At 43.2% G+C, this 72,089-nt stretch overlaps 3 protein-coding genes and 1 long non-coding RNA gene across 5 annotated transcripts; 3 read left to right on the forward strand and 1 right to left on the reverse strand.

Moving 5' to 3' along the window:
- Nucleotides 1-1,221: 1,221 nt before the first annotated feature.
- LOC100281961 (uncharacterized) lies at nt 1,222-2,365 on the reverse strand. Its single transcript, NM_001154879.1, is given in 3 exon segments — nt 1,222-1,630; nt 2,097-2,185; nt 2,273-2,365. Coding segments are annotated over 3 exon segments (264 nt in total). The 5' UTR covers nt 2,300-2,365; the 3' UTR covers nt 1,222-1,482.
- A 15,157-nt stretch (nt 2,366-17,522) lies between these two features.
- Nucleotides 17,523-21,851, forward strand: LOC100272256 (uncharacterized). Its single transcript, NM_001146750.1, has 8 exons — nt 17,523-18,308; nt 18,432-18,511; nt 18,952-19,029; nt 20,660-20,755; nt 20,863-20,934; nt 21,076-21,129; nt 21,211-21,276; nt 21,393-21,851. The coding sequence occupies exons 1-8, from the start codon at nt 17,621-17,623 to the stop codon at nt 21,435-21,437; spliced, it is 1,179 nt and encodes a 392-aa protein (NP_001140222.1). The 5' UTR covers nt 17,523-17,620; the 3' UTR covers nt 21,438-21,851.
- Nucleotides 21,852-49,203: 27,352 nt separating this feature from the next.
- Nucleotides 49,204-56,257, forward strand: LOC103639661 (uncharacterized). Its single transcript, XM_020544124.2, has 5 exons — nt 49,204-49,237; nt 49,416-50,719; nt 55,737-55,852; nt 55,960-56,090; nt 56,172-56,257. Exons 2-5 carry the CDS (start codon nt 49,643-49,645, stop codon nt 56,255-56,257), a joined length of 1,410 nt encoding a protein of 469 aa, XP_020399713.1. The 5' UTR covers nt 49,204-49,237; nt 49,416-49,642.
- Nucleotides 56,258-58,601: 2,344 nt separating this feature from the next.
- On the forward strand, nt 58,602-60,486 carry LOC103639662 (uncharacterized). 2 transcript variants are annotated; one of them, XR_002749233.1, is made up of 6 exons: nt 58,602-58,747; nt 58,863-59,262; nt 59,348-59,392; nt 59,985-60,043; nt 60,141-60,224; nt 60,368-60,486. It is a non-coding gene; the product is annotated as an uncharacterized lncRNA (long non-coding RNA). The 2 variants fall into 2 exon arrangements; XR_002265164.1 differs by having other exon boundaries at nt 58,602-59,262.
- Nucleotides 60,487-72,089: the final 11,603 nt, after the last annotated feature.

The raw sequence follows: 72,089 nt of genomic DNA on the forward strand, positions 1-72,089 counted from the left end.
GCTGGTTGTCTATTTTTTGTATTAGGAGACGCAAGAACATGCAGACGCCTAATCAAACCCAGAGTCGTAGTTACACAAAACCTACATGTCAAGCTTCACAAATCGCACCGGGAGAGCACTTCGCAAAACATACCAGTAGCAATCCGTATGTTTGGTTGTTGGATGAGCAGAGCCTGGTTCTCAGCTCAGATGCAGGCTGCGCCTAGCCTGTATAGGCTGGTACAAGTACGCTGAGAGCTCTTGTTTGGTTGTTTTGATCGCAATTAACCAGGATGACCATAGCCCTTGTTTGGTTTGCTGTTTTTATAAGTTGCATGAACACAGCTTCTGTTTGGTTAACCAGGATGACCATAGCCTGTATAGGCTGATCGCAGTACCAACTTTTGTTTGCTGTTTTTAAATTTTAGATTAAAACAACTTAATTCATAGAAGAATGAACAAAATTTACAGAAATTCAAATAAAACCAGTTCACAACTCGGCTCATCTGATGTTTCTTACTTTTACATACTAACAGAATTTACAACTCAGTTCACAACTCAATTCATCTGATGTTCATACGACTCAGTTCATCAGTTTTCAGCTTATACACGTATACAACTCATATTTCATCTGATGAACTGAGTTGCTGAAAACTCATGTATAAACTGATGAACTGAGTTGTAAACACTAGCTATGTTACATACTAACAGAATTTACAACTCAGTTCATAGGACAGTAGCAATAGCAGCAGTTCTACTTCTACTTCTGTTATTTCTACTTCTACTTCTGCTATTTCTACTTCTACTTCTGCTTCTACTAACAGAATTTACAACTCAGTTCATGGGACAACAAACATGACTTCAAATAAAACCATGTCATGACTTGTAAAAGCAGCAAACATCAGTTCATACTTGAAAACAGTATTATTATTAGCCTCAGCTCAGCGAAATTTTTCCACATGACAGTGTAGCCAGCTACTATATAGAAACATCAGAACTTCAAAAAGGACAACAAATGTGGACTTGTAAACAGCAAATAGGACACATCAGATCAAGTATAGCATATATGTTCTTAAGTACCATATAGGACAGCAAAAATAACATAAAGGATATCTGTTCTCAAGCAACAAATATTAGTAACTGGCTACCTGATTAGGCTTAATATCCATTTTTGCTATCATCATTGGCATAAAGGACAGATACATCAGATCAAGTGTACCATATATATTCTTAAACAGCATAAAAGACAAAGTCTAAAACACTTGTAAATTACAATTACTTATCCTTTACATAACCAGTTTGCAAAAATCCACTTGTAATGAACGTTGGCTGACAGTTTTATCACTTAAGTGCATCAAATCCACATGACAGGTGAGTACGAGGAACAAACAGGGACCGTCGAACTCATTCACATATCGAATTGCCATAAAAAGGGTACACAATCCCCAAGGGCAACTAGTAGCAGAACCATCGTCATCAGCGGCCAACCAAAGCTGCTTTGCTTCACTTGGGGTCAGTAAAGAACTTGTTGATAGCTGGCATGATCTCGGGGGTCTTGTCGTGCACAAAGCTTCTGAGGCCATGCATGGCGTAACGCCTCCCCTCCTCATGGTTCTCAAGCACGCCGGCTGCCCTCCCTGCCTTGTTTACCCTGTAAAAATTCCAAGACGTTTAGGTGCTGCTCGTCTCAAAAAAAACTGTATCGCAAACGTCGATGGAATTTGAAAGCGCTGCTAACAAAAAAAAACAAAACAGCAAATCACGAGCTTTGTTTTGGTTTCTGCACTGTAACGCAAATGGAAAGACCAGAAGCTGACATCGGAGGCAAGCTGTCCCGTGTCCAAGCCCAAGCCCAAGCTGTCCTTGAGCATGAACGGGACATTAGAGCACCGTCGCCGCCGTCTGTGTGGGTCCGTGTGCCTCCGGAGCGCGCTCAACGAGCGGCGGGGTCGTGCGCTCGCGGCGACACAGCGCTATGGCTGGACTGGACCACTTCAGTCTTCAGCTTAAATGAAAGAAATCACCCAAACCGAGCAGATCTACCCTGCTCCAGCAGGACCAGCACTTCTCTTGCAAGAACCAAACAGCCAAGAGGAGCTAAGAGTACAGATCCGGACCTGACTTCCGGGTTGCCGGTGATGTTCCGGAAGAGCTGAAACCCGCAGATGCCAACGGCAACTCCCATCGCCGCGAACAGCGGGTACACCTGCGCAGCACCAACACAACCACCATCAGAGAGAGAGAGAGAGGAAGTGCGTGCGTGTGTGTAGTCGAAGAGTCTGAGGAAGCTCGCCTCGGGTCGGACCCAGCGGCTGGCCATCAGACTAGACTAGGACGCGGCCGCGACGGCGAAGGACGGGGAAAGTGGAGAGAGGCGAAACGGCGGAGGAGGGGCAGGGCAGCGGAGCGAGTGGGTGGGAGCGGTTTTTATCGGCGCGTGGTCGCTTAGAGCTTCTCGTCCGAAGTGACGGTTCTACCCTCGCGTTTCTTTCACTTTTTGTTCTCTTTCCGGTCGCCCACTGTTCTGTTTCAGTACACAGGAATTATTTTAAGCGGATTACATTATTTATTGCCGTCAGCACCAAGGAACGGATAGGTACACTGCCAAGTGTAGTAGTGTCTGCGTAATGCAGTGACAACTGACAACCATTTGAGCTGCCGTACAAGAAAGAAAAGCCTTGCCTGCGTGTTGCGTGATGTGTGCGTGATTGTCATTATTTAGGGAAAAACATTTTTTACTAATTTCTTGACGCCTTTTTTTTGTTACGATGGAATGATAACAATTCATATAAAATAAAAAGACCTAACGAGACGGTAATTACGCTACTGCAACACGAACTGAGAGCGAAGTGGCTGCTCAGATTCTCTACAGAGACAAAAAAAAAAGCTGTAATGATTGATATCTTATGACTATATCATTGTGTAGCCATATCTATATCTATATATTTTATATTCTTAAACCTCGACATAAATTCTATCATAAAATGTAGTCACCTTTTTCAACCTCTTAATACAAATTATATATGCCATCTCTATTATGTGGAATTTTAATATATAGGTGTTGGACTATATATTCACCGAGCGGGCTATAGAAAGAGGTTGAGCTCTTTTTTCAACTCATATTTTTTCTGGGTCTTTTAGATAAGGTAAAATATAATATTTATTCTTTAACACTTTAATATTCAATATATGGATTATATATTTATTTTAATATTAAATTTTTTTACGTGTTGCTGAGTCCTCGCGTGTCGCTCTAGGGTTCTACTGCTGGCACCGTGTTAGGTTCCTCTTTAACCAGGTCTTAAATTGCTCCAGACCGCTTACCAGAAAAAAAAAATTGAGCGTGGGCACTCTGTCATTTGCAAACAGTATATGTCATTTGCGCCGAAAGCATATTCCAGTGTACTTGACACAAGCGAGCCGTGTGCAAGTCTGCAGGAGGAGCACCGTGCCCAAAGTCTTGGTTTGGGAACATCCATAAGTTTCTGTTGTTTTATCGAAAGAAAATCTGCATCCAACGGCTATCTTTAAGATTAAGGTCAACTTGCAAATCTTGCGTCACTTCGTCCCTAGCCCCACGTCAGCTTCCACTTACACCAAGAGCAACTTAAATATTCTCGCTCCTGAGCGCTGCTCGGCGTACCGCGTAAATTAATCTATCTATCTATCAATATATCTATCCATCCATCTATCTATCTTATAAAATAAAATTTTACTATAAATTTTATCTAAGACAACAACAATCTACGTAAGCAAAATCCTCAATATAAATTTTAGTCTATATCATATCAAATATTTAAATGCTAGTTAGAAGTAATAAATATAATCTAATTATGTGTGTAACTAATTACATAGATGAGAACTTAACGATAACACTAAACTATTAAACCTAATTAGTTTATGTTTCGAACATATGATGCTACAGTAAACACTTACTAATCATGCATTCATTAAATTTAATAAATTTGTCTCAAGTTTAATAAATTTGTCTCGTCGTTTAGTCTTCAGTTGGGTATTTAGTTTTATAATTAAACTACATTCAATACTTGTAATTTTAGTCTCCGTAACTCATACGCTTACTGCATTCTATTTCTATCCATCCAAATCTTTAAACTATCTTCAGCAAACTTCCTATTTCACTCCTTATTTCACTCCCTATTTCAAACTTTACTCTGCAAATATTGCAATCTACAGCGTAAAATAATACTTTGTACGACCGTTTACACGGCCTACTGGAGATGGCCTTACTCTTCTAATGGGCATTCAGGAACCGGTACCCAAAGTAAGCCCATGACTCATGACAGCTCACCTAAAGACCAGGTCCCTACCAAGCAATTTAGCGAGGCAGAGGTCCTGACCAGGTACATGTCGAGCCACTCAGTGAGGCAAAGGTCCCGACCAGGTCCTCGTCGAGCAACTTAGTGAGGCAAAGGTCCCGACCAGATCCATGCCAAGCAACTCAACGAGGCTGAGTCCTGATCAGGTCCATGCCGAGTAACTCGGCGAGGCAGAGGTCTCGACCAGGTCCCTATTGAGCAACTCAGCAAGGCAGAGGTTCCGACTAGGTCCATGCTGAGCAACTCAGCAAGGCAGGGGTCCCAACCAAGTTGTAATTCGGCGTGCGCCCATTGGCCCCAGCTCTCGGACCCATCTTTCACTCACTAGATGATCACTCACATACGCCTATACTCATCCGGGATGAAAACAAGGTAGGTACTGTTGATCTACGTCAGCCACGACAGGTTGCATCGTTATCTAACTCTGTCCAAACTAATGGCGCGACGTACCAGAGGAGTGTGGGAAGTCTCTGTCGATGTGACAACACATCACCACATACGGTCTTTTGACGCTCCCTGTCTCTGCCTTGTGGGACCAATCAATTCTAGTCATGGAGGACCTGAGCATCTGGAAATTTCTACAGTAACCCACATAATGGCCAAGACAGAGCAATACACCATACCAGTTGTACACTTACGCATGATGGAAGGGCGACACATGGTTTTCTAACGAAGGGGCAAGGCCATGCCACACAATGTTCCAAAACAGACCCTGACTCTACCTTATGGGACCCGCCAAGCGTCACTACAGGGATCTCAGCGCTGGACTCGCTATAGGGACATGTATACGAGGTGGATAAGACGGTACACCATGTTGGGGTGAACAACTATGCACGATCCTAAATGCGTCAACGGGACTACCAAAGATAACAGATTAGTCCCCCTCTATAGGGTCCTATCCATGAACTATAAAAGGGTAGGACCCCTGCCTCGTTGAGGACACACGCACAACCGTTGTAACACAACTCTTAGAACAATACTACGATCAGCATTACACTAGACTAGAGCGAAAGCCTGAACCAATATATACCCCCTATCAGAATATGAAGATTCACCGTTCGGGGTGAGTCTGTATCACCCCTGGTGTTATGAGAACTAAAATATTGGCATGTTATCATACGCACTGGCATCATCTTGTTTGATATACCTAGAATGCACTCACTAGGTCAAAAATTCAAAGCAAATGTGATGTTTTTGCGTAGAAGAGAGTAAGATTTAATTTAAAACCATGTTTGAAACTAAGTGTGAACAAGCAACTCTTAAACTAGTGACGATTTGGAATCATGAGCTCTATACATCAAAGATAGATCTTGGTAAGTAGGCCAACTTTGATTTTAGGTGGTGGATCAAACTTGTTATTGTAGTTTGAAGATTTGAACCACATTTGAATCCTATATTAGCCCCAAAAGTGAAATTTAAAATTTAATAAGAATTGGCTAATAGTCCAAATACCAAAGTTATAGAATTACGAAAACTAAGCAACTTTCATGTTGTAGATTTTGAAGTTATGTACAAAAATCCAAAGTAATTTGAAGAAAACAGATTTGGAGGGATGTATTACTGTACAATGCCACATCTTCAGTTAACAGATATTTGGTTTCAGTGGATTTGAGCCGACTTGGGACCCCTGTAACTCCTAATATGTAAACGTTTTGTAAATCATCACTATAGCAAACCTGTTGGTCTATGGTAGAGAAGTAAATATTATTAAGCCTCACGTCCCTAGAACTGCTGGGAACCAGGAGAAAAGCTTGCCCAAAGTTGTGCTGTCAGACCTGGGTGATCTGAACTTGCTTCCGAAAACTGAAAAACAGTTTCAGTGTCCTTGTGACCTACTTTGGAGCTCCTTTGTGCTTGATCCATGGAGTTATGGACTGCATACTCTATAGTAAAGTCGAAGACCATGGAATAGTGAACAAGTTTATTTAAGTGAGGTTGGCTTGGTGCTGTGAGAAATTGGGAGTAAAGTACCCCCAAAGTGTCTCTGTCAGTCGGGGTGGTGCATATTTCAGTTCAGATAACTGAACTTGTTCAGTTCGTGCTTGGTTTTGGATAGGATCGCCACCGTGGTTCGGGCGGGCCAAGATATGTGTGCGGCACTCGTCTCCTTGCCATTGCTTGGTTTTGGATAGGATCGCCACCGTGGTGCTCGCCGAGCCTGGAACAGTCACGCAGCAGCCTACTTCAACACGGCCGTGCTGCTCCTCACTCGTCACCGCTTCCTCGGAGTCGTCCACGCCCCTTCCTGTGTGTAGGTGCTTGTGTGCGTCCTCAGTGAAGTGGCGCAACCTGCCATGAGCCGGCGGACCACGTTGCTCGCCTGAAACCGCCGCCACATCGGCCACAGACCACAGTAGTCGTGTCCCTCTATAAATTGAATGTATCACCCTCTGCGCCTTCTCTTTGCTCACCCGAGCAAACCCTTCCGTTCACCCGTTCGTCCACCGTATCTGCCAATCACCAGAATTCCTTGAATTTGCTCACCGCCATCGCTGTGGAACCGCCTCAACCCGAGAGTGTTTCATCCCATAGCTCCCGTGTTCTAGCTCCCTCTAGTTGTACTGATGCTCCTCGACTTGACCGTTTCAGCTCTACCGTTGCGTCTTCATCGGGACACCGCTTCGCCGCCGGTGTGCACTGTTGAACGCCGCCCGACGTCGACCGTCCGTTCTACGCTTTCCCTGTTTGTGTTTGTGTTTGTGTGAGCATCGAGTGTTGGGTGAGTCTCTAATGCTCGCCATGCCTTACGTTTAGGTTCTATGACGTTGAGTCACCGGGAACGGGCTCGTCGGACTTCGGTGTCCGCCGTCGCCGTCAGCAGTATAGCTCTCAAGCCTCTGTGAACCGTCTGTGCCCTTGATGGTGTTCACCTTGGTTCGGGGTAGCTGTGGATGAGCTCTTTTTGGTCAGAGGGGCCCTCACCGGCGGGCGTGACCGGCTGTTGGCCGGTGTTTGACCGGAGCCCGTCGTGGACTTGGAAGTGTGAAAAGGAGGGGCCTCGGTGTAATTGTCAGTGAAACAAATAAGGGTTAATTATATCTATGTCATTATAATTTTTCTATGTTTTGATATGTGCCATTAAACTTTTTAAGCTTATAAATGTGCCATTAAACTTCTAATCAAATCTGAAACAAGCCATTGTCTACGGTTTTGCTGGAATTATACCCACCCACCAGTACACGTATTTTCGTATTTCCTTTTGTGCCCTTGTTGTCACGAACGCCGGGGCTGCTATTTTGCTCACCTTGCCGAACACAGAGCATTTGCCAGCTCTTGCTGCTCAAAAACCAAACAACACATCTACCGGCTCTTGCTACTGAAGAAACTGAACAACCCAATAGAGCAACAAACATACTAGCATCTGAAATTGACAGCAACTATAACCAGAAATACCACGATCCATAGCCTGAACTTTCTAGCGTCTGAATAACAATTCCAATTCCAGTGACAAAACAAATAACTTGTCCAAAACTGCAAAACTACAGTATGCATGCATTCCTGTTACAAAAGCATGTCCATAACAGTTTAATAACTTGTCCATAGAAGCATCAATTCCCAACTAAGAATTTAAGCATGAATCCCCTATCTAGAAGCATCAATTCCCAACTAAGATTTTAAGCATGAATCCCCTATCTAGAAGCATCAATCCTTGAGGTAGTCTACGAGTTTCTTGATCACTTTGGCAGGTGGTGCACCTGGTTCAGCTGAACCTTCTTCTTTTTTGGGAGTCTTCTTCTTAGGACTCTCACATGCAGCCTTACGCTTTCTGTTAACAAACAAACATACAAACTTTGTTCAAAAAATTATTATGTAGTACGTAAAATAGAAATATGACAATTACCTATTTCTTGGAGTGCAGCTATCACTAGAAATATAGCTTCCATCAGAGTAATCATAGCTTGCTTCTGCCAATTTGCATGTCTTCTCGAAGTGGCCAAACCCTCCACATCTCTTGCACCTTACACTTCTTCCTGGTTCAAGAAACCTTAGAATTCTCTGAACTCTAGGCCTCCATGTCCCTTTTTTCTGTTTTGGCGGATGTAGTTTGTAGCTGTTAACAAAGTTGTTACCTCTGTAACCTACCTGGAAGATAGGAATGGTTAGCTGAAAGATAGGAATGGTTAGCCGGATAGATACGTTCAGTTAGCTTCAACACCGGATAACTATTCACAGTTTTATGTAAATCCTTTTGTGTATTCTAATCTATATAATGAGTGCTGGCCGCCCTGATTAGCGGCGAGCCATTCTGTATCTCAACTTGGTAATCAGAGCCTAGGTCATTTTTTCCCACCCACCCTCGCTATGGCTTCCGACTCCATTTCATCCGGTGCTGTCACCTCCAACAACACCTCCACCATCTCCATGCCCTCCATCAGCCATGCCATCACCGTTCGCCTAACTCGCGATAATTTTTTCCTGTGGAAAGCCCAGGTTACACCTGTTCTTAGTGCCCATCGTCTCTTTGGCTACGTCGATGGCTCCATTCCAGCGCCGCCCATGGAATGCATCGAGGGCACCGGTGCTGCGGCGCGTCAGATTGCGAATCCAGCCTTTCTTACCTGGTATACTCAGGATCAACTTGTTCTTAGTTCTCTGGTTGCATCCATGAGTGAAGATATGTTGGGTCAGATGACTCAACACACCAGTTCTGCTGCCGTCTGGACTGCATTGCACGCCATGTTCTCATCACAGAACCGTGCTCAACTTATGCAAGTCCGTTATCAACTCTCCAACGCCAAGAAGGCTGACATGACTGCAGCGGCATACTTCCAGAAGATGAAAAGCTACACCGACACGATGGCTTCACTTGGTCATCCCCTGTCCGATGAAGAGGTCCTGGGTTACATGCTTGCCGGCCTCGGTTCAGACTTTGAACCCCTCGTCACCTCCATTGCCACCCGTGATGATCCTGTAAGTCTCAACAGTTTTTTTGCTCATCTTCTGAGTGCCGAAGTTCGTCTTCAGCGCAACACTTCGGTTGGCGAGATTCAGTCATCTGCCAACGCTGCTTCTCGTCACCACAATGATGCTCGTAGTGGTGGTCGCGGTGGTCGTGGCCGCAGTGCCGCGGGACGCAGCGGTGGACGTGGTCGTGGTGGAAACAAGCCAACTTGTCAGGTTTGTCTCAAGTATGGGCATGATGCTCTTCACTGCCGCCAGCGCTTCAATCACTCATTCCAACCTGAAGACCTGCGTGAACGCACTGGTAATGTCGCGAACACTGGGTCATACAACGTCGACACCAACTGGTACATCGATAGCGGCGCCAATGATCATCTAACCAGTGACTTGGATCGCTTGACTGTGCACGATCGCTACACTGGAAAGGACTCCGTGCAGGTTGCCAACGGTGCAGGACTGTCAATCTCCCATATTGGTCATACTATGCTTCCTGGCTTATCTAAACCTATACATCTTCGAAATGTTTTACATGTGCCTAATCTTCATAAAAATCTTCTCTCTGTTCAAAAATTAGCCCTTGATAATAATGCGTTTATTGAGTTTCATCCTCATTTCTTTCTTATTAAGGATCAAGCAACCAGGAAAACTCTACTCCGCGGTAGGAGTCACAACGGCCTTTATCCAGTGCCAATTTCCTCTTCGCCACCAGATCATGCTGCCTTGTCCAGTGTCACTGCTCGTGCTGCTTCTGTTCATCTATGGCATTATCGGCTTGGGCATCCGTCCTCTAGTATTGTTCAGTCTGTCATTAGCTCAAATAAATTGGCTTCCACGCCTCGTCCATTGTCACTAGTTTGTGACTCATGTCAACGAGCTAAGATTCATCAGTTGTCATTCAATAAATCTACTCATGTCACTTATGCTCCTCTTCAGCTTGTGCACACTGATGTTTGGGGTCCAGCTGTTACCTCTGTAGGAGGATTTCGATACTATGTCAGTTTTGTTGATGATTTCAGCCGTTTCACATGGTTATATCTATTGAAACAAAAGTCCGATGTTCAGCATGCTTTTTCTTTATTTCAAACCCATGTAGAACGTCTTCTTGATACAAAAATCCAAACTGTCCAGTCAGATTGGGGGGGAGAATATCGCCCCCTTTCTCGCTATCTCAGAAGTCAAGGTATTCATCATCGTATTACCTGTCCTCACACGTCCCAGCAAAACGGCATTGCCGAGCGCAAACATAGGCACCTCGTCGAAACCGGCATTGCTCTTCTTGCCCACTCCTCCCTTCCCATGCGTTTTTGGGATGAAGCCTTTCTCACTGCCTGTTACTTAATCAATCGCATGCCCACTCGAACACTACATCACTCCTCTCCTTTGGAATCACTTTTCCATACCAAACCCGATTATATCTTCCTTCGTGCTTTTGGTTGTGCCTGCTACCCAAATCTTCGGCCCTACAACTCCCACAAACTTTCTTTTCGCTCAGTACAATGTGTATTTTTGGGTTATAGCTCTATGCACAAGGGTTACAAATGTCTTGACCGCACGTCAGGACGAATTTATATATCTCGTGATGTTGTGTTCAACGAATCCCTGTTTCCTTTTGCTTCTACTGAACCACCCTTGTCTGCATCTACTTCTGCCCCTACTTCAGATGAGCCACTAGCATATAATGATCATATGCGGCGATATAGACTTGAACTGTTAGCATCTGACAGTTCTCCAAAGTGTTCTTCTGTGCAGGTTTTAGGTTGTTCCCAGGAGCCGTTCACAACAACAACGACATCGACTTCATCTGATGTTTCTCTGATAACATTGCCCCTGCCAGCTCCGTGCCTTCCTCTGCATACTCAGACAACTGATATTACTGACGTACACTCGCCATCAGCTTCTGAGACCCAACCGCTAATAGAGGAAGTGTCTGCAGCTATGCCCTCTAGAACAGATGAAGTGTCTGGAGCTATGCCCTCCACATCTACGGTGCTTACTCGACTACGCAACAACATTGTCAAACCCAAGATTCCAACGGATGGCACCATTCTTTATCATCACTCTCGTAAGGGTTTCTTTGCTGCACCCACCTCTTACAAGACTGCCTTGACTGATGAAAAGTGGTATGCTGCCATGAAGTCTGAATTCAGTGCTCTTCAGCAAAACAACACATGGACATTGGTCCCTAAACCTCCAGGTCAGAACATCATCAGCTGCAAATGGGTTTTCAAAGTTAAAGAAAAGCCAGATGGGTCTATTGACAAGTTCAAAGCACGGTTGGTTGCTCGGGGCTTCACGCAGCAATATGGAATTGATTATTTAGAGACTTTTAGCCCAGTTGTAAAACCAGCTACTGTCCGTCTGGTCCTATCACTTGCTGTCTCGCGGGGTTGGTACACTCGTCAGATTGATATCAGCAATGCCTTCTTGCATGGCGTCCTTGAAGACACTGCCTACATGCAGCAACCACCTGGATTTCAGGACATCTCTCGGCCTCATCATGTCTGCAAACTGCACAAAGCTATTTATGGCCTCAAACAATCACCTCGTGCTTGGTATTCTCGGCTAAGCGACCGGTTGTGTCAGCTAGGATTCCATCCCTCAGTTACAGATACTTCACTCTTTGTTTTTTCAGAGGGATCTCTCACTATGTTTATGTTGGTGTATGTTGACGACATTGTCATAGTCAGTTCGTGTTCCCCGGCCATCAAGAAGCTCCTGACTCAGCTCACTAGCTCCTTTCCTGTCAAGGATCTTGGTCCTCTGAATTTTTTTCTAGGTATTGAAGCGGTTTCCAATTCCGGGGGGATGGTTCTTACTCAACAAAAGTATGCTATGGACATTCTCAGACGAGTACGTATGGAGAATTGTAAGCCTATTCAAACCCCTCTTTGTGCATCAGAAAAATTGTCAAGCTTCAGTGGCACTCCTCTTGGCGACCAAGACACCTTTCTTTATCGCAGCACAGTAGGGGCCTTACAGTACCTTACCCTTACTCGACCAGACTTGTCATTTGCAGTAAATAAGGCGTGTCAATTTCTTTCCAAGCCGACTGATGTTCACTGGGAAGCAGTGAAACGAATTCTTCGATTTGTTAAAGGAACTGCTCATACAGGACTGAAAATCAGAAAATCTCCATCTACCCTGCTGAGCATTTTCACTGATGCTGATTGGGCGGGGTGTGTTGATGATCGAAGATCGACTGGTGGATTCGCTGTCTACTTTGGACCAAACCTTATATCATGGAGTGCACGCAAACAACCAACTGTGTCTCGATCATCAACTGAAGCTGAATACAAGGCCATAGCTAATGGAACTGCAGAAGGAGTGTGGATTCAGTCATTACTGAAAGAACTAAATGTTATTCAGAACCGGCCTCCAGTCCTATGGTGTGACAACCTCGGTGCAACATATTTGAGCTCGAATCCTGTGTTCCATGCACGCACTAAGCACATCGAGGTTGATTTCCACTTTGTTCGAGAGAAGGTGGCTTTACGCGCACTTGAGGTTAGACCCATTGCGTCAGGAGATCAGATTGCAGACATTTTCACCAAGCCAGCTACCAAACAAATGCTAGACCGATTCAAACCCAATCTCAATCTTGTGGCGACAGGTTGATATTGAGGGGGATGTTAACAAAGCTGTTACCTCTGTAACCTACCTGGAAGATAGGAATGGTTAGCTGAAAGATAGGAATGGTTAGCCGGATAGATACGTTCAGTTAGCTTCAACACCGGATAACTATTCACAGTTTTATGTAAATCCTTTTGTGTATTCTAATCTATATAATGAGTGTTGGCCGCCCTGATTAGCGGCGAGCCATTCTGTATCTCAACTGTAGCCAAGGTCAACAAATGGCCATTGCGTCCTATCTGTCATTGATGGCATTATGCCAGCATAAGCTGCCCTGAACCTCTCCACCGATTAGTAGTCAAGAACATAGTCTGCAATCCTACCTCTATTATCCAAGCCAAAGCATGACTGCAAGGTTTCCCTGTTAGTTGCCATTTTCTACATGAGCATTTGTGGCTTTGCAAGTCAACAGTTTGCCTCCTAGTTAAATTATCAACATCAACAAGTGTGACTTCAGCAAAGTCATTGTCACCTCTAGCAATATTGACAACTCTTAGACTATTGCTAACTTTGTTCAATTCCATCATTACATATGGTAAAATACTACCATTCATCTCCCTCCCAATCTGCCTTCTATTTGCCATTTTCTCCATTATCATCTCTCTTAAGCCGTCAACAAGCTCATGCGGTAAGAGACCCCTCAGTGCCTTAATTTGCTTATTGAAACTCTCAGATACATTATTAGTTAGGTAGTCACATTTGCTATGTTCGAAGAAACCACTTCTATACCAAATCCTAGAATGATTTTTGTCAAGCCATGCTATAGCCTATGGACTACTATCTGCCATCTTTTATAGTGCCATTTGAATCTATCCTATGTGTAGGACCTTGCTGCTGGGTATGAGTGTTCAGTAAAAATTCCCCCCCTATACTTCTTCATGTAGTTGGCATAGAGATGCCTGATGCCAATTGTCCACTGTATTTACCTACAAGTCTAGTTGCATCTATTCCAACATATGGCTTACAACCATTTAAGAACCCATCTATGCATGAACTTGTTGCGTAGCTAGCTTCATCCCTTCCCAAGCTTTAGAATACTTCAACTTAATCTCATATTGTTCTTCCAATTTCTCCTTAGCATCTTTTGCTCCCTTGTCTGAATTCTTTTTCAACCAATCAGCAAGTCGGTCTGCGACCCAGTCCTGAGTTGCCATCTTCCCTTCACATAACTTGGTGTTTGCACAATTATGGTCAAATGGCAATTCTTTATTCTACAAAGAACAAGATGAACCAATTTGATTGATTTACAATACTCTCTGCTCTTGTCACACTGAGAACCCCCCTTGATCGATTTACAGTATTCTCTGCTCCATTTAACACCTCATAGCACTTGAATTAGTGCACACGAACGCTGAGCACACCTCACTCTTGTGAGGCACCGCTGTCCCATGTGTGTGTCGCCGCCTAATCTGATGCAGACCGTGAAGACGAGTCCCTGACCATCGATTTCGAGATGAACGAGCGCGATTAGATCTAGCGTACTGCTTCATTGTTCTAAACCTTAGTCGTTGATCTGCGAATGATCGCCCTAATATGAATCCACTGGCCTAGTTGCACCCTTTTTTTCAAATTAGTTCACAAGTTCCTGAGTTTAGCAAGTTATTATTTTGCAGATTAAATATCCTTACATAGAGGTCATGTTTCTTTTAATTTGACCCTTGTGCTTTCTAGATTTCGAACTCACCGTCCAAACAATGCAGTTTTACATCGAGACACCTATGTTTATACTTATAATTGTGTTTTAGCACCCTAGTTCTTGCAAAATAGCCCCTGTAGCTATGTTTTTAACCCAAATAAGCCCTAAATCTTGTTTTGCTCATATTTTCTTTGTTTTAACTTCGGTTTTAGTGATTCTTGAGTCTACAGATTTTTATAGATGCGTAGATTTATTTTATACTTTTGTTTTTTATTGTTTGGTGTACTATTATTTTTAGTTATGTTTTTGTTTACTTGTATGTGTTGTGTTTAAAAGAACCGTTGTTTGAGGGATCGAAAGACCAATCCTATGAATACTTTAGGCATCATGATCTTGCTTTAGAAGGCAAGTTGTGTCCTTATCATGTTCTTTGGTTCTATGCAACCTTTATTTTTATGTTATCACCAATGTTATGTACAGTTATTAGGTTTCAATTGATGGTACCTATTAAGTGATGACTAGTATTACTTTCTCTATACCTTGTTCACACCTGATTTACTTTATGTTGGGTAGACATGCTTGTTGCTCTACTTGGTTTATGGGGGTGACGTTACACAGAAAACATGGATATTGTTGTATTCTTGTGATATGTTTTTTGTTGGTACAAGAACAATATGTTTAATTGGAACTTGGAGTGACAACCCAAGGAAATCGTACAACCACAAGGACTAATATGGCTCTAATCTTTGCTAATTAATTAGGGAAGCTAGTTATGGGCAGTGGGGAGGTGTTGTGGGAGTGTATACCTGCTCTCGAGCTTGTCTGCACTATGGTAGCTTTTCAGTTGAGGGAGTCCTATGCTTTGCTTTGTCCTAAAACCTTAGGTGGTTATCACCATACTAGTGGACCTTTGTAAAAGCCCTATAGTGGATCCCTAGCCATTCATCTCGAAAATGAATATGGGTCTAGCTAATCCAGGCTAGAGGGATACACTGCTTGTGGGTAAAGATGTATAGCCTCTACACAATGTGAAACTGACATATCAGCCATGCTCACGGTCAAGAGCGGTTCGAATCCACACATGATTAAACTATTGAAAGTAAATCAAATGGACATGCATGTTGTTTATTGTTGGTAATTCACTTATGATCTTTTATTTAATTGGAACAATATATACTTAGTAATTGCTAATAAAATTTTGACCAACATAATTAAAATGTGAAATGATATGCTCAACCTTATTCTTCGATTAGCCTTCCACTACACTTTTCTACACACTTGCAGAGTACCAATCATAAATGTACTCATTCTTGATGAATTTGGTGCTCAGACCAAGGTCAATAGGAAGACTATTATGAATACTTTAAGGAGTTCTAGGCCTTCTTTGCTCCAGTCGATTGTCTGTTGACCGTCGTCGTTTAGTTTCTTTTTTGTTTAGTTATTTAATTTATGTTATAAAGTTGTGACACTAGTTGCTATACACTAAAGTCATCATATGTGTAAATTGATTCTGTCGCATATATGAGATGCATCCAACTTTGTCTTTGAAAATCGGGTGTGGCACCAGTGTTTTGAGTGGTTTCGGAGTTATATCCGTCTTACGATCCGTTTCTTTATTTGGCTACTTATATACCCTAGGAACTTTTCTAAAACATTGGATCAATAGTTGATTATGATGGATTTAGTTAGGGTTCTTTCTTCGTTCTCATTGGAGTAGAGAGCTCATTTTTTAGATTTTGAGAACTTTCACTTGTTCACTTTTTTTTGTTGATCAAATGCTCCGATGTGGTTGTCGGTCATCATCAAGAATATTCAGTCATTCATGGGCTCGAGAGCATCCCGTGAGTTTTAAGGTCTTGAGAGATTGGATGAAGATTAATTTATTTAGGGTAATACACCATAAAAAACCGACGCTCGATTTCACCACTGTATTCTATATACTAGTCTTGAAACGAGCCGAGCTCGGTTCGACTCATCCACTCGACGAGTTAAAGAAATAGGATAGACTCTACTCGAAGTTGGTTCATGAGACGGGGCTCGGTTTGGCTCATTCGCTCATGAGCAACATACTAATAAATATTATTATATTATACAGTGGATTAACAGTATGTGAATATAGAACATAGAATCATCATTCAATATTACGACTATTTTGAATTACGAATTATTATATATCCATCATCAAATAGTAAAGAACGAGCCAACTATCTATAAAATTATATATTAATCATTATTTTATAGATTGACCAATTTGGCATTTCTCGTTAGCCGGCTCGATGCACCAACGAATTAAAAAACCGGCTCGACTCGGCTCACGAACCACTCAAAACTACTTCATGTTTGAGCCGACTCGTCAGCCTCAAACTTATTTTCGGTTCTTCCTAACAAACCGTAATACTTTCTTCGATCTATTTTATTCATCGAGTTTAAGTAAAAATGAACTATGGTCCAACAAATATTCAAAAATACTAAACATGCCCAACTCTCCGCCGGCCGCTGCGGAGATGCCTGTCACCGCGGGATTGGTCCGTGATCTGGGATTCAAGAACAGTGACAGGTGTCCAGGGATCCAACCGAAGATGACCGTGTGTCCCTTCTTCGCCTCCCGGGTCGCTTTACCGGCGAGCCACCTGTCTGCTTGGCTGCTTTGTTTAAGTAAAAGGGTGGCGACTCGTCACGAGTAGGGTTTGCTTGTTTTTTTCGAACTCGTTGATCTGCGGCGGATTCGTCCCACTTTGCAGTACCAACAGGGTCATCAACAGGCCAAAACCGATCGCCGGCGGCACCGCACCAGCACGGCAGTCCTGTGACATGTTGGCTAGTACGTACCCGTAAGCTTTTCTGTTGGAAAGTCGAGCTCACGTCACTGCGTTTGACACGGCGCGCGCCCGCCGCCCTCGAGGCTCCTGTCCGTCGCGCGACGCCACGACGCCCCCGGGCCAAGCCAGTCTGCACCACGCGGCACACGGGCACACGGCCCGCGAGCGACTGAAAGCCAGCACTGCCCGTCTGCCCCGCCCCCCGCCAGGCCGCCACTCCGCCGAACACCACCCAGCGGCTCGCTCGACACCTACACGTTTCACGCACCTCGCGTCCTCGCCCCGCTCTGTTCGAGTTCCCGTTGTAGGCGCACGCCATGGCCGCGGCCATTCTCCGCCGCCTTGTCCCCACCGCCGCCAGCCAGCTCGTGGCGCCGCTGCCGCTTCTCGCGCGTGGGGTCTCCGACTCCGCGGACGCGGTCACCGTTGACACCTCGGTGCCCTTCAAGTCCCACATCGTGGACCCGCCACCGCGCGAGGCCACCACCTCGGCGCGGGAGCTGCTGTCCTTCTTCCGCGACATGTCGCTCATGCGGCGCTTCGAGATCGCGGCGGACTCGCTCTACAAGGCCAAGCTCATCCGAGGCTTCTGCCACCTCTACGACGGCCAGGAGGCCGTCGCCGTCGGCATGGAGGCCGCAGCCACCCGCGCCGACGCCATCATCACCGCCTACCGCGACCACTGCGCGTACCTCGCGCGCGGCGGGGACCCCGTCGCCGCCTTCGCCGAGCTCATGGGCCGCCGGGACGGCTGCTCCAGGGGCAAGGGCGGGTCCATGCACTTCTACAAGCGGGACGCCAACTTCTTCGGCGGCCACGGCATCGTCGGCGCGCAGGTGCCGCTCGGGTGCGGCATCGCCTTCGCGCAGAGGTACAGGAAGGAGGGCACCGTCACGTTTGACCTCTACGGCGACGGCGCCGCCAACCAGGGACAGCTCTTCGAGGCGCTTAACATGGCCGCGCTCTGGAAGCTGCCTGTCATATTGGTCTGCGAGAACAACCACTGTGAGTTCTTCTGTTACCATGTGCTTGGTCAGCTGGTAGTGCTGTGATAGTACTGTTCATCGGTGGGATTCCGAAATCGAGAGTGGGCTAGTGGAGTGACTTTGGAGTACCTGGTGTATGCAGATGGGATGGGGACGGCAGAGTGGAGGGCCTCCAAGAGCCCGGCTTACTACAAGCGCGGGGACTATGTGCCTGGCTTAAAGGTAAATAGTTGTTCTTTTGATTTGGTTTACAGTTTATTTCAGAGTGATGTGAATAGTATTGATTGGTTTTGTAAACGCAAATTTGATTGCTCCGGTGTGCAATGTTGTATTGTTGGGCTGTAAAGTCTAAAATCAAATGCAAATTTGGGTGTGCCAGAGTTCAGTGTTGAATTTATTATTATGCTCTGGCAGGATTGGCTTTGTTGTGATCTCAAATTGTTTGCTCAAACACATGGTCCCTTAATTTTTTTAATAGCACTACGAGTTTTGCATATTCTGAGGCTTGGTCGTCTAATTTATGTTAGTATTGTCGAGACTGGTACCCTTCTTTGGAATCCCCTGGTCCAGCAAAATCTGCATAATAGGATGCTGATTTTGGTCTCCATGTCTGCAATCTAGCTAACGCTTGGCACTGAAATGGTACCTTGTGTTTTGTGTAGGTCGATGGAATGGATGTTCTTGCTGTGAAGCAAGCTTGCAAATTTGCCAAAGAACATGCCCTTGAAAATGGGCCAATTGTAAGTATTTAAGAAATAATTCTGATTTCTATCATTTCAGTTACATGAATGCATGCATATCTTAGAGCACATAATCCATCACGTATGGGGTTATGCCATAAGATGTTACTAGTAAACTGGAAAGATTTACTAGGCTACAAGCAGATACAAATATCTTTCTACCAGAAAGAACATACTCCAAAAATGTGGAAATATTATGTTTGGTGCAGCTATTTCCTTATGATCTTATATGCTATCAGATGTACTCTAGAATACTTCACGATTTCAGTTTATTGTTTTTCAGACCAACTTCAGTGTTTCTGTCGCAACATTTCAACTTATTTGCAACTGGTTATTTGTTTTTACTCTTTTATCTTGAGCTCAATTCTTTTTTGAATGGAATTCTTGAGTTCAATTCTTGTCAAATGGGTTTTCTTTGTTCACATATGTTACCGTATACAGTTTTGCCTTTTGTTTTGCACCTTTGCTTATCACCATATTCTATTCAACAAGCAAGCCCAGAATGCAATACTTTGTGTAAGGTAGTCCCTGCGGGGTGTGGAGTGCTTACACCTAGAAACATGTTTTGCCACCATTTCTGGTCTCTAATTTGTATTCTTCTCACTGGCATTACTCCTAGTTCTGATTTGAAGATCTGCAACATGTTCATTATAGTGGATGAAAAAATGTCTTGGAGGCATTAATATTTGAAACAATATCTTACGCTACAGCCTAGGTCGTATGCCTTCATTTATTTTCTTCTAAGTATTTACTATACATCCCTAATGCTATACTCTTGTATAGTTTTGTACTTTTTTTTGTACTACCAGATCTCCAGATGGCTCAATGCAATACATCCACGCTACACATGATATCCTTCCCACTTTCATTTCACATAGAGACATTGATATCTATTTTGTCTTTTAGAAGGGACAACAAGAGCTTTGTCGCCATATTATATTAGGGGCTTTGCTATGGTACCCATTTACCTCATAAGAGGTAAGATCTTAAAGAAATCGTAGACCTTGATTTTTTTTAAAAAAAATAATAATAATTGAATGTCATAAAAGAATAAAATAAATCGTTAAAATCTTAGAAAACCCTTTTATTAAAATAAATCGTTAAAATCTTAAAATAAATATGAAACAAGTGTCAGAATAGAATAAAATAAATCGTTAAACTCTTTTATTACACGAAATAAACAGGTGTCTCTTGTTCGAAGAAAATATTTGTGTATTAAATATGAAAGGCTAAATGCAAAGAACCTTATATTAGTTCTAAATACAACGTCGTGTCACACAAACCGTGTCTTCACATATGTGCAGTGTGTGTCCAGATATTGTATAGGTGTGTGTGTGTGTGTGTGTGTCATCATCCACGTTATATAAAATCTTTAGATCTCATAATGTGGCATTATATAGGAAAGTTAGATTATGCATGCATATTAGATCTAATAGGAAGATATATTTTCCTCTACTTCTCCTGTTGCTTTCTAGTAGGAGCTAATATGTGACAATGGACATGCAGATCAACGGTCCACAATTATTTGAGAGGACCCTTAAACTAGACGAGGCTTGACATCGGTTTTGTGATTCCAGACTTTCTTCTTAAAGATGCTGATCACCACGGTTCTATTCGTTTTATGTTTCAGATCCTTGAGATGGACACCTACAGATACCACGGGCACTCAATGTCAGATCCAGGTAGCACCTACCGCACAAGGGATGAGATCGCTGGCATAAGGCAGGTCAGGATGGCAGTTGTCTCGGCACTTGAGAAATGTGTTCCTCAGGGGATGAACAATTTTTTTTTCTTTCTGAATGATCTGTCTGTCTACGGAATTATGACACACAGGAGCGTGATCCAATTGAAAGGGTTAGGAAGCTCATGTTGGTCCATGAGTTCGCAACGGCCCAAGAGCTAAAGGTATTGTTTAGATCGTCATTAAGAGTACAAATGTATGACAGACAGAAGTGCATGGCCTCGGACATCCTTTATCTGCAAGACAGAAGAAAATTTTAACTGCTGTGTTGAATTCCTTAAGGCAATCTCTTTGTTTTCCATTAGGACATGGAGAAGGAGATCAGGAAGCAAGTCGACGCTGCCATTGCTAAAGCGAAGGTCCGGAGTGTCAGTTAATGTGTCCGTAGTTTATTCAGAGTACTTATGCGTATGAGTTCATCGTTTTTTTTTTGCGTGCAGGAGTGTCCACTGCCTGATCCATCTGAGCTCTTCACAAATGTTTATGTTAATGACTGCGGTTTGGAGGTAAGTGCAGAAGTTGAGGGCGTATAGTTCATTCAAGAATCAAGGTTAGTGCTTCAGTAGTTCTCGATGCCAATTCCTGTGCTAATAAAATGATCTTTTTTTTCCCGTGATGGCAGTCGTTTGGTGTAGACAGGAAGGAGGTGAGGACCGTTCTTCCGTAGGCTGGCAAACAAAAAAAAGGTTCTACTGATACAGTACGAAGAAGTTTGCTGCGTATGTATATGGACGCATCACACCGCAGTAGTTTCCTCACTTGTGGTTATGGTCCTATGGACCCCGGGTTATAATTTCCTCTGCTCGTCGAGCTATCACAATGTGCAGCCGAGATTTTGTCAGGTGCTCATGTCATGCCGATGTTTCGTCTTCTGCTCTACTGCAACACTTCCACAGATCCCCTTTCTGAGCAGTGCCCCCACGTAAACAGTAGTAGTTGGCTGCATTAGCTAGGGGGCGGCTAATAGCTTTTTATTAGTTACAAAACAGTTTCTTTGTTAACTATAGCTGTTTCTGAACAGTGCCCCCACGAAAACAATAGTGATCACGTTGTGTCGTTGTGACACACCATTGTCAAGTCCATCAAGAGCTTTTTAAACCATTCTGTCTTAGTAGTGGTTGGTTTGGTTGAAGAGCCAAATAGAACGGAGCCGTTCTGTCCCAGTTTTGTTGTTGTTTGGTTACAAAGTAATTAGACCAATTAGGGAATATTCTCCTCAAATCTGGAACCATTTCGCTCCAAAAAATCAACCGGACAGAGCCGCTCTGTTCCCATCCCGCTCTCACAGTCACGCTCCGTTCCGTTCACTCTGCAACCAAACAAAAAACAGAGCCGCTCCGTTCTAGATTACCAAACACAGAACAGAGCGGCTCCGTTCCTAGAATCAGAAATAGAACGACTCCGTTCTAATTGGCTCCTCAACCAAACACTACCTAAGTGCTGCAAGTTGTGTCTCCATAGTAGACTTCTTCCAAATAAAACATTAACTATTTTTTCTTAAATGCTTGAAGTTGATCAAAATTCTGCCTCTATATTAGACTTCTTCCAAATAAAGCATTAACTATTTTTTTCTTAAATGCTTGAAGTTGATCAAAATTTGAACTTTTGAACCGTTATTCCAATGAACGAACGGAGACTAAGATGCATATCCATTTGATTACTCATGTGTTGAATTCGAAGACCGGATGAGTCGTTTCATTTTAAGCCTTTGATGTGCTTTCTTTGGGTCACCATAGGGGGAGGGGGATAGATCCTTTTCTTTTCTGGTTTCTAGGTGTGTCGCCTCCCTCCTTTATCCCTGCTGCTACATCTTCCTTCCTTCTCCATGCTGCTGCGCCTCCCTCCCCTCTCCTTGCTGCGGCAGCATCAGGAGGGTTTGAGCAAGCTGTTGTTGGAGAGACGTGGAAGAGAGGGAGAAGAGAAAGGAATTTTGTTTTCCTTTAAGGTATGGGGTGAATGAATAATCTCTCCTCGTGCTCCCGATGTTCTCTCCTTTAGTTTGAAAGGATTTGGTCAAGTTGGGATGAAAATCGATTGAACATGTTCTGTTTCGTAGAAGGCAGTAGTGTTTAAGATTTTTTTTTTCTTTTTTGAGGTACTTATTGGCCTCATTTGTTCTGGTCACTATGGAATGTTGTTTAGTAGATTATATGAGCTTTCCATCGGGTGCTTATACTCTGAATTTGCTGGCGTCGTTTGAGAGTTATAGAATTTCAAAGTCAGATTGGTTGCTGGCTAAAATAGTCCAATTCGGTTAACATATACAATGACAAGTTACGGTATGCTAGTGTCGCTAGTGTCCTCTTCATCCTCTAGTGATACCGCCAACATGATGACCTCTACACGACAGCAATTACGGTTATATCAATGAAAAAAAACTCAAAAGTAAACTGCTATGGTAATTATAATTGAGATTGACTCGTATTGCGATTCTCTATTATAAATACTTAATAACATACTTAATTTATATGCAGTATACTGCGGCGGGGCATCGACCGAATTGTTATGATGATTTGATCTGGTTGTCGACATGGTATCAAAACATTATATAGGTAGAAAATTTGACAGAAACTATTGGCCTGTGATAAAACTCCGACTAGGATGCCTGTCAGGCCATAGCCCAGTTGTGGTGCATGCGCACCGGGCCGTGACATGTTCTGGGCTGGGTTCGGTCGCTTCTAAAATGCAGGGCCGGGCCGGGCAGTCGATCACTCGATCTTGTTTGTACTTTGTAGTATTAAAATAACGGGGTTGAAAAGACAGGAAATCGAGATCGGAGCAACGTGCGGTCCCGCACCGCAGTCTCTGCAATTTAATTCCGTGGCGACCACCACCTGACCTGACCTGACCTGCCCACATTGGGACACGCAGGGAAGTAGCCGTTGGCGGGCAGCATCCGCCCCCCGCCGCCCAGATCGGCCTCCGTCCGTCCTGCTGATCGATCGTCCACGGCGGCGGCGGCGGCGGCGGCCGTGCAGTCAGTCCAGTTCAAACTCTACTCTACTCTACTCTAGGGCCTAGTGGCTTCCAGTTTCAGCCGTGACGAAACGACAAAGGAGTTAACCAACAGCGGCAGCGGTCCAGCACGAACATGCCCGTGTCGCTGTCAGGACAGCTCACAGGACACGGCCAGACAGACAGTACAGGACGCCGTGGCGCGCCGCCCAGGCGTAATTGACCGTGCGGCTGCTCAATTGTGCGTAGTCGCCGCGTCTCCGCCTCGGTCGGTTTTCTCCAAGCTGCTGCGACCGAGGGTCCGAGCTGGAAATACCATGCCGCGACCGCGACCGCGACCGCGACCGCGAGCATCTAGTCCGAACTTCCGGTGCCGAGCGAGCGAGACCGCCAAGAACACGGTCCGTCCACGGCCGGCCTGCCTCTGTTCCTGATTCTTCGTGGACCACAGATCGAAATTAGACACGGTCCGGTCCCTGCCGCCGGCCAAGACCCGGTGCACGACTGGATAGACTCCACCGGACGACAGCCTGGGTACACTACCAGAACAGAACAAGGCATCGCTAGCTTGGAAAGCGAGAGTGCGTGCTCGAGACCCGCGAACACGGCGTTCCATCCTCGTTCGTTCTTGCTTGCTTGCATTGCACCTGCGCGCGCGCGCGCTGCGTGTGATGACGGCTGCTCAAAGGCATTCAAGTGTTTTAATATAAGAAGCTATATATAGTTTCTACGTATATTAATTTGTACAGATACTATATTTTTGAAAACTATATTTTTAATATATATATTTTTATACAATCGTATTTTTATCTAATTATATATCATTCACCAATTATGTCAACCTTTTTCTTTCTCTTCCTTTACCTGTCCGGCAGGAAACTAAGCACGAGCTCCGTCGTCATCTGGGAGGTCGCAGGGGTGGCATGACGGCGTGCTGCATGAGAGGGCGATGCGAGGAGCCGATGAGGTGGGATGGATGGCTGCATGACATCCGCGTGAGCGGCTGATGTGGTGGGGACGACATCCGCACGAGCAGTTGGAGAAACGTCGCTTCTTCCAGCGCGGGAGGAATAACAAGTTGACGAGCGGGATTGCTCGTAAGTAGTGAGATGTGGATGACATATATCATTGGTGCAGTAGCCTGATTGCAAGAAAAATTAAGTCCATAGAGATAAGCACAATGCTTCTTTTTCAAATGGTATCATGCTAATTTGTATCAAGTCCAATAGGATCTCTACACGTGGTATCCCAAAATCCATGTCATTATGTTTTCTTTTAATTGGTTTGTTTTAACATGCTTACTCCATGCATTATATAGATTAAACTCCATTTATGCATTAATTTGCCAGCTATGAAAATGCTCTATCATCCACCATATGTATGCATACACCTAGGGGAAGCTTTGTCTATGTAATGTGAAAATCAAGTTTTATGATCAATTACATGCCATATACATAGGATCACAAAAATAGACCCTCCCTTGTCCTACTAATGTCTTTTTTGTGTTTGATTTCAAATGGTGAGAATTTGTAGAACCAAAAGCAAGCCCAACCCAAAACAAATTCAAAAACCACAAATTCAATTTTTTTGTGGTGTGTAACATTTGGTAAAGGGTGATATTTGTAAGGAAAAATAGAGGAAAACTCTATAATGGGAAATGGTCAAACAAAAGGGAGGAAGTAGATTTTGGAGTTAGGGGATGCCTAAGTCCTAATACCACACAACGGATATGTTGGCTAGGGCAAGATAAGCTTCATCTATGAGTTTATTGAACCCATTTGATATCATTTTATTGGTATATTTTTGCATCATATAATCTTGCCTTTGCATTGCAACCTAACAAGTAGATTACATTTATTTTTTAGTATTTGTTAGTTTCTTGCTTTATTTATGTTGGCAGCAATCACCAAAAAGGGGGAACTGTACGGAAAATAGGTTGAGGCCCATTGCAAGTAAGGTTTGCTGTTTAATGATTAATATAACCATTTAGACTAACACCATTCACTAGTGTTTATGGATATAGTTCAAAGGATGCAAAAATGGACTTAGACTAAGGCAATAGAGTGATATGGATGATCAACACCTCAAGCAAAACATTCGTTGACGCCTCCGGACTAGGGGCCACGTCAGCTATCCGTTGGTGCACTGTTGCCCGCCGGCGCCCGACCGTTGCAGACGGTCCGGCGGCACACCGGACCATGAACAATAGTGGTGTGGCGAATTTTATAATTAAACTCCCGAGAGCGCGCTGTTCACATACTGAGGCGGTCTGATGTACCTCGGACTGGTCCGATGCGCCAGCGTGCCTGGCACCTAAGTTCAGGCCCCCACGGACCCGGTCCGGTGAGGCCCAGACCAGCACAATCCTTCAATCCTTTTCGACTAACTTTGGGGGTGAAAGGGAAATAGGGTCAAACCTTTTCCTATATGAATTTTGGTGGTTGAATTGCCCAACACAAATAATTGAACTAACTAGTTTGCTCTAGATTATAAGTTTTATAGGTGCCAAAGGTTCAACACAAACCAATAAAAGTCCAAGAAAGGGTTAAAATAAAAAGAGCAAAAGACAACCCAAAGGCAGCCCTGGTCTGGCGCACCGGACTGTCCGGTGCACCACCGGACAGTGTCCGGTGCACCAGGGAACCCAACTCCAAACTTGCCACCTTCGGGAATTCGGGAGGCCGCTCCGCTATAATTCACCGGACTGTCCGGTGTGGCAGCGGAGCAACGACTACTTCGCGCCAACGGTCGTCTACACAGGAACAGTGAAAGTGAACAGTGCACGCCTGCGCGCGCAGAAGTCAGAGCAACACCAGAAGGCGCATCGGACAGTGAATAGTGACTGTCCGATGCGCCACCAGACTGTCCGGTGGCGCACATGTCAGAAGCTCCAACGGTCGAACCCTAACGGCCTGGTGACGTGGCTGGCGCACCGGACAGTGTCCGGTGGCTCACTGGACTGTCCAGTGCGCCATACGACAAAAGCCTTCACCAACGGTCAACTTGGTGGTTGGGGCTATAAATACCCCCCAACCACCACACTTCAATGCATCCAAGTTTTCAGCCATTTGCATTCAATACAAGAGCTCTAGACTTCATTCCAAGACACAAACAAGAGATCAAATCCTCTCCCAAGTCCAAAGATCATCCCAATCAAATAGTGACTAGTGAGAGAGGCAATTGTGTTCATTTGAGTTCTTGCGCTTGGATCGCTTTTCTTCTTCCTTCTTTCTTGTTTCCAACTCAATTGTAATCAAGGCAAGAGACACCAATTGTGTGGTGGTCCTTGTGGGGACTTAGTGTCCTGATTGATTGAGAAGAGAAGCTCACTCGGTCTAGGTGACCGTTTGAGAGAGGGAAAGGGTTGAAAGAGACCCGGTCTTTGTGACCACCTCAACGGGGAGTAGGTTTGCAAGAACCGAACCTCGGTAAAACAAATCACCGTGTCATCCGCCTTCTTTGCTTGTGATTTGTTTTTCGCCCTCTCTTTCGGACTTGACTTTAATTCTAACGCTAACCCCAGCTTGTAGTGTGCTTAAACTTTATAAATTTCAGATTACGCCTATTCACCCCCCTCTAGGCGACTTTCAATTGGTATCAGAGCCCGGTACTTCATTAGAGCCTAACCGCTCGAAGAGATGTCAGGAGATCACGCTAAGAAGGAGATGGTGACCGGCGAGAAGCCCGCCACAAGCCATGGGAAGGCTCCATCCGGGGAGTCCGGCAACAAGGTGAAGGGATCCCCTTCACACGACAAGTCGCGTCGGAGCGGCGAGAAGAAAAAGAAGATGAAGAAAGTGGTCTACTACGAGACCGACTCTTCATCGCCATCCACCTCCGGCTCCGACACGCCGTGCGTCACTTCTAAGCGCCATGAGCGCAAGAAGTTTAGTAAGATTCCCCTATGCTATCCTCGCATTTCCAAACATACTCCTTTACTATCCGTCCCATTAGGCAAACCACCCATGTTTGATGGTGAAGATTATAATATGTGGAGTGACAAAATGAGGCACCATCTAACCTCACTCCACACTAGTATTTGGGATGTTGTTGAGATTTGAGTGCAGGTACCATCGCCGGGGGATGAAGACTATGACTCGGACGAAGTTGCCCAAATCCGGCACTTCAACTCCCAAGCCACCACTATACTCCTCGCCTCTCTAAGTCGAGAGGAGTATAACAAGGTGCAAGAGTTGAAAAGCGCCAAATAAATTTGGGACGTGCTCAAGACCGCACACGAAGGAGACGAGGTGACCAAGATCACCAAGAGGGAAACGATCGAGGGGGAGCTCGGTCGTTTTATGCTCAACCAAGGAGAAGACCCGCAAGCCATGTACAACCAGCTAAAGACCTTGATTAACCAAGTGCGCAACCTCGGGAGCACCAAATGGGATGACCATGAGATTGTCAAGGTTATTCTTAGATCACTCGTATTTCTTAACCCTACTCAAGTTTAATTAATTCGTGGTGATCCAAGATATAAACTAATGTCTCCCGAGAAAGTGATAGGAAAATTTGTGAGCTTTGAATTGATGATCAAAGGCTCAAAGAAGATCATCGAGCAAGGCGATTCCTCCTCCGTACCCGAGGCACAACCCGTTGCATTCAAGGCAACGGAGGAGAAGAAAGAAGACTCTACACCAAGTAGGGTCCCCATCGACGCCTCCAAGCTCGACAATGAGAAGATGGCGCTCATCATCAAGAGCTTCCGCTAAATCCTCAAGCAAAGGAGGGGGAAAGACTACAAGTCCCGCTCCAAGAAGGTTTGCTACAAATGTGGTAAGCCCGGTCATTTTATTGCTAAATGTCCTTTGTCTAGTGATAGTGACAGGGATAACGACAAGAGGGGGAAGAAGAAGGAGAAGAAGAGATATTACAAGAAGAAGGGCGGCGATGCCCATGTTTGCCGGGAGTGGGACTCCGACGAGAGCTCCACCGACTCCTCCTCCAACGAGGACGCCACCAACATCGCTGTCAACAAGGGACTTTTTTCCCCAACGTCGGCCACAAGTGCCTCATGACAAAGGACGACAAGAAGAAGAAGGTAAAATCTAGATCCTTCACTAAGTATGCAACCTCTAGTGATGAGAAAAATTCTAGTGATGATGAGGATAACTTGCTTACTCTTTTTGCCAATCTTAACATGCAACAAAAAAAGAAATTGAATTAATTGATTAGTGCTATTCATGAGAAGGATGAACTCTTGGATAGCCAAGAGGACTTCCTTATTAAAGAAAACAAAAAGCATGTTAAGGTTAAAAATGCTTATGCTCTAGAGGTAGAAAAATGTGAAAAATTAACTAGTGAGCTAAGCACTTGCCATGACACTATTTCCAACCTTAGAATTGAGAATGCTAATTTGATTACTAAGGTTGAGAAGTCAAATATTTATGATGATTCAATTGCCAATCTTAGAAAAGATAATGCTAGTTTAATTGCTAAGATTGAAAAATTGAATGCATCTCTTGCTAGCCTTAAAAATGAGAATGAAAAATTAATTGCTAAGGCTAAAGACTTAGATGTTTGCAATGCTTCTATTTCCAATCTTAGAGATGAGAATGCTATTTTACATGCTAAGGTTGTTGAATTAAATGATTCCAAACCCTCTACATCTAGCGTAGATCATGTTTTTATTTGTACTAGATGTAGAGATATTAACATTGATGATATTCATGATCACCTTGCTATGATTAAACAACAAAATGATCATATAGCTAAACTAGATGCTAAAATTACTGAGCATGAACTAGAAAATGAGAAATTTAAATTTGCTCGTAGCATGCTTTATAGTGGGAGACACCCTGGCATTAAGGATGACATTGGCTTCCAACAGGGAGACAATGTCAAGCTTAATGCCCCTCCTAAAAGATTGTCTAATTTTGTTAAGGGCAAAGCTCCCATGCCTCAAGATAACGAGGGCTATATTTTATATCCTGCTGGTTATCCTGAGATAAGATTAGAAGAATTCATGCTAAGAAGACTCATTCTGTCTCTCACCATGCTTTTATTTATAAGAATGAGGCTTCTAGCTCTAGGCATTCTACACATGTTAAAATGCCTAAGAAGAAAACTCCTATTGCATCAAATGAACCTAACATTTCATTTAAGACTTTTGATGCTTCCTATGTGCTAACTAACAAATCAGGCAAAGTAGTTGCCAAATATGTTGGGGGCAAACACAAGGGCTCCAAGACTTGTATTTGGGTACCCAAGGTGCTTGTTTCTAATGTCAAAGGACCCAAGACCGTTTGGGTACCTAAGAATAAGGCCTAAAATTGTTTTGTAGGTTTATGCATCTGGGGGCTCAAGTTGGATCATCGATAGCGGGTGCACAAACCACATGACTGGGGAGAAAAGGATGTTCTCCTCATATGAGAAAAACCAAGATCCCCAACGAGCTATTACATTCAGGGATGGAAATTAAGGTTTGGTCAAAGGACTTGGTAAAATTGCTATATCACCTGACCATTCTATTTCCAATGTTTTTCTTATAGATTCTTTAGATTACAACTTACTTTCAGTTTCACAATTATGTAAAATGGGTTACAACTGTCTTTTTACGGATGTTGGTGTTACTATCTTTAGAAGAAGTGATGATTCAATAGCTTTTAAGGGAGTGTTAGAGGGTCAGCTATACTTAGTTGATTTCAATAGAGCTAAACTCGACACTTGCTTAATTGCTAAGACTAACATGGGTTGGCTCTGGCATCACCGACTAGCCCACATTGGAATGAAGAATCTTCACAAGCTTCTAAAGGAAGAGCACATTTTGGGACTAACCAATGTTGATTTTGAGAAAGACAGGATTTGTAGCTCATGCCAAGCAGGAAAGCAAATTGGTGTTCATCATCCACACAAGAACATCATGACGACTGACAGGCCGCTTGAGCTACTCCACATGGACCTATTTGGCCTGATAGCTTACATAAGCATCGGCGGGAGTAAGTACTGTCTAGTTATTGTGGATGATTATTCTCGCTTCACTTGGGTATTCTTTTTGCAGGAAAAATCTCAAACCTAAGAGACTTTGAAAGGATTCTTGAGATGGGCTCAAAATGAGTTCGGCTTAAGGATCAAAAAGATTAGAAGCGACAATGGGACGGAGTTCAAGAACTCATAAATCAAAGGCTTTCTTGAGGAGGAGGGCATCAAGCATGAGTTCTCTTCTCCCTACACGCCACAACAAAACAGCGTAGTGGAGAGGAAGAATAGAACTCTATTGGACATGGCGAGGACCATGCTTGATGAGTACATGACTTCAGATCGGTTTTGGGCCGAGGCAGTCAACACCGCTTGCTACGCTATCAACCGGTTATATCTACATCGAATCCTCAAGAAGACATCTTATGAACTCCTCACCGGTAAAAAGCCTATGTTTCATATTTTAGAATTTTTGGTAGCAAATGCTTTATTCTTGTTAAAAGAGGTAGAAAATCTAAATTTGCTCCTAAGGCTATAGAAGGCTTTTTACTTGGTTATGACTCAAACACAAGGGCATATAGAGTCTTTAACAAGTCCACTGGACTAGTTGAAGTCTCTTGTGACATTGTGTTTGATGAGACTAACGGCTCTCAAGTAGAGCAAGTTGATCTTGATGAACTAGATGATGAAGAGGCTACGTGCATCGTGCTAAGAAACATGTCCATTGGGGATGTGTGTCCTAAGGAATCCGAAGAGCTAACACAAGCACAAGATCAACCATCTTCCTCCATGCAAGCATCTCCACCAACTCAAGGTGAGGATGAGGCTCAAGATGATGAAGGAGAAGATCAAGAAGATGAGCCACCTTAAGAAGACAACAATAATCAAGGGGGAGATGCAAATGATCAAGACAATGAGGATGAACAAGATCCAAGACCGCCACACCCAAGAGTCCACCAAGCAATCCAACGAGATCACCCCATGAACACTATCCTCGGCAATATTCATAAGGGGGTAACCACTTGATCTCGTGTTGCTCATTTTTGTGAACATTACTCTTTTGTTTCATCTATTGAGCCACACAGGGTAGAGGAAGCACTTCAAGATTCAGATTGGGTGCTGGCGATGCAAGATGAGCTCAACAACTTCACAAGAAGTGAGGTATGGCATTTAGTTCCATGTCCTAACCAAAATGTTGTAGGAACCAAGTGGGTCTTCCGCAACAAACAAGATGAGCATGGTGTGGTGACAAGGAACAAAGCCCGACTTGTGGCCAAGGGATATTCACAAGTCGAAGGTTTGGATTTTGGTGAAACCTATGCACCAGTAGCTAGGCTTGAGTCAATTCGCATTTTACTTGCCTATGCTACTTACCATGGCTTCAAGCTTTATCAAATGGACGTGAAGAGTGCCTTCCTCAATGGACCAATCAAGGAGGAGGTCTATGTTGAGCAACCCCCCGACTTTGAAGATAGTGAGTATCCTAACCATGTCTATAAACTCTCTAAGGCGCTTTATGGGCTCAAGCAAGCCCCTAGAGCATGGTATGAATGCCTAAGAGATTTTCTTATCGCTAATGGCTTCAAAGTCGGAAAAGCCGATCCCACTCTCTTTACTAAAACAATTGCTAATGATTTGTTTGTATGCCAAATTTATGTTGATGATATTATATTTGGGTCTACTAACAAATCTACATGTGAAGAGTTTAGTAGGATCATGTGATAGTCGCCTAGAGGGGGGGGGGTGAATAGGGCGAAACTGAAATTTACAAAGTTAATCACAACTACAAGCCGGGTTAGCGTTAGAAATATGATCGAGTCCGCGAGAGAGGGTGGAAAACAAATCGCAAGCAAATAAGAAGTGTGACACGCGGATTTGTTTTACCAAGGTTCGGTTCTCGCAAACCTACTCCCCGTTGAGGAGGCCACAAAGGCCGGGTCTCTTTCAACCCTTTCCCTCTCTCAAACGGTCCCTCGGACTGAGTGAGCTTTCTCTTCTCAATCACTTGGAACACAAGGTTCCCACAAGGACCACCACAAGATTGGTGTCTCTTGCCTCAATTACAAGTGAGTTTGATCGCAATGAAAGATTGAAAGAAAGCACGATTGCAAAAGCCAAGCGACAAGAGCGACAAATAACACACGGATCACTTTTCTCTCTCAAGTCACTAATCACTAATGATCTCTTTTCTCAATTGTGAAACTTGGAGAGATGGAGGCTTTGAATGTGTCTTGGAATGGATTGCTAGCTCTTGTATTGAATGTTGAAGGTTGGAATGCTTGGATGATGTGAATGGAGGTGGTTGGGGTTGTATTTATAGCCACCAACTACTTCCTAGCCGTTGCTCCATTCTGCCGACCGCGGACGGTCCGCCCGCCTGGCCCGGACGGTCCGCACCTGTAGATCAACGGCTGAAAACGCAACGGTCAGCAGTAACGGCTATATCAACGGCTATATAGCATTTAATGTGTCGTCAGATGTCAGATAAAGCCAGTCGCGGACGGTCCGCCCGCCTGGTCCGGACGGTCCGCGAGGCCGCTATAATTCATTTCTCTGAACCCGTCACCTTCGGGTTTTTCGGTTTCTTGCCTACCAGACGGTCCGCTCTAGAGGCCGGACGGTCCGCGCGAGGGCTCAGACGGTCCGCTCTTTTCCTCCGGACGGTCCAAAGTGCAGACTTGGATTTTTGCATTGGTTCTGTCCGAGTGTCATCCTCGTGTCGCGGATAGTCCGCCGCAAGTGCCCGGACGGTCCACGCTTGGCCTGTTTTTCCAAAAAGCTTCTCCTGTCCGGAATAATCTATGGTATTCCGGACAGTCGATTTAGTATAGTTGTAGATGAACCTTTGGCACCTGTAGACCATATAATCTAGAGCAAACTAGTTAGTCCAATTATTTGTGTTGTGCAATTCAACCACCAAAAATTAATTAGGAAATAGGTGTAAGCCTAATTCCCTTTCAATCTCCCCCTTTTTGGTGATTGATGCCAACACAAACCAAAGCAAGTATAGAAGTGCATAATTGAACTAGTTTGCATAATGTCAGTGCAAAGGTTGCTTGGAATTGAGCCAATATAAATACCTATAAAGTATGCATGGATTGTTTCTTTATTTTTAACATTTTGGACCACGCTTGCACCACATGTTTTGTTTTTGCAAATTTTTGTAAATCCTTTTCAAAGTCCTTTTGCAAATAGTCAAAGGTAAATGAATAAGGATTTGAGAAACATTTTTCAAGATTTGAAATTCTCTCCCCCTGTTTCAAATGCTTTTCCTTTGACTAAACAAAACTCCCCCTAAATGAGATCCTCCTCTTAGTGTTCAAGAGGGTTTTGATATATCATTTTTGAAATACTACTTTCTCCCCCTTTTGAACACAATAGGAAAACCAATTGATAATATTCTTGGAAACACGAAGTTTTTGAAATTGGTGGTGGTGCGGTCCTTTTGCTTTGGGCTCTTACTTTCTCCCCCTTTGGCATGAATCGCCAAAAACGGAATCATTAGAGCCCTAGACATACTTTCTTCCCCTTTGGTCATAAATAAATGAGTTAAGATTATACCAAAGACGAAGTCCTTTTGTTCTCTCCCCCAAAGATGGAGAGTGACACGGAGCGATGGCGAAGGATGAGTTACGGAGTGGAAGCCTTTGTCTTCGCCGAAGACTCCAATTCCCTTTCAATACACCTATGACTTGGTTTGAAATAGACTTGAAAACATATTAGTCATAGCATATGAAAGAGACATGATCAAAGGTATATAAATGAGCGATGTGTGCAAATTAGCAAAAGAAATTGCGCGAATCAAGAATATTGAGCTCATGCCTAAGTTTGTTAAAAGTTTGTTCATCAAGAGGCTTGGTAAAGATATCGGCTAATTGATCTTTAGTATTAATGTAAGAAATCTCGATATCTCCCTTTTGTTGGTGATCCCTAAGAAAATGATACCGAATGGCTATGTGTTTAGTGCGACTATGCTCGACGGGATTATCCGCCATCTTGATTGCACTCTCATTATCACATAGCAAAGGGACTTTAGTTAATTTGTAACCGTAGTCCCGCAGGGTTTGCCTCATCCAAAGCAATTGCGCGCAACAATGACCTGTGGCAATGTACTCGGCTTCGGCGGTGGAAAGGGCGACCGAATTTTGCTTCTTTGAAGCCCAAGACACCAAGGATCTTCCCAAGAACTGGCAAGTCCCTGATGTGCTCTTCCTATTGATTTTACCTCCCGTGTCGAGGTCGAGATGCCCATTAGTTCCCATGGGTGTCTTGATGGGTTTGGCATCCTTCATCCCAAACTTGTTTAGAATATCTTGAGTGTACTTCGTTTGGCTTAGGAAGGTGCCCTCTTGGAGTTGCTTGACTTGGAATCCTAGAAAATACTTCAACTCCCCCATCATAGACATCTCGAACTTTTGTGTCATGATCCTACTAAATTCTTCACATGTAGACTCGTTAGTAGACCCAAATATAATATCATCAACATAAATTTGGCATACAAACAAGTCATTCTCAAGAGTTTTAGTGAATAGAGTAGGATCGGCCTTTCCGACTTTGAACCCATTAGCAATAAGGAAATCCCTAAGGCATTCATACCATGCTCTTGGGGCTTGCTTGAGCCCATAAAGCGCCTTAGAGAGCTTATAGACATGGTTAGGATACTCACTGTCTTCAAAGCCGGGAGGTTGCTCAACATAGACCTCTTCCTTGATTGGTCCATTGAGGAAGGCACTTTTCACGTCCATTTGATAAAGCTTAAAGCCATGGTAAGTAGCATAGGCCAATAATATGCGAATTGACTCAAGCCTAGCTACGGGTGCATAGGTTTCACCGAAATCCAAACCTTCGACTTGAGAGTATCCCTTGGCCACAAGTCGAGCTTTGTTCCTTGTCACCACGCCATGCTCATCTTGCTTGTTGCGGAAGACCCATTTGGTTCCTACAACATTTTGATTAGGACGTGGAACTAAATGTCATACCTCATTCCTAGTGAAGTTGTTGAGCTCCTCTTGCATCGCCACCACCCAATCCAAATCTTGTAGTGCTTCCTCTACCCTGTGTGGCTCAATAGAGGAAACAAACGAGTAATGTTCACAAAAATGTGCAACACGAGATCTAGTGGTTACCCCCTTATGAATGTCGCCGAGGATGGTGTCGACGGGGTGATCTTGTTGGATTGCTTGGTGGACTCTTGGGTGTGGCGGCCTTTGTTCTTCATCCTCCTTGTCTTGATCATTTGCATCTCCCCCTTGATCTATGTCGTCATCTTGAGGTGGCTCATTTGATTGATCTTCTTCTTCATCAACTTGAGCTTCATCCTCATTTTGAGTCGGTGGAGATGCTTGCGTGGAGGAGGATGGTTGATCTTGTGCTTTTGGAGACTCTTCGGATTCCTTGGGACACACATCCCCAATGGACATGTTCCTTAGCGCGATACATGGAGCCTCTTCATTACCTATCTCATCAAGATCAACTTGCTCTATTTGAGAGCCGTTAGTCTCATCAAACACAACGTCACAAGAAACTTCAACTTGTCCAGTGGACTTGTTAAAGACTCTATATGCCCTTGTGTTTGAATCATATCCTAGTAAAAAGCCTTCTACAGTCTTAGGAGCAAATTTAGATTTTCTACCTCTTTTAACAAGAATGAAGCATTTGCTACCAAAGACTCTAAAATATGAAATGTTGGGCTTTTTACCGGTTAGGAGTTCATACGATGTCTTCTTGAGGATTTGGTGAAGATATAACCGGTTGATGGCGTAGCAGGCGGTGTTGACCGCCTCGGCCCAAAACCGATCCGAAGTCTTGTACTCATCAAGCATGGTTCTTGCCATGTCCAATAGAGTTCGATTCTTCCTCTCTACTACACCATTTTGTTGTGGCGTGTAGGGAGAAGAAAACTCATGCTTGATGCCCTCCTCCTCAAGGAAGCTTTCAATTTGAGAGTTCTTGAACTCCGTCCCGTTATCGCTTCTTATTTTCTTAATCCTTAAGCCGAACTCATTTTGAGCTCGTCTCAAGAATCCCTTTAAGGTCTCTTGGGTTTGAGATTTTTCCTGCAAAAAGAACATCCAAGTGAAGCGAGAATAATCATCCACTATTACAAGACAATACTTACTCCCGCCGATGCTTATGTAAGCAATCGGGCCGAATAGATCCATGTGGAGTAGCTCAAGCGGCCTGTCGGTCGTCATGATGTTCTTGTGTGGATGATGGGCTCCAACTTGCTTTCCTGCCTGGCATGCGCTACAAATCCTGTCTTTCTCAAAATGAACATTGGTTAGTCCTAAAATATGCTCTCCCTTTAGAAGCTTATGAAGATTCTTCATTCCAACATGGGCTAGTCGGCGGTGCCAGAGCCAACCCATGTTAGTCTTAGCAATTAAGCATGTGTCGAGTTCAGCTCTATCAAAATCTACTAAGTATAGCTGACCCTCCAACACACCCTTAAATGCTATTGAATCATCACTTCTTCTAAAGACAGTGACACCTATATCAGTGAAAAGACAGTTGTAACCCATCTTGCATAATTGAGATACAGAAAGCAAATTGTAATCTAATGAATCTACAAGAAAAACATTGGAAATAGAATGGTCAGGAGATATAGCAATTTTACCAAGACCTTTGACCAAACCTTGATTTCCATCCCCGAATGTGATAGCTCGTTGGGGATCTTGGTTTTTCTCGTAGGAGGAGAACATCTTCTTCTCCCCTGTCATGTGGTTTGTGCACCCGCTGTCGAGTATCCAACTTGAGCCCCCGGATGCATAAACCTACAAAACAAGTTTAGTTCTTGACTTTAGTTACCCAAATGGTTTTGGGTCCTTTGGCATTAGACACAAGAACTTTGGGTACCCAAACACAAGTCTTTGACCCCTTGTGCTTGCCCCCAACATATTTGGCAACTACTTTGCCGGATTTGTTAGTTAAAACATATGATGCATCAAAAGTTTTGAATGAAATGTCATGATCATTTGATGCATTAGGAATTCTCTTCTTAGGCAACTTAGCACGGGTTGGTTGCCTAGAACTAGATGTCTCACCCTTATACATAAAAGCATGGTTAGGGCCAGAGTGAGACTTCCTAGAATGAATTCTCTTAATTTTGTCCTCGGGATAACCGACAGGGTATAAAATGTAACCCTCGTTATCTTGAGGCATGGGAGCCTTGCTCTTAACAAAATTGGACAATCTTTTAGGAGGGGCACTAAGTTTGACATTGTCTCCCCTTTGGTAGCCAATGCCATCCTTAATGCCAGGGTGTCTCCCATTATAGAGCATACTTCTAGCAAATTTAAACTTTTCATTTTCTAAGTTATGCTCGTCAATTTTTGCATCTAATATTGCTATATGATCATTTTGTTGTTTAATTAAAGTCATGTGATTATGAATGGCATTAATATCAACATCTCTACATCTAGTACAAATGGAAACATGCTCAATACTAGATATAGAGGGTTTGCATGAATTAGGTTCAACAATCTTAGCACGCAAGATATCATTATTATCTCTAAGATCGGAAATTGTAACATTGCAAACATCTAGTTCTTTAGCATTAGCAATTAAATTTTCATTTTCTACTCTAAGGCTAGCAAGAGAAATGTTTAATTCTTCAATCTTAGCAAGCAAATCATCATTATCATTTCTAGGATTGGGAATTGAAACATTACAAACATGTGAATCAACCTTAGCATTCAAACTAGCATTTTCATTTCTAAGGTTGGTGATAGTGTCATGACAAGTACTTAGCTCACTAGATAGTTTCTCACATTTTTCTACCTCTAGAGCATAAGCATTTTTAACCTTAACATGCTTTTTATTTTCCTTGATTAGGAAGTCCTCTTGGGAGTCCAAGAGGTCATCCTTTTCATGGATGGCACTAATTAGCTCATTTAGTTTTTCCTTTTGTTCCATGTTAAGGTTGGCAAAAAGAACGCGCAAGTTATCCTCCTCATTGCTAGCATCATCCTCATCACTAGAGGTTTCATATTTAGTGGAGGATCTTGATTTTACCTTCTTCCTTTTGCCGTCCTTTGCCATGAGGCACTTGTGGCCGACGTTGGGGAAGAGGAGTCCCTTGGTGACGGCGATGTTGGCGGCGTCCTCGTCGGAGGAGGAGTCGGTGGAGCTCTCGTTGGAGTCCCACTCGCGGCATACGTGGGCATCGCCGCCCCTCTTCTTGTGGTACCTCTTCTTTTCTTTCCTCTTTCCCTTCTTGTCGTTATCCCTGTCACTGTCACTTGATAATGGACATTTAGCGATAAAGTGACCGGGCTTACCACACTTGTAGCAAACCTTCTTGGAACGGGATTTGTAATCCTTCCCCTTCCGTTGCTTGAGGATTTGGCGAAAGCTTTTGATGATTAAAGCCATCTCCTCATTGTCGAGCTTGGAGGCGTCAATTGGTTGTCTACTCGGTGTAGACTCCTCCTTCCTCTCCTCCGTCGCCTTAAATGCCACCGGTTGTGCTTCGGACGTGGAGGGTTTGTCAAGCTCGTTGATCTTCTTGGAGCCTTTGATCATGCATTCAAAGCTCACAAAATTCCCGATAACTTCCTCGGGGGTCATTTGAGTATATCTAGGATTACCACGAATTAATTGAACTTGAGTGGGGTTAAGAAAAATGAGTGATCTAAGAATAACCTTAACCACCTCGTGGTCATCCCACTTCTTGCTCCCGAGGTTGCGCACTTGGTTCACCAAAGTCTTGAGCCGGTTGTACATGTCTTGTGGCTCCTCCCCTTGACGAAGACGGAAGCGACCGAGCTCCCCCTCGATTGTTTCCCGCTTGGTAATCTTGGTGAGTTCATCACCTTCGTGCGCGGTCTTGAGTAGGTCCCAAATTTCTTTTGCATTCTTCAACCCTTGCACCTTGTTGTACTCCTCCTTGCTTAGAGAGGCGAGGAGTATGGTTGTAGCTTGAGAGTTGAAGTGCTCGATTTGGGCCACTTCGTCCTCATCATAATCTTCATCCCCTACGGATGGTACCTGTGCTCCAAACTCAACAACATTCCATATACTTTTGTGGAGTGAGGTTAGATGAAATTTCATTAAATCACTCCACCTAGCATAATCTTCACCGTCAAAGGTTGGCGGTTTGCCTAATGGAACGGAAAGTAATGGAGTATGTCTAGATGTACGAGGATAGTGTAAGGGGATCTTACTAAACTTCTTACGCTCTTGGCGTTTAGAAGTTACGGAGGGCGCATCGGAGCCGGAGGTCGATGTTGATGAAGTGTCGGTCTCGTAGTAGACCACTTTCCTCATCCTCTTGTGCTTGTCCCCACTCCGATGCGGCTTGTGAGAGGAAGATTTCTCCTTCTTCTCTTTGTGATGAGAAGAAGGTTTCTTCTCCTTCCCTTTGTTGGAGGTGCTCTTCTTCTTCTCCTTCCTCTTGGTGCGGGACTCTTCCGATGAAGTGTTCCCTTGGCTTGTAGTGGGCTTGTCGTCGGTCTCCATCTCCCTCTTGGCGTGATCTCCCGACATCACTTCGAGCGGTTAGGCTCTAATGAAGCACCGGGCTCTGATACCAATTGATAGTCGCCTAGAGGGGGGGTGAATAGGGCGAAACTGAAATTTACAAAGTTAATCACAACTACAAGCCGGGTTAGCGTTAGAAATATGATCGAGTCCGCGAGAGAGGGTGGAAAACAAATCGCAAGCAAATAAGAAGTGTGACACGCGGATTTGTTTTACCGAGGTTCGGTTCTCGCAAACCTACTCCCCGTTGAGGAGGCCACAAAGGTCGGGTCTCTTTCAACCCTTTCCCTCTCTCAAACGGTCCCTCGGACCGAGTGAGCTTTCTCTTCTCAATCACTTGGAACACAAGGTTCCCACAAGGACCACCACAAGATTGGTGTCTCTTGCCTCAATTACAAGTGAGTTTGACCGCAATGAAAGATTGAAAGAAAGCACGATTGCAAAAGCCAAGCGACAAGAGCGACAAATAACACACGGATCACTTTTCTCTCTCAAGTCACTAATCACTAATGATCTCTTTTCTCAATTGTGAAACTTGGAGAGATGGAGGCTTTGAATGTGTCTTGGAATGGATTGCTAGCTCTTGTATTGAATGTTGAAGGTTGGAATGCTTGGATGATGTGAATGGAGGTGGTTGGGGTTGTATTTATAGCCACCAACCACTTCCTAGCCGTTGCTCCATTCTGCCGACCGCGGACGGTCCACCCGCCTGGCCCGGACGGTCCGCGCCTGTAGATCAACGGCTGAAAACGCAACGGTCAGCAGTAACGGCTATATCAACGGCTATATAGCATTTAATGCGTCGTCAGATGTCAGATAAAGCCAGTCGCGGACGGTCCGCCCGCCTGGTCCGGACGGTCCGCGAGGCCGCTATAATTCATTTCTCTGAACCTGTCACCTTCGGGTTTTTCGGTTTCTTGCCTACCGGACGGTCCGCTCTAGAGGCCGGACGGTCCGCGCGAGGGCTCAGACGGTCCGCTCTTTTCCTCTGGACGGTCCAAAGTGCAGACTTGGATTTTTGCATTGGTTCTGTCCGAGTGTCATCCTCGTGTCGCGGACGGTCCGCCGCAAGTGCCCGGACGGTCCGCGCTTGGCCTGTTTTTCCAAAAAGCTTCTCCTGTTCGGAATAATCTACGGTATTCCGGACAGTCGATTTAGTATAGTTGTAGATGAACCTTTGGCACCTGTAGACCATATAATCTAGAGCAAACTAGTTAGTCCAATTATTTGTGTTGTGCAATTCAACCACCAAAAATTAATTAGGAAATAGGTGTAAGCCTAATTCCCTTTCATCATGGTACAAAAATTCGAGATGTCAATGATGGGGGAGTTGAAGTATTTCTTAGAATTCCAAGTCAAGCAACTCCAAGAAGGCACCTTCATTAGCCAAAAGAAGTACATTCAAGATATTCTTACCAAGTTTGGGATGAAGGATGCCAAGCCCATCAAGACACCCATGGGAACCAATGGGCATCTCGACCTCGACACGGGAGGTAAATCCATAGATCAAAAGGTATACCGGTCGATGATAAGTTCTTTACTCTATTTATGTGCTTCACGACCGGATATTATGCTTTCCGTATGCATGTGTGCAAGATTCTAAGCCGATCCTAAGGAAGTTCACCTTAGGGCCGTGAAACGAATCTTGAGATATTTAGTTTATACTCCTAAGTTTGGCCTTTGGTACCCCAGGGGATCCACTTTTGATTTAATTGGTTATTCATATGCTGATTGGGCAGGGTGTAAGATTGATAGAAAGAGCACATCAGGGATTTGCCAGTTCTTGGGAAGATCTCTGGTGTCTTGAGCTTCTAAGAAACAAAATTTTGTAGCTCTTTCTACCGCTGAAGCCGAGTATATTGCCGCAGGCCATTGTTGCGCACAATTGCTTTGGATGAGGCAAACCCTTAGGGACTATGGTTACGAATTAACCAAAGTTCCTCTCCTATGTGATAATGAGAGTACAATCCGCATGGCAGATAATCCTGTTGAGCACAGCCGCACTAAGCACATAGCCATTCGGTATCACTTTTTGAGGGATCACCAACAACGGGGAGATATCGAGATTGCTTACATTAACACCAAAGATCAATTAGTCGATATCTTTACCAAGCCATTAGATGAGAAATCTTTTACCAAACTTAGGCATGAGCTAAATATTCTTGATTCTAGGAATTTTGATTGATATTTTGCACACATAGTTCATGTATATACCTTTGATCATATCTCTTTCATGTGCTATGACTAATGTGTTTTCAAGTGAATATTATGCTAAGTCATAGATTGAAAGGGAAATGGAGTCCTCGGCGAAGACAAAAGGCTTCCACTCCACTCCATCGAATTATTCATCCTTCGTCGTCGCTCCACAACGCTCTCCAATTTGGTATAATCTTCACTCCTATATTATTTACCAAAGGAGGAGAAAGTTTGAAAAGGCTTATATTTCACTCACAAGTATCCGTTTTTGGCGATTCATGCCAAAGGGGAGAAAATATTAGCCCAAAGCAAAAGGACCGCACCACCACCAATTTCAAAAAATTTGTAGTCTTTCAATTTGTATTAAAGAAGTGTTTTTAAAGATTTTCAAATTGGTATCTTATTTTTGATATAATTTCAAATTGGTATACTCTCTTCAAAATTAATATCTAAAACCCTCTTGAACACTAAGAGGAGGATTTCATTAAGGGGGAGTTTTGTTTAGTCAAAGGAAAAGCATTTGAAACAGGGGGAGAAAATTTTCATATCTTGAAAATGCTTCTCAAAATCTTATTCATATACCTTTGACTATTTGCAAAAGACTTTGAAAAGAATTTCCAAAACATTTGCAACACAAAACAAGTGGTGCAAGCGTGGTCCAAAATTTTAAAATAAGAAGAAAACCATCCATGCATATCTTATGAAATGAATATTGGTTTATTTCCATGTAACCTTTGCACTTACATTATGCAAACTAGTTCAATTCTGCACTTACATATTTGCATTGGTTTGTGTTGGCATCAATCACCAAAAAGGGGGAGATTGAAAGGGAAATAGGGTCAAACCTTTTCCTATATGAATTTTGGTGGTTGAATTGCCTAACACAAATAATTGAACTAACTAGTTTGCTCTAGATTATAAGTTTTACAGGTGCCAAAGGTTCAACACAAACCAATAAAAAGTCCAAGAAAGGGTTAAAATAAAAAGAGCAAAAGACAACCCAAAGGCAGCCCTGGTCTAGCGCACCGGACTGTCCGGTGTGCCACCGGACTGTCCGGTGCACTAGGGAACCCAACTCCAAACTTGCCACCTTCGGAAATTCGGGAGGCCGCTCCACTATAATTCACCGGACTGTCCGGTGTGCTAGCGGAGCAACGGCTACTTCGCGCCAACGGTCGTCTGCAGAGGAACAGTGAAAGTGAACAGTGCACGCCTGCGCGCGCAGAAGTCAGAGCAACGCCAGAAGGCGCACCGGACAGTGAATAGTGACTGTCCGGTGCACCACCGGACTGTCTGGTGGCGCACATGTCAGAAGCTCCAACGGTCGAACCCTAACGGCCTGGTGTCGTGGTTGGCGCATCGGACAGTGTCCGGTGGCGCACCAGACTACGACAGAAGCCTTCACCAACGATCAACTTGGTGGTTGGGGCTATAAATATCGCCCAACCACCACACTTCAATGCATCCAAGTTTTCAGCCATTTGCATTCAATACAAGAGCTCTAGACTTCATTCCAAGACACAAACAAGAGATCAAATCCTCTCCCAAGTCCAAAGATCATCCCAATCAAATAGTGACTAGTGAGAGAGACAATTGTGTTCATTTGAGTTCTTGCGCTTAGATCGCTTTTCTTTTTCCTTCTTTCTTGTTTCCAACTCAATTGTAATCAAGGCAAGAGACACCAATTGTGTGGTGGTCCTTGTGGGGACTTAGTGTCCCGATTGATTGAGAAGAGAAGCTCACTCGGTCTAGGTGACCGTTTGAGAGAGGGAAAGGGTTGAAAGAGACCCGGTCTTTGTGACCACCTCAACGGGGAGTAGGTTTGCAAGAACCGAACCTCGGTAAAACAAATCACCGTGTCATCCGCCTTCTTTACTTGTTATTTGTTTTTCGCCCTCTCTTTCGGACTCGACTTTAATTCTAACGCTAACCCCGGCTTGTAGTGTGCTTAAACTTTATAAATTTCAGATTACGCCTATTCACCCCCCTCTAGGCGACTTTCAGGGGTTTTTCCTATGACTTAGACAAACATAATTAGCACATAATCCAATTGGCTAAGTTTGGAAAACTTACCTCTTTACCATAGTTTCTATAGGATTTACAATATGGCCAAAATCAAGTACAAAATGCACTTCTTGCAAAAATGAGTCAGTAGCAAACAAAGGTGCTAGAAACATATAATAGGGTATGTAAAACTTAATTAAACACTTAAACTTCATGTTTATGTTGTTTTAACCAAGGTTGCATCAATTTGCCTCCAAATGAACCAGTGCTCATACTCACATCAAACTAGTTAGTCCAATATGGTGTGTTGGACACTTAATCACCAAAACAGGTAGAAATGACTCTATGGCACATTTCCCTATCAATCTCCCCCTTTTTGATGATTTATGCCAACACACCTAAAGCAACTCAAATACGATTAACTTAAACCAATATTAGTCAAAAGCGGCAAATTAAAGTTCAAACTCAAACTAATGAAGTGTTTGAATGATTTGGCATACTTGGATCACTTAGCCACCACTTGTTTTGGATTTTCCAATCAAAGCCATTCTTCTATCTTCTAAGTCAAAAACACTTGGCTTTGCAACACAAAATAGTTTTAAACACTTGTTTTGATCAAACACCCAAAACTCCCCTTTTTCTCATAAGATAACTTCTCCCCGATAAGAAGACAAATTTTGCAATAAGAGGGCTCCTCTTTGTTATCAAAAGGGTTTTGATTAAAAAGACAAATTCAAATCCTAAAAACTTTTAAAAACTCCAAGTGGTGGTCGATCCAGTTGCATTAGCCTTTAATTTCTCCGTCTTTAGCATTAAGCACCAAAAAAGGAGAAACTAGTGGCCTAACCTCATGGCCTCACCAAAAATAGCAAATGAAGAGCAAAGGCAATGAAAGTCCAAGGCAATTTGGAACAAAGTACATTGATATCAGTTATGCAGTGGAAGCGTTTTCCTTTATCCAAATCTACATTTTCCCTTTCAATCCTTCTTTGAGACTACATATACTCATGGGGAATTCTTTTATTGGGGCTGGTTTGGTGATTAGGTATCACGAGGGGGTCCTTAGGGGAGGATTCCAGGATTTCTTCCCCATGGATCCCATTGTAATCACTAGACACCAAATCAGCCCTTAGGGTTAGGGTATAGGAAGATTTTAATCCCCATGGGTATAGATTTGGAGAAATTCTTTCCCTATTGGGTATGTGGGTATGGGTACGGAAACTAGAACCCGAACCCGATTACCCATGGGTAATATTCACCCAATAAAATTAGACGTGCACCTCTATAGCCAATAATCCCAACAAGTAACCCTAACTCTTCGAACACTTTTAAGCACCCATTCACCCAACCTAGACGGTTAGCCACCAAATGTCTCGCCCACTTGTCTACGTGTGACTTTGTTTTTATTGTTTTGTATGGTTAAACAATGTTAATGTTTTCTTGTTAGATGTGATATTTATTTGTAATGTATTGTTGTCGGATGTCGTGTGGATGTTAACATTATATAAAATATAATATGATCATGTTTTTATTGGGGATGAGGATCAATTGGAGACCGATACCCGAATAGATATAGATATAGAATGAATCTGGGTATAGGTATGGATATAGAATGAATCGTGTACTATGATACTCCCTCCGTTTCGTTTTAGTTGTCACTGGATAGTGGAAAATTGAACTATCCAGCGACAACTAAAAAGAAACGGAGGGAGTAGGTATGAGTATAAAAATAAGGATAGATATAACTTTATAGAAATTAGTATGGTATTTCTCTTTATACAAAGCCGGTTCAAATCTGGGCTGCTTAGCCTGTCCACGTCGGCTGAAAAAGGTTGGCCATTGGATCACACATCAACGATTGGAGCGCTGGTTATCCCATCCACTACATACAAAAACAGAGCCAGCTGCCTGCGTTCCATAGAAACCTGGAAGTCTCCAGGTCGCCTGCCGCGACGACCAAGAAGCAAGGCTCAGCTGCCAGCGGTCACGTCCTCATCGCTGCCGTGTCCCGTTGCTTCTCCGTCGCGTTTGCCGTTCGTCGTCGCCACAGGTGAGAATGGCTGCTGTTTCCTTTCCCCTCGTGTACTCAGTTGCTCTGTGGTGGCCGTTCATCCCAAACCCTAGATCTGAACAGTGCTGAGTGCCGTTGTCGAATGGCTGCTGTTTCCTTTCCCCTCGTGTACTCAGTTGCTCTGTGGTGGCCGTTCATCCCAAACCCTAGATCTGAACAGTGCTGAGCGCCGCTGTCCCACTGCGTGCTCATTCCAACGCGATTGTGGTTTTTTTTTTACTGCGTGCTCATTCCTGCGTGCTGTGTGTGCTGTTTCCTACGTGCTCTGCATGCTCTTTTTTTACTCTTTTTTTTCGTCTGCCGCGGCTGAACAATGCCGACTGCCGCCGGCCCTATGGTGTTTCACTGCAGAGACGCTCTTAATCAGTATGCTGCAGGAATCCTTAAATCCTCGTTTTTTTCCCGTCTTATTTTGTTTGGCCGGCATTGTGAGTGATCCTGGGAATGGAATTTTAGTCCTGCTAAGCACAATGGTACTTCGATGGGCTACGCTGCTTTTCTTGACATCGTATTTGGATGAATTTAGTTGCCTTCAAAATGGAATTAGTAAATTGTCAATAGCTTCTCGCCCAGACAGGAACCATCAGACCCTAAAGAATCTGTGCACACAGCCACAGGAGTTTCCTCCAAAATGGAATTAGTAGATTGTCAATAGCTTCTCGCCCAGACAGGAACCATCAGACCCTAAAGAATCTGTCCACACAGCCACAGGAGTTTCAAGCTTCAATTGAAATAGACATTACCTATATTTTGAGGGAGGCGCAGCCCAGACCTTTCTATCTGTATGTACCGTAGGGCTTGGAAGAGGGGTTGCAGATACTGTTCAGCGTTCACTCACATCCATAAGATGCAGTTTTGTGCCCATTAGTAAGTGTGAGATTATTTATTTAAACTAAATTTAGTTACTGATTGTATTGTTCGAAATTACTCCTGCTGTCCTGCATGAATTTCTTTTCACCGAATCTGTTGTGTTACCTGTTTGTCAACAGCTACTACATTTTCAGACATTGGATCTATACACACACAACAAGTTCGACCCTATCTTGTGGTTTCTAGGCGGCCTAAACAGCTCCCTGCCATTTTTTCGTTTCGTTCCTAGATCAGTTCTTTTTTAAAGTATAGCTAGCAGAATGAGTAGATGGATATTCAATTGGATCACTAACTATCTATGAATGAACGAACTGACGAAAAAGGATACCCCAATAATTGGTCTTGGGTTTGGGGTTTCTACCGGCAGCTGCGTGATGTGCTCCATTTGGTGAGTTTCAGTACCGTTCATATTGGGCGTACTGAGTACAAAACAAATAGATTGTTGCTAGATTTATAATGCGTGTTGTCTGGACATTAAATATATGTGTATTGTTTATGGTCACAAGTAAACTGGTTCTGACAGTGTGTACTTTTTTCCTTCGTCATCAACTGATATGTTAATTGGTTTGTAATTCGGTTTCACTTCTTTACCTTAGTGAGGTTCGGACACCCTTTTTTAGACAATTTCTACGTTCAGGTGCCAGATGGTGATGCCTTCCATTGTATACATATATAGTGTTCACTATGTGTTGTAGGATATAAAGTTTTTTGGCTGAACCTGTAACAAGTTTTTGGCTTTCATTTTTTAAAATCGGATAACATTGATCAAAGTTGCATCTTTTTCCTGCCTTTAGAGCCGATTCGTAACCCACTTTTTCCAGTTCAAAACAAGTTGTCGTACTTCTAAGTTCTCAATTTTCATCATGTAGGTCATATTGGTCCTCTGCTACAGCTAAAGTTCGTGAGCAAGAAAAGAGCAGTTGGAATTTTTGCATACACGGACGTAAGTCTTCTCACACCTTCTCCTTTAGAATTCCTTGTGTTCTATTGCACTACTGCATGATTTTCATCCCAACCTACTTGGTTGATGTACTGCTTTTGCTAAATAGTGTGATACCTTTCTACCAACAAATTGAGTAATTTTGTTCATACACAGTTTCTTAATTAGCAACCAAGGCATCAACTTATTTATCCTTAAGTAGCAATAAAGGCATCTGCCGTGTATATGATTTCCCTCTACTTCCTCCTCTACTGAATTAGCCAATTATATGAGTACACAAAACTCGCCATAAATAGTTTATTTAGACAAACATGATTAAACATAGGTATAGTTAAAAAATCTGTGTAGATGTATACATACGTATGTATATGTCCAAATTAATCTTGATTTGTTTGCATTTTTTCCCTGTACTTCGTCAACTGTTCACACAACCATGTGCTTATACATGTCTGATGATCACTATATAGCTGATCTATACAAACATGTACATATATATTATATATAGAGATCATACGAACTATATATGTATAGAGAAAGAGAGGCGTCTGATCTAGGAGATCTATGGAATACTATCCTATTATTCATGTACTATGTTCGGTGATATTGATTGTCATATATAACTAGGAGAAAATAGGTGCAAATTTGTGGGAACTACTTTGATATGGACCCCTTAAATCCAAACAGCAACAGAAAGCGGAGTAAGTCCTTTAGTACGGTCCTTTAAAAACAACAAAAGCCTAGCTTTTAATATGCTCGTGACAAGTTTGTCGTGACAGATCATAACAATGCATGCTATGCCCCATCAACTTTATCTCATACAGAAGCAAGGCGTATACGTAAGCGAGTGCTAGATCAGCGAAAACTAGCATCAGCAGGTAAGACAGTGAACACAACTTTTCCCCCGATGGTTTTAAAAAATATCAAATATTGAGGATGAATACAACTGTACTAGGATCCACCACGCCCTCTCAGCATACTCCCACACTGCAGTGTGGACACTTCGATCCAGATTTCGTAAAAACAATCAAAGGTAAATTGTGACGATGAGTCAATCCATTAATTACTTAAGATTGTTAAAAAATTATGTAATAGATAATAAGACTATTTAAGATCACAAGGTTAGAACTAAAGATGTTTTGTTATTAAATTCTTACTGTCCTTCCCTTAATTTCCTTCGTTATTTCTATGCATGGTGAGGAAATTTGCAGCTACATACCATGATCGATCGTATTATGGAAGACCATCATACCAATGTGTTCATTGCTCCGCACTTTTTTGGCACAACGAGAGAATAAGGTCATCTGTGGGAACAAGATCTGTCATCTACAATAGTTGTTGTAAAGGTGGTAAAGTTCGCATACCTGCTTATAGACCCAGGCCTGAACCTTTATTGTCATTAGCAAGGTTTGATGGTGATGTGGTTTCAAAAAACTTCATGCAAAATATAAGGCAATACAATTGCTTGTTTGCATTTACATCTATGGGCGCTCATATTGATAGATCATTGAATGATGGTCGCGGACCACCAGTCTTCAAGATATGTGGTCAGATCCATCATCGAATAGGCTCATTACTTCCAATGACCGACCAGCCCCCAAAATTCCTTCAACTTTATGTATATGATACATCACATGAGGTAAATAATCGAATACGGTCTTTATCAAGTGATGATGCTCCTGATTCTCCTATACAGCCACAAATTGTTCATGAACTATTACAGATGTTGGACACCCATAATCCTTTCGCTAAAAAATTCAGAATTGCTAAGGAAAGGCTTATCGAACACGCAGACGAGGAATTTATCATTAGAATTATTGGAGCCAAAGAAGGAGATCCTGTGCAATATGACATGCCAACAACTGATGATTTAGCCATGCTAGTTATCGGTGATTTCTCCCTTGAAACCTTCAAACGAGACATTATCATAGAAACCAGAAATTATGAATTAAAACGAATTTCATCGTTACATCCAGCTTATATGGCCCTTCAATATCCACTCCTATTTCCATATGGAGAACGAGGTTTCCAAATTGGTGTTATGTATAGCGGCTTACAAAACAGACAGGCAAATTCAAGAGTTCGTATGACAATGCAAGACTATTATTGTTATCAATTTCATTATAAACCCGGGCAACCCAATCCATTTCTCTCTTATGGGATATTATCAAATCAAGCTAAGGTCGATGCCCGTGCCTGCATTGATGAAAATAGGCTTACTTACATTCTGAATAATCAGGACAAATTAAGGATGGAAAATTTACAAGGTATATCAGATGCTGTTAGTAGAGGTTGCATAAACGGTGAAGAGATGGGGAAAACAATTGTGCTTCCAGCGTCACATATCGGTGGAAGACGATACATGATACAAAACTATCACGACAGCATAGCTATTTGCAGAGTTCATGGCCCACCTGACTTCTTCGTAACCTTCACATGTAATGCAAAGTGGCCCAAAATTATTGAGAGTCTTTACCACTGTGGACAAAAAAATTCTGACGCACCTGATATTGCGGTAAGAATATTCCATATGAAATTACAAGAGTTATTACAAGATATAAAATCTGGAAAGATATTTAGACCATGCAAAGCAGGTGCGAATATTTTGTTTCCAATTTTATACATACATATACTTCGCTTTAATTATTGAGTTGGAATTTGTATTCGTAAACAAACTTTCTTATACTCATTCGTTTTTTCTACCTTATCTATAGTAAAAAAATCAAATCTTTATTCCAATATTGCTGCTTTACCATCTATGCTGCGAACCCACAATTTGAGTACAAAAGTTAAATTTACGTATTCATCCTTTATACACTAAGTTTATAACACCTTTTCTAATATAATCTTCTTAACTTGAGTAAAAAGGTTAGATTTACTTATTTATTCATAATTCACTTAACCTATATCACCTTGTCCAGTCCTCTTTTTTAGTATACAACCTTTTGACTGAAAACATTTACATAGTACATATTGAAACCTTGATTGTCCAAACATTTTATACAAATGCACACAAATGTTGACAATACCGCTTATAACATTGATCTATTACAAACACATAATTACTCACCAAAGGTTTTCCTAACTTTTTTCGTGGTTTCCTCATATGCAACCTTCCGTTCAATGCAATCCCATGAACAATATTGCCTTAACTACTAAAACCCTTGCTATATTATACATATTCAAACTTAATTTACCAAAAGTTTTGTGCTTCTTATCTCTTTGCTCCATTTGCAATTTGCGTAAATAGTATTTTTCATGCCTGGCAACATAAGTTCCATTATACACGCTTTAACTTAATAAACAAAAAAGGAACCCTTCTTTGTTTGGTTTGTTCTTTTCTTTGTAAACCTAACAGTAACACGAATCCATACATAACAATGACAAGACTGTTAATACCATTACCACATCACATGTCATAACTTAGCTACTATAAGTCTTTCTAATCAATTCATCTTTTTTTCGTGATGCAGTCCTATATACAGTAGAATTCCAGAAACGTGGATTACCTCACGCACATATTATTTTCTGGGTGTCAACTGATACCTCACAGCCAAATGCTAACCTTATAGATTCTTACATAACTGCTGAGATACCAGATCCAGCTACTGATCCATTAGGATATGCCTTACTTGCGGAACACATGGTCCATGGACCATGTGGCTATTACAATCAAAATTCGCCTTGCATGAAAAGAAATCAATGCTCCAAGCACTATCCTAAGCTCTTTAACAGTGAAACTGTAGTTGATATGAATGGATTTGCAGTTTACAAACGATCAAACAATGATAGATTCGTCATGAAATCTAACATTAAGCTAGACAATAGATGGGTTGTTCCCTACAACATGACATTACTCAAAAAGTATCAAGCCCACATCAATGTAGAATGGTGTAACAAAAGCATATTCATTAAGTACCTTTTCAAATATGTTACAAAGGGTCTAGATCGCAGCAAGCTGTATTTGAAACAGGTTATAAATGGCCAGGACACCCCTATTGATGAGGAGACAAACACAAGGAATGAGGTCAAGGAATATTTAGATGCTAGATTTATATGTCCATATGATTCATGTTGGAGGATTTTTGGTTTTGAAATCCATCGACATTTTCCTCCCGTTGAGAGATTACCAGTTCACTTGCCTAATGAGAATTACATTACATACCATGCTAATGCCAACATGTCGCAAATTCTATCACAAGAATTCTTACGTCGAACCATGCTAACTGAGTGGTTTGTTGCTAATCAAAGACACGAAAACGCTAGATCCCTAACTTACCCTGACTTCCCATCTGAGTGGAGATGGGATGAAAAGAAAAGATTATGGGAGCACATACAACGCCATGGTAAAATAGGCCGCATACATTTTGTGCATCCATCTGCAGGAGAAAGATATTATGTTAGGATGCTTCTGATGGTTGTCAAGGGAGCTCAGAACTATGAATCATTACGAACATACGATCATATTTTACATCCAACCTTTAAAGAAGCTTGTAGAGCACGTGGGCTCCTAGAAGATGATCAAGAATGGTACAATGCCTTCGATGAGGCTGCGTCTTGGGCCACATCGAATCAGCTTCGCCAACTCTTTGTCACAATGCTTCTTTTCTGTGAAGTGGGTGATGAATTGTCTTTCTTTGAAAAAGTTTGGAGATTACTTGCTGATGATATTCAATATAACACTAGACAGATGCTTAATCACCCAGAGTACCAGATTCCTGATGAAACACTTAAAAACCAGCTGATAGAGGAGCTTGAAACTTTATTCAGCAAAAGAGGAAGTCGAATTCAAGATTTCAACTTACCAAGTAGAACAAATTCATCTTTTATAATGCCTACAAATCGTCTTATTGATGATGAACTTACATATGATATTGATGCTATGCAATCTGAGTCAGAAATGCTTATCTCAAGGCTAAACGATGATCAGCTACACGCTTTCAAAACTATTACAAAAACTGTTCTATCAAAGAGACCAGGCTTCTACTTTGTCTCTGGTTACGGTGGTACAGGCAAAACGTATCTATGGAACTCCATCATAACATTCTTACGTAGCCGCAAACACATAGTGTTATCTGTCGCTTCTTCAGGTGTGGCTTCTTTACTCCTACCAGGCGGCCGAACAGCACATTCTCGTTTCAAAATACCATGTGAATTAGATGAAGGAACAATATGTGACATTAAACGTGGAACAATGTTGTGTGAACTGATTCAAACTACATCTTTAATAATATGGGATGAAGCTTTGATGACACATAAATTTGCATTTGAAGCATTCGATAGATCTTTACGGGATATCTTAGCATCTTCGTCTCCAATGGCTACCAATTTACCCTTTGGTGGAAAAGTTGTTGTTCTTGGAGGAGATGTACGACAAATTTTGCCAGTAATTGAGGGGGGTAATCGTTCACAAATAGTAAATTCAGCAATAATCAACTCTTCTCTTTGGCCTCATGTCCATATCCTACGTCTTACACATAATATGAGGCTTTCGTCACCATCATTGTCACAAGAAAATCGAGAAGAACTATCTCAGTTTAGCAAATGGATGCTCGACATTGGAGAAGGCAAGATACATGCTACATCACGAGAAGGCGAAGATGAGCCAACATGGATACAAATACCCGAAGAATTCCTTCTAATGCCTCAAAGTGATAAAACTGCATGTATAGTTAAAAAGGTATATGAAGACTTACAAACTAATTACATGGACCTTCAATATCTAAAAGATCGTGCCATATTAACACCCACAAATGATGTTGTTGATTCCATAAATGATTATATTGTTTCCCTTATCCCTGAGCAAGCAAAGGAGTACTTAAGCTGCGACAAAGTAATCAAAGCACCTAATACACATGACTCTTATGATCTTTTGTACCCCGTCGAATTTTTGAATACATTGAATGGAAATAATTTTCCACAACATCGAATAGTCTTGAAAAAGGGTACACCAGTCATGCTACTTCGGAATCTGAACCAATCTGAAGGTCTTTGTAATGGAACAAGATTGCTTATAACTTCTTTGGGTGACAAGGTTATTGAAGGCCAGATAATGACAAGCACTCACAAGTCAAAAAATGTGCTCATTCCTCGTGTGTCATTGACATTGAAAAATACAAAGTGGCCATTTGTCCTTCAAAGACGCCAATACCCAATAAAAGTGTGCTATGCAATGACAATCAATAAGAGCCAAGGACAAACACTTTCAAAGGTTGGTGTATATCTCAAAAAACCAATTTTTACACATGGTCAGCTCTATGTTGCCATATCAAGAGTTACATCAAAAATGGGTCTTTCTATTCTCATTGAAGATGAATCGGGAAATTGCAGTTCTGTGACCCGAAACATAGTATACAAAGAAGTTTTCGAACGTATTGCCGAACAGGATCCTCATGAATAGTGTTCTGTATTTCTATTATCATGCATGTATATATATATATATATAACATACATACTACCTCATATATGATAGGTAAGACATACACAACATATATTATTGCTAATATCCTTGTTCGCTTTGTAGAATAAAACTTTATATCCATTTTTGGATACCTTACCAAATATCATGTTTGTCTATGTGCAGGTGTAATAACTTTCAACAATGTTGTTCACGCCGATTGCAGAACTGGATCCTAGGAGTACAAATGCTGCAATAAGAGTGCGTATCATTAGAAAGTGGGAATTCCGAGGCGCAACAAATGATGGGCCTCTACGCCATGTCAACCTTATCTTAGCTGATGAACAGGTACTACAATAAAAAATGTACACTGCACCATAACTTATTCTATACAATACAATTCTTTACATGTTTAACAACATTCTTATCACCATAGAAATTATTTTCCACATGTAACAATAACACAGGCACGCAGATAACACCCACACTTCTAAGATGGTATGTGTATCACACCATGCTCATTTTTTGAACTACAATTCAAACAACAATGCTTACAATAAAATGCTTATCAGTAATACAATATAATTATAAACATTGACTTCATACCATTTCTAGGTACAAAGTTGATTACACGGACTACAGATTCATAACGAAATATATTCAATTCACATTTAGCACACTATAGACTTCATGCATTTAAGCTCTTTTTTTTTTGTTAGCGTTGCTGCATTACTTACTCACTATACTGCAACATCTTACAAACTCATGCTAACCTATTTCAATACCAGGGCACAACCATCCACGCTGAGATTCAAGCCGCCCTAGTAGCTGACAAAGACTCATTAATCCAAATTGACAAAGTCTACGAGCTCAAACGCTTTCGTGTTGCCCCATCCAGAAACTATTACAAACCTGTTGACAACAGTATGATGATACAATTCACTCTTTACACTCAAGCAAAAGTAGTCAAGGATCCACCGCCCAACTTTCCAAGATATGCCTACAAACTCACATCTTTCGAAGATATAAGTGACAATGTTGACAATAAAACGTACTTGATTGGTAAGATACGATTCATAAATTTTTATGTCATCATTCCCTATGCAAAGTTGTTTACTTTGTGAAATTCATATAGTGCTTCTTTGACAACTATACAGATGTTCTAGGAATCTTGACAGAGATTGGATCTTTACATCATGTTGGTTACAACAACTCAAACATCATCAGAGACATATTTCTCAAGGACATAAAGTAAGAAAAATCATACAAAAATAATTCTCTCACACTAACATTTTCATCAACATGCTTTTCTTTTCCTTTTTTTGTTACACTAACACTTCTTAATTTTATTGCACCAGCAATGCCTCTACAAAAGTGACGCTTTGGGGACACCAAGCATCTAGCTTCTCTGTCGATAACATCTGCGATGAGAATGATAACAAACCTGTTGTCATACTATTTGTTGGATGCCTTGCTAAGAGATTCAAAGGTAGTGTATTAAACATTCGAAATTAAAGTTACACCATCTACATTTACAAATACAATAACAAGTGTGTTACTCCCAATGTAGGAGAAGCATATCTAAGTGCCACAGCAGCATGTACATGGTACTTCAACCCAGACATTCCTGAAGCCCAGATGTACTACAACAAGTAAGGGAAAAAAGTCAGACATTACCTATCTTTGTGGTTATATTTTTTCACAACAGCTTCCAAACACTCACTCCTCGTAATAAAAATTGTTGGTACCGCCAAGACTTTGTTGGCTTTTACCTTATTAATATTTTTCATACAAAACTGGTTGTATGCTTATTACATGCCTTTTAAATAGCATACAGTACATGCAGTTATTTATTAGTCATTCCAAAACTCAGCTACAACAACTCTTTAATTTAAAGTTGTTTATTAGTCAAACCTGGGACGGGAATTTTGTGGCTAATCAAGTCTAATTTACAATTCTTAACCCAAAGATGAAGGACATCCTGAGGAAATTCTCCTTCCCAGCCATTGTCAGCTCTGAAGCAGTCACTTCCAGCTACTTTACTTACTAAGTCATGCAACAGATCATGGATCTTATAGGGTTCCTTGTCACCATCTACTGGTTTCAGAAATGAGGCTGACACTAACTCATCAAAGTAGCCTCGACCAACAGCCTCCAGTTCCTCCCCTGTATTGCGGCTGGTGACAAATCCTTCTGCCACCCACAACCTGACTAAATACTCAGGGTCCAACCAACGCCTCCTGGGAAAAATACTGCAATAAGAAAAGCATCGCCTGACCTGCTCATCTAGATGCTGGTAGCTCCACCACAGAGCTCCCATTACCTCGTCCAGAAGGTCCCGATCCCGAGTATTCCTCCAAAACTCGATGTTTGGTCTTATACATAACTGTCTTCCCACTGTTCTGGCAGCTAGAGGTGATCGCTTGAGCTTTTTCGCAATCTCAGCACCGACCATCTGAAACTCTCCTCGATCTGGTAACAATGTTTTTTTTAAAAAAAATCTAGAGCAGGTTATTATTGGGACCATACAAAACAATATAACTTATTCAGGAAAATGTACAGATATTCTTTTGAAAATGTAATGTTGTATTTAGAGGCTCATAAAGGCCGATCAGTTCACCAGTCAGGTTGATTATTACGAACTGCACTAAACATAAAGTACTACCTTCCTTGCATTTTGTATACTCTTGTATGTCTTAAAATTGTGATTAGGGATTTCAAAGTTTCTTTGTCTATTAATTGATGTTCACACAATATAAAACATAGAAACTATATATATGCGCAACTTAGTTAGTTTCTACAGGATATATAATCCAATCCAATCCAATCACACATGTGTTCCCTCGTTTACAAATTACATATTTTAATGTTTCGGTTTGCGTGTAGACATAGTTTTCTAATAAAAAAAATATTTCTCAATTCCTTTTATTTGATTATAGTGTCACATCATTTTTTTTTGCTTAGTTAGCATGATATAGAAACTTTGTGTTATCTGGGTTGGGGTGTCCTAACAAATTAAAAGCATAGTAGTACCCATTCAGTGATTCACACTCAAACAACTGTACGTACGTAGTTTTACACAGAAGATAACTTTTAGCTTTACTAGATTGATTTGAACCTGAGATCATAACATGTCGAAGTACAAATGGTCCAGCAGTTGTTGTCCCTAGCTCTGTTTAAAATGCATCTGAAATATCAAAAAAATAAATACAACAGCGTATTCAGTGAAGAACTCTTGGGACTAACAAGGCTTCTCTAATCCATTTAATGCCATTACAACAACAAGTTTTTACTTCATGGTTGGTCATTAACTGTTCATTTCAAGTTCCTCTTTAATTCTGTAGAGCAACTATCTTGATCTTGATGAAAGTCAGTGTAGAATAAATCTCTACTTGGGAAAGTAAGGGGTGGAGGTGCCTGGAGCTCATTCAGTTTTCGGTGCAGAATTCAGGACAGAACTAGACCAACTGTACAAAAGGCTTCCTCTATTTTTTGTTGGCCTTACTCGAAGATATTTACTCGAAAATGGTGTGCATGCTGCCACCCAATAAGTCACTAACACAATGTCACGTTAAATTACTGCTGGTCCCATGATTAATTCTTCTTATTGTGCCGGGATAGTCTCCTATTGTCCTTATCAATACAGGAAAAAAATGCCATCTGATTCATGTCCTGAGATATACTACCCATTGTTTTGTCATAAATGCTTAATTTCCTTCCTAATTACACAATTGTTTGATTATATCTCATCATTCTTACCATATCATTTAAAGGTTGCTAAACACTAAGCTCCATATGATACGCCCCCAAGCAACTGCGGAAGAATTACAGGCTTCTCAAACACCCAACATCGAAGACAAAACCATTGAAGAACTACTTCAGCTAGATCCAGATATGTTCCCCGTAATAACCACGAATTTCTCTATTATTACATTTCATCAGTATATAAAGTGCAATATAGTTATTGACAACAAACTTCTTTTCCAAAATGCAGGAACAAGGTTTCAGATGCACTGTCACTATATCACGCCTCGTACAAAATGGTAGATGGTGGTTCCCATCCTGTATCAAGTGCAACAAGTCTTCATCCCAGACATCTACTGGGTACCAATGCACATCATGCAATGGGACAGAAACAGAGTTCAGGTAACCGTATACACAAACACCAAACCAATTATGTTTTGCATACAGAGGAAAATGTCGTCTTCTTGCATAGCTATCTAATAACTGTTATATAACACTAACAATTTCTAGCTCACAGATATAAACTCAGCTTCATTGCCACTGATGGAACATCCGAAGCAGAATTCTTTTGCTTTGATACTATAGCTAGACGAATAGTAGGAAAATCTTGTCAAACCCTTTTTAGTACATCAGATGTTTCTCGAGGTCCTCCTCCAGACCTAGCTGCCATTGTCTCCCTCAAATTCACACTTGCAGTTACCATCAACATGTCTGCATTCTGTGTCACAAATCAAATCTTTTCTATCCTTTCTGTCCTAGCAAGTCATGGAAGACAAGCATCAATACCATGTGCCACACAAAACCTTTCCCAACAACAGATGTTTACACAAGAGAGCACAGTTGATGTCATAACCACACAAGAATCTCCAGCAACATCGTTTGCCAAACTATCCACTTCTACCAAACAAGAAAATGTGGTAAGATATTTCTTAATATTAACTATAATTATTCTGTATCAACTTATATATACCTACATGAACTCATCAACTGTATTTTTGGCAGGCACGACGCAAACTTGCGTATTCTGAAACTCTACACGACACAAATGTAAGTATGCTATTTTAATACATTTCAGTTACACATGTTCCTACAAACTCTTAGATGAAACATGTTTTAACATCATGATTACATATGTTCTCACACTAAAACAATTGTCTATTCTTATTGTAACAAAAACACATATTACAATCTACTCTTGCTTCACATATATCTCAATTTACTTCCACAATCACATTTATACGCACACGCTTCGTACTATAAATTTAGTTTAAAAAAAAGTACAGATCCATCAACTAACATGGGTGAACTTCTAAAGTAGTACTATACCATATTATCCAAAAGCAGTTCCTGGCTATGAATAATAATAATAAAAGAGTAAATAAACCTCATCGATCCCTTCTTATGATTTCATGTGATTGGTACCTTAGAGATAGAAAAAGAGAGGTTGAATACGAGATAAATTGAAGGTATTCTGTGGCTTTTTAAAATTATTAATGAAAGTTGCAAGATATCTTGCACCATGATGAAACCGAGTGAGGGATAAAGACCAACTATCCAATCACGAATTAGTACTAATTACTTTAAAAATCTGCTTGTGTGATTATACATGAATTGACAATTCTTATCCACTTATTTACAGGTTGATGAACAGATTCCAGATGAGGTCAACAAAGACAGCCTCGCGTCACCTCCTAAGAAGTATGTATCTATAATAGAAAATTTAAAGCCAAGTCACAAACACTATTTATATTTAGCATATATCAATCCTGGTTCATACTAACACTACCAAACACAGGATCAAGACTACCCAACTAGGTTCTACACACCCTGACAACCTTAATCATTAGATCATCAATGGTCTCATGATATTCTCATGAAGGTACTACACCATCTACTCTCATGCCATATTCTCTTATTGTGTATATAATTTTCAATCAAAATAATCTGAGTATTCTTCTCATGGTCATACCAAAAAAAAGCTTCAAGACTCTTTAAGTACTGACGCTCATATTTTTTGTACAGGTAATATGACGAGCATCGTCACTTTTGGAGCACGAATGCTTTTGTGTATATATAACCAGAACGCTGAAACTTTCGCAGTGATGTATATATTGAACAGATCTCTAGCTGTTGAATCTTGCTAATGATGTAATATATAAGCTTGTAGAAACCCACGAACATGTCAGTTGATTATGCAACTATCGTAACTGCTATAATTATCACCTATGCACAATGTGCAACTCTTTCAAACACTAAACCTGGTTTTCTTCTGTCCTTGCTCTTATATCCTAATTTACTCTCTGTCAATCATACAATCATCATACATTATATATTGCTGCTAAACGGTTCGCCACGCGCGCATGGGCGCGCTTCATACACTAGTGTCTATCTGATAAGAATTCTCCATTAACATTTCTGGTCCCGTCACTTTCTCTACCATGACATTCCGTACACTCTAGCACGCACACCGGCACACGCGGTACCACGCGTGACGCGCCCCACGCCACGTGCCCACGTCCAGGTACAGCTGCTCCTGGTCCACGGCCCGCAGGCCGCCGCAAGCGAAGCGAGAGACCTGCCGCTGCCGCACGGGACCCGCGACGGTGCGGCGTGATCTGCCTGGCCTTCTTTCGATCTCCGTGCTCGTGGTGACTCGGCACGCTACAGAGCCATTGGATTCCGTCCGTGCCTTTTCGCCTGACACCAACAGTTGTTTTCCGCTGCTCCTCCTGCAAAAGTTGCTGCGCCACGAGCATCGGATTGGCGCCACGCAGAGATCGATCCAGTAGTACGATCTCATCCCAAGGCCTAGCATCCTGAGAGTATCTTTCCCAATTTCCTTGGTTTCTACAAATAGCCTTTGCAAATCAGGCCGTGTTTGGCATCGAAGTTTTTTTGAAACTATGGTATGAAAATACCACCGCATACAACTAGTTATAGCATTAATACCATGGTTTTTCATCAGCTCACTAAAACCAAAGTATTTCATGAACCTATCACATGTTTAGTTCCAAAGTTTTTGTTGACTACAAAACTACCTTAGTAACGATTATTTGCAGCAATTGCAGCCCACAAAAAAATACACGAGGAGGCTAAAAGGAGCGCGCGAAGAAGCAACAGAGAGAGAACTTTGGTTCCCACTAGAGTATAAAGAACCAGAAAAATACTGCAGTATTGGCTAAACTACGGTATTGAAACCATAAATTTTCCATGACCAACCAAACAATATTTAGGCTAGAATACTGTAGTTTTCCTATATACAATAGTATTGTCTTGGAACTTTAAAAATACTACGTTGCCAAATAGGCCCTCACTGGGAAATTTCTTAGCGCTTCGTTGTAAGGCTGTATGCAGCAGATCGTGCATTATAGATGGCACTGTTTACAAGAGTATAGTTAGAAATAGTAGATGCGATAAAAATAGAATAGTGGAGCCACTAAAGATAGTTTAATATTCATACGAATGGAAGATTAGACCTAGCCTGTTTGCGACAAATTATTCGCACCACGGCGCTTTGCCCCAAAGCTAGCTTTCTTAATAATCCATCGTTTGGAACTCCCATAATCACCATTGCCAGGTTCAAACGGCTCCCCCTCCTAACCCCCCCCCCCTATTCGTACTTTCTATGCATATTTAAATAACTATTTCAAAGATTCTTTCGCCTATTTCACCTACTCCCCAACCAAAATCTCTCTATTCAACGTCAGTTTTTGGAGTTTTAAAAAGGTATACAATATCCATGGTATCATAATACACATTGTTATCAGGTTATTAAACTTTTAAAAAGGATTAACTTTGCAGTTAAAAGCACTAATTAAAAAATGAGGATTAGAGCTCCCCGTGCGAGGGGGAGGAGCCCCTCTCCCCCATGTAGAGGGCCACCGAGGGGGAGCCATTGGAAAGCTTCGTGGTATGGCCATACACCGAGCGAAGAGTGAGGGGAAGGCGAGCGTGAACCAATGGAAGGGGGTCTCATCTTCTCCACTATTAGCGATGGGTTTCAAGGATGTCACCCTCCCACGAGTCTCGAGTCACCATTGCACAAAAGGAGGGGATGGAGATAGAGCGCAAAGAGATGGTACAATTGGTGACATGATGGGAGGAACTCATCGGCATCGAGGGAGTGCGGAACAATAAGTCCTCTGTTAGACATTACATAATTTTAAAAATAAACTGATTTTTAAATAAATTAATATAAATATTAGATAAATTATATGTGATAAATATTAGCATGCCCATGTAGCATATTAAATCTATCTTGAACGTATCTCACAGAAATATGGGTGAGAAATCTATCATTACTTACCACAAGTATCGCTCCAATTGTACTGTAGATGAGTTCATGGTGTCGTTGAAGTCCATATATGTTGCAGTGAATATCAACTTGATGAGCAGTTGTAGGATTGCTACTAAAAAGTTGATTCACTCTAAACTATGCATGTTTTTAGTAGCACTGGGTTTGAGGGATACTGCTCTCCCCGTTGTGATTATCATGCCATCATCAAGAATGGAGGAGCATGAAATCATGCAACACCAAGGACCCAATCGTCTAAAACTCTAACACGTGGTAGATTGGTTGTTTCTCACACCATTCAGGGAGAACATCCTCTCTATTGTATATGGAATTAGGCTCAAGATAACCACACACAAAAAAAACTAACTTGGTTACGATCTTCATGATCAAATCGATTTAGTTCCAAACTTGTTGCACAATAAAAAGTTGGACTATTGTGGAAAATGATAAAGGGTAAAAATAGAATGGTCAACAATTGTCATGTCCCAAATAAAAAGTGATGTGGATAGTCACATAAAAAGAACGTGAAATGCACACATATACACACATACATGTGACTTTAGCTTCATGCCCCTCATGCTCCTTTTAAGGAATGGTCAAAGACAAGCTATTTAAGGTGGTTTAAATCATTTTCCACTTCTCATATGGGACTAAACCTCATCAACCTCAAATCCACCATGCATGAGTGGTCGTTCAGTAAATGGGTCAAGCCCAATAAACTCCAACAACGATCACCAGATCTCAAAGGCACGACATAACTAACTTTCCAGATATCTTCAAATATTGTTTATATACCACTTTTATGATGGCTATTGTTAAGTTGAACATCCACTGTTGGGGGTCTTCTTCTCCGCCGAAGGTCCTCTAGGCAAAAACACCTTTGGCAAAACAATATAAAGGGAGGTGTGACATGAAGATATAAACCGAAGATGATGCGAACAAAGCCGAAGCTACGATTAAAAGAGCTTCGGCTTGGTGTCATGATAAAGATGAAGGACGATACCAACTTAAAGAGGAAAAGATTGTTTAGTCCCTTATATTTTGTATTATGGTCATAATTAGTTATCAGGGACATGGATGTAATTTCGTCCGGGCTGCGTCCCGTGCCTATAAATAGACGAACAGTACCCCTGTACTGTTCACACTGCATTGTAATCGCTCCCACGTCTCTTACATTACCACCTTCTATCAAGCCAAAGGTATCAATGAAATATAAATATTATGAGCATTTATTCGCGTTTATAAAATAAAATGGGAATGCAAATAATCTATTTCTATGTTGCCATTATTAACATTCTTATATGTTTTATGTTTCTTTATTTATCTATATTCATTTACCGAAATCATGAAGGTACGCCCTTCATGACCTTCGTCCGAAAATCATTATATCCGAAGGGAAATAATGTTTCGAAGGACGAAGGTCCTTATCTATTAACAATTGTGTTGCTTTATTCTTAGTGTATTGCATTCGAGAGCAAGGACCAACATTGGCGCCCACCTCCGGTGAACTCACTTCCACAGTTGTGACGATGGCTTCACACAACAACCAAGTTGTAGCACCTTGTCACACCCGGTTTTAGAAGACAAACCGAATGCGAACCATGTACGTGCCAGGATCAGTTATTCACGTACACAGCAGTTACATAACATGGACATCATCACACAGTGCTCAAAATAGTATTAAGAAGGGAAATAGTCGATTACATCATACGTCTGAGACGTCCATATAGTCCTTACAATAAATCAAAGTGCGGAAAAGAAACGTAGATAAACGCGGCCTTCACAGGCAGCCGACTGGGGGTTGCCGCTAACCCACACCTAGAACTCGTCGTAGTCTTGGAACTCCTGGAAGTCTCCTTCCACAGCTTCATCTTCGCCTGAGCAGTGGTTGCAATGCTGACAACCTGGGGATGGGGGGGTTTGGTGTGTAGAGCAAGGGTGAGTACACATCAACATACTCAGCAAGTATCCTGTTTGGCTGTAGTGGACTAGCTTTATGTGGGGGATAAGTCAAGCAGTTGCTTTTAGTTGGTCAGGTTATTATTTACTAATAGAAAGCCAGGTTTTAGCTTTAACCCAAGTTATTAACCCGATGTACCCTTTCCAAACGGAAAGAATACCACTTACCAGCACCATAGTCATAACCAAAACCATCGATCTCATAGCCACCTGTACCATAATGTCTCTGATCAAGTACCACTAATCACTGGAGCTCCCTTGGCCGCTCATAACCGCGAGCACGGCTGATATATCAGTTTTCAAACACTCTGCAGAGGTTGTGCACTTTACCCACAAGCCGTGATTCCCATTCTGCCCGGAGATCATGACTCTCCATTGATCACTACCAAGGTGACCCAGCAGGGCATCACTACGTAGCCTTTACAAAGATTCCCCGGGGCTGTAGCCACCCGTTAGGTTTCCTAAATGCACCGCACTCCTCCCCAAGGGACAAATCAACCTTGGCAGAGCGAGCCGCATACACCGAGCCCCATTGACGGCACGACGGCTAAGTGAACTACACCCCGGATCCTCTAATTATTCAGCTAAGGGCACCCCATTCCACCCTCATGGTTGCACTGTTTTCCCGGGCGGTCATCCATAGAACAGGTCCTTACGGAGAGGCACTCGAGAAACCGCTCAAGCCCCCTTAAAGCCACAAGTACAACATCATAATAAGAGAAGGGAAAACAGCGTATCATAGATAATCTCATCATGTTCATTGATTAGAGTTAAGCAATAGCATAAAGCTAGGTAATAATAATCCAACCCAAATAGGTAATCAAGGACATGGATAACAAAAGCTAGTCAATCCTTAGGTATAAATGTGTAAAGCGGGAGGTGAATTAAAGAATGAATAGGACAGAGATAGGTCAAAGGACACTTGCCTCCACCAATCGACTGCTGCTCAGGGGCTTCTCCTGCGAGTTCCTCGGGCTCTTCAACCGGATCGTTCTCTATGCGAGCGCAAACATACATACATCCACATATTTAATACAAAAGAACAGTACACCATACAATAGAATGCAATAAGTAAACAGACGTTCCACGCGGGCTCGCGAGTACGGTTAAGAGAGAAAGAGGAAAAGTCAGTCGAGAAACGATCACGTTACATGATTATAAATTAACCACTCGCTTAATGGAAGGAAATTTAATGTAGACACTATGTTTAGCGTAAAGTAAAGTCATGTTTCATGCCTAATCATTATAAGCAGGTGGAGATAAATAAAAAGAATGGTCGCGCGGCAAGACGCGCGACAAAGCACTCTAAAACAAATTAAGAAGCTAGCGACTCGTCGCGCGACCGAGCACGCAATGAGGCACTTCGCCTTAGTTATGAGGAGACGTTAAACGTCGCGCGACGAAGCGCACGACGGCATACGTCGACTAAACTGAGTCCAAAGTGGAACGTCGCGTGAATGCACACGCGGCGTTACACCTTAAACAACCTGAAACAAAAATGGATCGTCGCGCGATGAAGCGCACGACGCAACACACAGATAGAATCTGAAATTAGACAAACCGTCGCGCGGCGAAGCGCGCGACACAGCACTTTAACTAACGAATAATCACCGCGAGCGCGGGCGAACGGGGACACGGTCGGGCGAGGCCGGGACGGGAACGGGCGGCCGAACGGGGGGGGGGGGGGGGCGGTTGAACCGGCCAGGGGGGCGGTTGAACCGGCCGGGGGCGGCCGAGTCGGCCGGGGCCGCGCCGGGGGCCGGAGGCCGCGCCGGGGTCGCGCCGGCGAGCAGGGGCCACCGGGGCCACGCCGGGGGCGCGCCGGGGCCGCGCTGCACGCGAGCAGGGGAGGGACGGGGGCGGGCGGACGCCGCCACGGGGACGGGACGGGCGGGCGCCGCCGCGGGGAGGGGCGGGGAGCGCCGCCGCGGGTCGGGGGAGGGCGGGCGCCGCCGCGCGCGAGGGGGAGGGACGGTGTCACACCCGGTTTTAGAAGGCAAACCGAATGCGAACCATGTACGTGCCAGGATCAGTTATTCACGTACACAGCAGTTACATAACATGGACATCATCACACAGTGCTCAAAATAGTATTAAAAGGGAATAATAGTCGATTACATCGTACGTCTGAGACGTCCATATAGTTCTTACAATAAATCAAAGTGCGGAAAAGAAACGTAGATAACTGCGGCCTTCACAGGCAGCCGACTGGGGGTTGCCGCTAACCCACACCTAGAACTCGTCGTAGTCTTGGAACTCCTGGAAGTCTCCTTCCACAGCTTCATCTTCGCCTGAGCAGTGGTTGCAATGCTGACAACCTGGGGATGGGGGGGGGTTTGGTGTGTAGAGCAAGGGTGAGTACACATCAACATACTCAGCAAGTATCCTATTTGGCTGTAGTGGACTAGCTTTATGTGGGGATAAGTCAAGCAGTTGCTTTTAGTTGGTCAGATTATTACTTACTAGTAGAAAGCCAAGTTTTAGCATTAACCCAAGTTATTAACCCGATGTACCCTTTCCAAACGGAAAGAATACCACTTACCAGCACCATAGCCATAACCAAAACCATCAATCTCATAACCACCTGTACCAAAGTATCTCTGATCAAGTCTCACTAATCACTGGAGCTCCCTTGGCCGCTCATAACCGCGAGCACGGCTGATATATCAGTTTTCAAACACTCTGCAGAGGTTGTGCACTTTACCCACAAGCCGTGATTCCCATTCTGCCCGGAGATCATGACTCTCCATTGATCACTACCAAGGTGACCCAGCAGGGCATCACTACGTAGCCTTTACAAAGATTCCCCGGGGCTGTAGCCACCCGTTAGGTTTCCTAAATGTACCGCACTCCTCCCCAAGGGACAAATCAACCTTGGCAGAGCGAGCCGCATACACCGAGCCCCATTGACGGCACGACGGCTAAGTGAACTACACCCCGGATCCTCTAATTATTCAGCTAAGGGCACCCCATTCTACCCTCATGGTTGCACTGTTTTCCCGGGCGGTCATCCATAGAACAGGTCCTTACGGAGAGGCACTCGAGAAACCGCTCGAGCCCCCTTGAAGGTCACAAGTACAACATCATAATAAGAGAAGGGAAAACAGCGTATCATAGATAATCTCATCATGTTCATTGATTAGAGTTTGAGCAATAGCATAGAGCTAAACAGTAATAATCCAACCCAAATAGGTAATCAAGGACAGGGATAACAAAAGCTAGTCAAACCTTAGGTATAAATATGTAAAGCGGGAGGTGAATTAAAGAATGAATAGGACAGAGATAGGTCAAGGGACACTTGCCTCCACCAACCGACTGCTGCTCAGGGGCTTCTCCTGTGAGTTCCTCGGGCTCTTCAACCGGATCGTTCTCTATGCGAGCGCAAACATACATACATCCACATATTTAATACAAAAGAACAGTACACCATACAATAGAATGCAATAAGTAAACAGACGTTCTACGCGAGCTCGCGAGTACGGTTAAGAGAGAAAGAGGAAAAGACAGTCGAGAAACGATCACGTTACATGATTATAAATTAACTACTCGCTTAATGGAAGGAAATTTAATGTAGACACTATGTTTAGCGTAAAGTAAAGTCATGTTTCATGTCTAATTATTATAAGCAGGTGGAGATAAACAAAAAGATGGTCGCGTGGCGAGACGCGCGACAAAGCTCTCTAAAACAAATTAAGAAGTTAACGACTCGTCGCGCGACCGAGCACGCAACGAGACACTTCGCCTTAGTTACGAGGAGACGTTAAGCGTCGCGCGACGAAGCGCACGACAGCATACGTCGACTAAACTGAGTCCAAAGTGGAACGTCGCGTGAATACACACGCGGCGTTACACCTTAAACAACCTGAAACAAAAAAATGGATCGTCACGCGACGAAGCGCACGACACAACACAAGATAGAATCTGAATTTAGACAAATCCGTCGCGCGGCGAAGCGCGCGACGCAACACGCTAATTAACGAATAATCACCGCGAGCGCGGGCGAGCGAAGATACGGTCGGGCGAGGCCGGGACGGGGGAACGGGCGGGCGAGCTGGGGCCAGGGCGGTTGAACCGGCCAGGGGGGCGGTTGAACCGGCCAGGGGCGGCCGAGGCCGGGCGGGCACGGGGGCGGCCGAGCCGGGCGGGCACGGGGCAGGGTGCGGGGGCGGCCGAGCCGGCCATGGCGGCCGAGCTGGGTGGCGGGATCGCCACCGCGCGCGGGGGAGGGGCGGGGAGCGCCGCCGGGCGGGCAGGGGCGAGCGGGCGCCGCCGCGGGCCAGGGGAGGGCGGGCGCCGCCACGTGGGGCCGGGCAGGGGGCGGGCGGGATCGCCGCCGCGGGGAGGGGCAGGGGGCGGGCGCCGCCGCGCCGGGGAGGGGTCGAGCGGGGGGGGAAGGCCGGGGACGGGGAGCCGAGCGCCGCCGCGGGAGGGAGGCCGGGCGAGCGAGCCGGGGGCGGGCGCCGAGCGCCGCCGCGGGGAGGGCGAGCGGGCGGGCAGGGGCGCCGCCGCGGGGAGGGGCCGAGCGGGCGGGCAGGGGCGCCGCCGCGCCGGGCAGGGACGGGGTCGGGCGCGGGCAGGGGGAAGAGGGAGGGTGCGCGCGCGGGGGAGAAGAGGAGGGAGAGAGAGAGAGAGAGAGGAGAAGGGGAGGGGAGGGGAGCTCACCTCGGGGTCCAAAATCCGGTGATCGCCGTCTCCAAACCCTAGGGCACCACGGGGAGAGAGAGGTGGGAGAGGGAGAGGGAAGTTGTTGCGCGGGAGATCCAAATGAGAGAGAGAGAGAGGGGAGGGGGCGCAGGGGGGGGGGGTTTGGGCGCCATGGGCGCGCAGGCCGGGGCGGGCCGGGCCGGCTGGGCTGGACTAGATTGGGCTGGGCCGGGCCACTTCGCGGATCGAAAACCCACGACGAGCGCGACCACTAAACGGAATTAAATCGCGAACCGAAATCCGGAACGGAACGAGACGAACACTCATCATTAGACAAAGAAATGTGCTTCGGCATGATGCAACACCCATGACACTTAGGTTTTGGTTTATACATGACACAGACACATGCCGCTATACTGGTTTGAAATTGGGAAGAAGGAGCAAACGGGGAAAGAGAAAAGAGAGTAACGCCCGAATTTGGTGAGAGAAAAGAAGAAAAAATTCTACCCCCAAATTCAGGGCGTTACAAACCTATCCCCCTTAAAAGAATCTCGCCCTCGAGATTCAGGGTTGGCTAGCAAAGAACTCAGGGTATTTAGCCATCAGATCATCTTCACGCTCCCAGGTTGCTTTTTCTTCAGAGTGATGATTCCATTTGACCTTGCACATTCTGATGGTCTTCCTTCGGGTGACTCTGTCTGCAATCTCAAGGATTTGCACTGGCTTCTCAACGTAGGTCAAGTCCTCCTGGACTTCAAGACCTTCCACTGGCAACTGCTCTTCTGGTACACGCAAGCACATCTTCAACTGAGACACATGAAAGACATCATGCACAGCAGACAAATTCTCGGGCAAACTGAGCTGATAGGCCACTTCTCCACGTCTTGCAAGAATCTGATACGGACCAATGTAGCGGGGTGCTAGCTTGCCTTTCACTCCGAATCTTCTGACTCCTCTGATCGGTGACACTTTCAGATAGACAAAGTCTCCGACTTCAAAACTCAGCTCTCTTCTTCTTGTGTCTGCATAGCTTTGCTGCCTCGATTGCGCTATCTTCAGATTCTCTCGGACCATCTTGATGTTCTCTTCGGCTTCAAGCAAAATGTCTGGCCCAAACACTTGCTTCTCTCCAGGCTGATCCCATTGCAACGGAGTTCTGCAACTCCTTCCATAGAGCGCCTGAAATGGTGACATCTTCAAACTGGCCTGGTAACTGTTGTTATAGGAAAACTCTGCATAAGGCAATCTCTTATCCCATCCAGACTGATCTTGCAACGCACAGGCTCTCAACATGTCTTCAAGAATTTGATTGGTCCTTTCGGTCTGACCATCCGTCTGCGGATGATAAGCTGAACTGAAATTCAGATGCGTGCCCAAGGCTTCATGCAACTGCTGCCAGAAGTGAGAGGTGAACTGCGTTCCTCTGTCTGACACTATCTTCTTTGGCACACCATGAAGACAAACGATCCGAGACATATACAATTCTGCCAATACGGCACTGCTATAGTTGGTCTTGACAGGTATGAAGTGGGCTGACTTGGTCAAGCGGTCCACTACTACCCAAATGGAATCGTAGCCGGCTCGAGTGCGAGGCAATCCAACTATGAAATCCATACCAATTTCATCCCATTTCCACTGAGGGATCTGCAACGGTTGCAACAATCCAGCAGGTCTCTGGTGTTCTGCCTTAATTCTTCGACAACTATCGCACATAGCCACATGCTCTGCGATTTCCCTCTTCATTCCGTACCACCAGAATTTCTTCTTCAGATCCTGATACATCTTCTCACTGCCAGGGTGAATCGAATAGGCTGTCTCATGAGCTTCCTTGAGAATCAACTCCCGAATGGACTGGACATTGGGAACACACAAGCGGTCTTTGAACCATATCACGCTTTCTGCATCTTCTCGAAAATCTTTGCCTCTGCCATCTAGAATCAGTCGCCGGATCTCATTGATCTTCTCATCATTCTTCTGCGCTTCTTTGATTTCGCGCTCCAAGGTAGGTTCCAACTCAACTGTGACTCCTCGAGAATTGTTCAGAAATCCGAGACTCAACCTGTCAAACTCTTTGGCAAACTCATAAGGCATCGGACGAGCGGCCATTAGATTGACTTGACTCTTTCTGCTCAAAGCATCTGCCACTACGTTTGCTTTGCCTGGATGGTAATGAATCTCCAACTCATAGTCTTTGATCAACTCTAACCATCTTCGTTGCCTCATGTTCAACTCTGACTGAGTGAATATGTACTTCAGACTCTTATGATCTGTGTAAACATCACATTCCTGTCCATACAGATAGTGCCTCCATGACTTCAGTGCATGAACCACTGCTGCCAACTCTAGGTCATGGATTGGGTAATTCTTCTCATGAACCTTCAGCTGTCGGGACGAGTAAGCCACAACTCTTCCCTCTTGCATCAACACACATCCCAAACCTGTGTAACAAGCATCACAATACACCGAAAAGGGCTTGTGCACATCAGGCAAGACTAGGACAGGCGCTGTAGTCAACTTCTCTTTCAGCGCTTCAAAGGCCTCTTGGCATTTCTGGGTCCACTTGAACTCAACTTTGTTGCCTAGCAACGCTGTCATTGGTTTCGCAATCTTCGAAAACCCTTCAATGAATCGCCGATAATATCCGGCCATTCCAATGAAACTCTTGATTCCTCGAGCATCTGTTGGCGCTTTCCAGTTCAAAATGTCTGCCACTTTCTTCGGATCTACAGCCAATCCTTCTTTATTGATTATGTGACCCAAGAAGAGGACTTCACTGATCCAGAACTCACACTTGCTCAACTTTGCATACAACTGGTGCTCTCGCAATCTCTGCAATACCAACCTCAA

This window comes from Zea mays, chromosome 9 (genome assembly GCF_902167145.1).
Source record: "Zea mays cultivar B73 chromosome 9, Zm-B73-REFERENCE-NAM-5.0, whole genome shotgun sequence".
Lineage (NCBI taxonomy): Eukaryota > Viridiplantae > Streptophyta > Magnoliopsida > Poales > Poaceae > Zea > Zea mays.

Bases quoted from the DNA above. Each gene is read 5' to 3' on its own strand.
- LOC103639661 (XM_020544124.2), top strand. From the start codon at position 49,643: ATGCAAAATATAAGGCAATACAATTGCTTGTTTGCATTTACATCTATG. The intron at 50,720-55,736 runs GTAAGAATATTC...AAATTCATATAG, and splicing joins CTGACGCACCTGATATTGCG to TGCTTCTTTGACAACTATAC. The intron at 55,853-55,959 runs GTAAGAAAAATC...TTATTGCACCAG, and splicing joins ATATTTCTCAAGGACATAAA to CAATGCCTCTACAAAAGTGA.
- LOC100272256 (NM_001146750.1), top strand. From the start codon at position 17,621: ATGGCCGCGGCCATTCTCCGCCGCCTTGTCCCCACCGCCGCCAGCCAG. The intron at 19,030-20,659 runs GTAAGTATTTAA...TTTATGTTTCAG, and splicing joins CCCTTGAAAATGGGCCAATT to ATCCTTGAGATGGACACCTA. The intron at 20,935-21,075 runs GTATTGTTTAGA...GTTTTCCATTAG, and splicing joins CAACGGCCCAAGAGCTAAAG to GACATGGAGAAGGAGATCAG.